The sequence below is a fragment of the Physcomitrium patens genome, chromosome 11 (genome assembly GCF_059467195.1).
Source record: "Physcomitrium patens ecotype Gransden chromosome 11, ASM5946719v1, whole genome shotgun sequence".
Lineage (NCBI taxonomy): Eukaryota > Viridiplantae > Streptophyta > Bryopsida > Funariales > Funariaceae > Physcomitrium > Physcomitrium patens.
The window spans coordinates 13,983,161-14,055,249 of NC_143420.1; the positions used below are offsets into that span (position 1 = coordinate 13,983,161).

Here is a 72,089-nt window from a genome sequence, read left to right on the forward strand (position 1 = left end):
AGAGGTCCCCATTCAAGCTTGTCTTTATATGTCAACTGAGTAAGCAGAGCAGCAACTTGAGAATAATTCTTGATGAAGATTTGATAGAAGTTAGCAAAGCCAAGAAAGCATTGTACATCTCTAATCAACTTTAAAACTTCTCATAATACGATTACTTCCACCTTCTTAGGGTCCATCTTTAAGCCTTCTGTAGTTGCAATGAATTCCAAAAATTCCATCTCAATTTGGTTAAACAAGCACTTCTCCAACTTGGCATAAAGTCCTCACTCGTGGAATTTTTGAAGGACTAGACAAACATATTTTTCATGCTCTTCTACATTCTTGGAAAATATCAAAATATTATCTGGATAGACGACAACAAAATTTTCAAGGTGCTCCTAAAAGATGTCATTTATCATGTGTTGAAAGACCACCAAAGCATTGGTAAGTCCAAAAGGTATGACATTATATTCAAAATGGCCATACCTTGTACGAAAAGTTGTCTTCAATTTGTCTCCTTCCTTGATTTACACGAGGTTGTAAGCTCCCCTTAGATCAATCTTTGTAAAGATCCTTGCACGCCCAAATTGTTCTAAAAAACCTGATATCAAGGGTAATGGATAACAACTCTTCTTTGTGACCTTGTTGACACCTCGATAATCCACCCACATCCGCAAGGAGCCATCTTTCTTCTTCACAAATAAGATTGGTACTCCAGTTGGCGACTTCAGATGACGAATGAAGTTTTTGGCTAACTTCTCGTCAATGTACTTCCGCAACTCCGCTAATTCTGTTTGTGACAAATTGTAGATTAGGCCAAAAGGTGGTTGTGTTCTTTCCTACAAGTCTATGGCACAATCATATGGTCGATGCTTCGGTAGCATGTTGGCATTCTTCTTTTAAAACACATCTTTAAAATCCTTATATTGCTCTAATATATTTGCAGTTGAAATCTTTTCTCCGCTAGTTGGAGTTGCATAAATAACAAATGGTGTACCTTCCTTGGACGATGTTACAAACGCTCTTGCTCTAATAAATAAGGATTTTTTGATTCGAGATCTTCTAACAGACTTACTCTCGAAATATTCTATAGGAAATGTCATCCTTCGTAACTTCCAATCTATAGATGGATTATGCATTTCTAACTAAGAAAGACCAAGATTGATAGGGTTTGATGAGGTTTTAATAATATTAAAAATAATATAACTACTATGATCTTTAAACATCACCTCTATAGGTTCTGATTCATGGATGATACTACCAGACAATAAAGATCGTCCATCTATTACTTCTATGTAAACGGGTTTAGATTTTTGTACTAGAAGAATTTTGTTATGCTTAGCAAATTCTTTGTCTAAAAAACAAGCAGATGCTCCTAAATCTAATAATACTAAGATTTTTAGTTTTTGAGGGCCAAAAGATAGAAAAACGGTAAAGCAATGGGCAGGTTGAGCAGAAAGAGAGGAACCTAATTGTGATTGTGGTATTGAATTGTCTAGCCGCACAGTTCCTATTGTGGTTGGGCATCCTCGTTTTCTTGAACAAACGCGCCTCTAGTCCTGACAATGCATCAATTTTGCTTCTTGAGACAATTTCCAGCTCTGTGGCCTTCTTTACCGCAATACAAGCATAGTCCTTCCTCCATACGCCACTTTTTTTCTTCTAGAGTTAGGGATTTGACACATACCACATGAATTTACATGTCTTCTATCTCTAAATGTGAATTCAAGCTACTTGTTGATATAGTTGGAGCGTGATAAGCCGTATGTTATCTTAAGCATTGGTCTTGACGACATTGAAACAGGCAATTATCGCACTTCATAGCTTGGCTAATGGCTTTGTTGAGCATTCACGGATTGAGAAGAAATAATAACAAATCCTTCACGTCGTCGCTCAAATTCTAATTAAATTGATTCATCAATGCTTCCTTGTTCCAGTTGATGTCGCAGGCTAATTGTCTGAGATCTGATGTGTAGGCTGACGTGGAGCATGCCCCTTGTCGTAGCGATCAAATCTTTATTGTAGTCCATTGCGTCTTGTCATGTTCTCCAAATGCTTCCACAAACTCCTCCAAAAAAATTTCAAAGTTGTTCAAAATTGACAATCTTTTCTCAAACAAAGGAAAAAACCATGATAGAGCTTGCCCCATGAGCAAAGTTCCAACCAATCCAATACGTGACTCCTCTGTCGGATAGCGTTCACATTGTAAAGCTATTATCAATCTTATTTACTTGATAAAACCTCAAAACTTGGAACGAGTACCATCGAACTTGTCTAGAAGGCTAATTTAGGGTTCTTTTTGTTGTAAGACCAACGGTCCTTGTTGAATTAGAGGCAAAGCTGTTTCTCTTGGTGCTGAAGCTTGACGCTGAAAAATCATCGATTGTACCATCTCGGATGCTCCATCATTATGAAGTCTTGCAATAATTCCTTCAATCTCTATAATTCTCTGTGCTAACGTAGCAAGAAGATTTATAATGGCATCCAACTTGGACTCTGAACTTTTAGTCATACTAATATCTTGACCTCCGACCATTCTAAGAGAAGGAAAGAAATGACTATGCAAGAAGGCAGTCTTGGGTTAGTGGAGGGTACTCCACAACCTCTAAAACGCCTTAAAATCTTCAAGAAGAGGGATAATCCACTCTCTCCAAGAAAAATAAGTCTCTAATATTATAATAGAAAAAATATCACTTTAGAGGAGGGTAATCCGCAACCTCTAAAATGCTAGCACCTACAAGCAGAGGGATAATCCATACTCTAACAAGAAAGAACTAGCTCTGATATGAAAGATGAGTGTAGTCTCGACAAACTGTCACGAATTTACAATACTGACTGGAAATCTAAACAAGAAGCTCAAGAAGAATCCAAAAGAACTAGATTAATCAGATGAGTATAAGAACAACACTAGAGAGGTGAGCTAGAGCTCTAAGAAGTATGTTGTCTAAACTGAGGATCTCCTCAGTCTCAGCTCCCATATATACTACAAGCTAGGAAGCTTCTCAAGTAGCTTTCACAAACTAGGAAGCTTCTCAAGCAGCTTCCACGAGCTTGAAAACTTTTCAAGTAGCTTCTACAAACTACAAAGCTTCTCTAGAACCTTCTAGAATCTTCTACAACTTTCTAGTATATATCCTTGACAGATTTGCATACCTAGAATGTGTGGCATGCCTATCATTGCAATGTCAAAAGATGATTCATGCATCTTTTTTGTACCATTTATGGCAATGGTATTAACATAAATTTTTTTTCATATGATCTTCATGGACTTGATTTATAAAACCAATTCATTCAAAATATTGATATTTCACATTATCAACAAAACTTCAACAAATCAAATATTTTTTGCTTATTTTTTCTTCATAAAAATTGAGACAAAGAATGATTATACCTAGACTTTGACTAAGATCAAGGAGATATTCATCATAAAGCATAAGGTGCAAGTTGTAGTAATAAATAAAAAAATTGTGTTAATATCACTCATTTATGTTCAATTGCAAGAAGCATCAAGTCTTCTCTATGCTTGGCACATCAACAAAAATGTGCTAGCAAATCTATGAAAAAAAACTCTGCTCAATAGTAAATTGTATAGAATTCATGCATAATTAGAACAAGATGATTGTGACTATTCATGAAGCAACATTCAATGCATCATAAGATGAGCTATTAGTTAAGTATCCCATAAATGTTCATGATTATCTTCACAAAATGTAGATTACTCATAAAGAGCACTTTGTCATGGCATGGACCAAACACATCTACCACCTAGACAATTTGGTAATATTTCAAGTAAAAAAAAAAAAAAAAAAAAAAAAATACATGATTGTAAAATCATCGATCAACATACCATTTGGCAACCTAAGAGACATTTAAAAAAAAGCTGATGCTTGCAATTTAATAATATGTAGGCATCATTTATTGTCAAATTGTGTATCAATAAGCACACACAATGATCTATCATTGTAGTACAATCTGAGCAATAGTACAATACAAAATTATACACTATATTTTCTAGAAGATAGAGATAGAGGTTGAAAAGGCTTGTCACCTCTTAGACACCACAATCTCATGCTTAGATGTATTTCATTGCATGCTTGGCATGCTTTGTGTGATTATGATTTGTAATGTTTTTGCATCATCTACCAACAAATTAACCATGGACTTTTTTATTGAGCATTAATTGCTTGAAAAATCTGCAAGTATCTCTATTGATGGAAAACTTGACTTGCTTGAATAAATATTATAACAAGTTAAAGAACATCATGAGCAACTTTAGCTACATCAATAGTAGATATTGCAAGAGCAATTTGTTATATTATTATAAGAATAAGTAACACATGTCTAAGATCCAATAATTATACATATAAAAAGATGGTCCAAACAAACATGTGGATATTGTTCCAATAATAATACTTAAAAAGAGCCATTGGCTTTTGAACTTGAGCCATTGACCCCTTTATTAAGTTGAACTTGCAATCAATGACAATTGAAAAATGTTGTCTAATTAAAAATGAGATGCATGCCTAGCAAAAGGAGAATGTGTGCATAGTTGGCCTCTAAATTTAAACTAATAATGAATCTTTGTAAAATATAGAAGCATGCATGGTTTCATATATAAATATTAAGCTCTTAGTCCTACAATAATTTTATATTTTGTAATATATTAGAATTAATTATTATAATTCTTCTTATTTATTAATAAAAAAATAATTTAATTAATTTTTTAAAAATAAATTTTAATGTATTGTAACATAAGAATAGTTAAGCTTAGTTGTGCAACCTTTTTATTACTTTTACTACTTTTAATTGAATGATGCAAGTTATGTAATATTTAAATAATAATATAATTTTAAGTGTTATAAATTATTTGTGAAATAATTAAATATATAAAATTTTAAGTTTTAAGTATGAAGAAATTTATCCCAAATAGATTTTGAATATATTCATAATTTTTTAACTTCAACAACCAATATCAGAACCTTTTCATAGCCTATAACAGGAGTTTAAAGTTAAGACTAGGATCATAACTCACAACAAAAACATGCATTCCATTTATTGTCCATCCATTTCAAATTTTATCCAAAGCTTGGCAAATATAAAATTGGATATGCATCAAATTTGGCACAATTGTCAAAAGGATATTTGGAATTTTAACTTTCAATTGATTTTAATTCAAAAAGTTTACTTATTCAAAAATAAGCCAATAAATAAAGGTTATTACATGACAAACTACCATATTTCTAAAGCCCATGTTCCATCCAACTCAATAGAACTAATTGCTTTCCATAAATGATGCTCAAAATGCACCAAGATTCATTTTCCACCTATAGTACAAATGTTTGGTGCATAGTTGATGGAGATGCTTTTAGCCACAACCATCTCAAACTTCTCACTTTAATGTTTTTGGGCAATATAATAAAAATCTTTTTATTTTTATAGTATTCAGATGGATTTGGTCAACATTTCTACTACAAGTCTCTTAGCCAAGAATCAAATGGTTGCCAAAAGTTATTGAATTGTTATCAATCCTCTACAACAATGAAGATGGATACTTCACTTACCAATTCTTTTTTGAAGACACATTTTTAAATCTATTTTTGGAAACCTGTAAGTAGATCTATTCTTACATTCCAACTAAACAATCCTCAAAATTTAGAGACAAAATTGTTGGATTTTTTTTTTTTTTTTTTTTTTTTACTATGCGTGTTACCGAATAGTATTCTGGCTTTACTTTTAAATCTGTTTGTTATTTATTGTTTGTTCTTCGTAATTTTCACCCACTCTAACCCTGGTCAGATCGCCGATCCTCATGCGCCTGCTGGAGCTTTGCATCGCAAAATCCGTGCTTGCTGGACAGATCGAAAGAGGAAGAAGAAGATAACAAACATTGGGACCCACATCAGCGATATTGCATGCCCGCATGTCTCTCCCTCCACAGCCCAGACTGTCGGTATTGGTGTGTGACCACAGCTTCGATCGAGGAGTCGGATTCGTCATGGTCACCGAGTGCCAGGTCCACCAGCGGCGCCATCTCCCACAACGGGACCTGCTTTCCACTGTCATCGAGAACCTTACAACAAGAGCATCGCAAGTGGCTGCTGCAGATGCAGAAGTCGAACCATCACTCGCTCTCATGTTTCTCGACAATATTCATCTCATCTAAGTTAGTTGCGTCGAGAAGAAATTTGCGTCATCCCCCGTAGAATCTGTAGCGTTGCGTTTGAAAAAACTGAAATGCAGGGGGGGGTGGGTACTTAGAGTCGTGGATGGTTTGGCCTCCGCGTTGTACAACGGGTTTCGAGAATTGATGCGCAAGACAGCGGTTGGGTTCACGCCCTTCTGTGTGAATTCTCATCTTCGAGTAGCAGACAGTCTCGACACAATATCTCTGTCGAGATTTAGTCATGTTCAATTCGAAGACACAATCGTGTCTTGATAATCAAGTCTTGTGTCAGTTTGGTTAACTTTACTCAGGTTGATAAGGTTCTGGCTTGGAGTTGCTGGGTACCGCATCGGTGCAGACACATAGATTCGCCCTTCGTCACTCACGGCGATTACGTGAGGTTTCTTGCAAGCAAGATGAGCGCCATCAGAAAAGCAGTACAAAAATTTACAAATATTATGCCGCCTTTAGTCGCACAAGACCTTTCAACGGCTAGCCAAACATGGGCTCCACGGCGTTGTCATTTGCAGAAGGAGCTGTGTGTGAGTATCCATGAAGCAACATTCTATTTCTTCCTCGGCAATCAGAGCAAAATTTTGGCCATCTCCTTCTCCTTCAGACCTATCACTTGATAAATCTTTGAGAAGCGGTTTTGCTTGATTTTCAAATCGTCGAGGCGAGTATATACGAACGCATTCAAGTGCTGCATCAAGCGTGGTCCAGGTTATGGAGGTCTCAAGGTTCGGCAACGCCAAGGTGAGCAGCCTCTCTCAACTTTGCTATCAAGTTGAATCGACTTCTCAATTCATCACAAACCTCCAACCAGATTTGCAGTAGAGTTCATATTAAAATGACATCAGGACAGGCTAGAGCAAGAGCGGGAGCGAGGAGAAGCGCATTCCAGCGATGGGATTACGCCAGACTCACAAAACCGCCACATACGAAACAGGGAAGCCATCAGCAACAAATGCTCAAGACGTCTCTCCTCAGTATACCACGCCTGTTCACCGTGAGGAGAGGGATTGATGAGCACGACGAGCAGCTCTCAGGCAACGCCATGGAGTCTGCGGAGACTGCCGACGGGCATATTCAAAGGGGTGATGGTCGTCATATGATGGCGGAGCGCAAGCGGCGAGAGAAGCTCAACGATCGATTCGTGACGCTCCGAAGCCTCGTTCCTTACGTTTCCAAGCAAGACAAAGTGTCGCTGCTAGGCGATGCCATCGACTTCATCAAGGACCTACAGCGGCAAGTCGAAGAGCTCGAATCTCGAAGGAAGATCTCCGAGAACCCCAGCAAGCCGCGTGTGGAGATCACAGTGGAGAACAACCGAGCAGTTTTCGAGATTTCTTCTCCTTGGCGGCAAGACCTATTGATTGCCATACTGGAGACATTCGTAGGCACCCACATGCAGGTTGAAGACGTCGCTGCCAAAGTCTCCAAGGACACATTCAAAGCGACCCTGAAAGCCAAGGTGAGTGACACAGTCGTTGTTTCGTAATTCGAAATCCCACGTCGCGTTCGTTTCGACACGCCACAGTGTAAACAATTCTGTGACCAAAACAATGGTGTGGGGAGTGTAGGTTACGAGTTCCGGCATAGACGACGACGACGACGATGAAGACAAAAAGAGCATAAAACAAATTCGAGAAACTTTGCTGAGTGTAGTTAATGGAAACAACTCTCCGACATTCGAGAAACTTTGCTGAGCAGATCAGCCTTTCCGAAGGCGTTCAGATCTTGCTTCTGAAACGATCTTGTGATCCCTAAGAATATGCAGAGGTGCCCATTGCCGATTTGAGCAACTTATCTGAGCAAATTCAGTGCTGTAGGTTGGAAACTCCCTTAAATTCCACATGCAGGTGAAAAAAGTACACTAAGATTTCCCTTCGAAAACTTGGTTTAGTAGTGTAAATCAGGGTACTACAGTTCAGTGTGGATGCTAAAAAAATCCTGATTAATTAGACACTACATTCTTTCATAGTGAAAAATCTTTTTATATTAAATCCTCAAGAGTAAATATCATTCGCCTAAATCAGTTATGGAACAATTTGTTGCACTGAAATAAACATCACGTAACAGTTACAGACTTCCGGCATTCAGGAGAATAACCTAAGCTGCTGATTTCTAATTAGGGGCGTAAGCAGCGGAAAATACTCAAATCAAGTTTGCTAAAAGTTCCACTTGACAGATACGACAGATGACAGTCTAGATTTCCTAACACAACCACCATGATTTACGCTAAGTGGAGCAGCGTAAATTACAAATGAGAAATTCGATGTTAAGAATTAATAAAGGCTCAATTCATTAGACATGCTTCCAAATTCGGGAAATAAACCCTGCAGAAAAAACACCCGAAGTTTCTAGATGATAAGATACGTATCCTTACATGTAGATTAGAAATGCTAAAAAACCTGTACAAGCTATCAGTCAGATTGACACAACTAGGGAAGGAAGGACGGAGGAAGGAAGGAAACTAAAATTAAGTGACAAATTGATTCAATAGGCACACCGACCAAGTAGGAACCATGGATCAATAGGAGAAGGAAGGGGCTAGCCAAGAATGAAAGAGACCTGGAGTCGTTGCTTCTCCACCACGACGCCTACATAGATGCACCTTAGCAAAGCTCCAATGTTCCAGTTTCACTTGCTTCTTTAATCTAATTGCAACCAGCGCTCAATTACGATCCTGCTCGACATTGAAGAATGGACATTTAGGAAAGCAGTGTCGCAAATATGAGACCTGTGCTGGAAAGAGAGTCTCAGAATCGAGGAAGATATCATTACAGGTCCTCGAAATCAAGTGAGACTTTCAGAGCATCTAAGCCCTAAATATTTCAAATGCGTCTTACAACGTTTCAATTGGACTAACATTAGAAAGACCTCTCCTAGACAGAGTCAATGATTACTAATATCAGGGGGGTGGTAGTTAGCATCATGGGAACCACCTTCTTTTAACCGAATAGCCGCCTTCAGCATTAGTCCTAAAGCTCGTGCCAACGGAGGTGGGACAGCATTCCCGATTTGACGATGCTTAGACTGGATAGTTCCAGAAAACTTGTAGCTGTCCGGAAAACCCTGTATTATCCCAACAACGGTCAGTCATGAAAAGTACTGAATACTGCAGAAAATTGACTAGATCATCGATCAAACAACTGTAAACAAGACACCAAAGCAGCATCCATAGACCGCTTTCTGTTGACATATAACAAAATTCAAGGCATACAAATGACGATTAACATCATTAATGCTTCACATTCGTAAAGTTGATCAATACAGTGAACAATGATGAAGACGAAAAATGAAAAAGAATGACAATCTACTATGTGCGGCAGAGGGCTGGTTGCCTGCACAAGTCAAGCCGCACAAGTACAGATGAGTACCTGCGAACGAGCGCACTCACGAACCGTCACAATGCGGTCTTGCTCGGGGTGGAAGCACATCCCTACTTTACCCATAGGCTGTGGATCAGTCACTGATGTAGGAAAGTTACCATCCCAATCCAATCGCCCGAACAATCCTTTCCATTGATTATGACGATCAGCAGTGTTGGGCAGACACCATGGGATCAAATCGACCATCGTTCCAGTTGACAGTTTTATCTGATTTCACGGCGGAACTCATACGTCAATTCTGGCACAAAAATCTTATTCAAAATTGATGACTGTGCAAAAGCAGAGCGGCATACTAACTGAGACCGTAAAAGTGATGAAAGAGAAAAACTCCCACGCAGACTCCATGGTCAATAACATAATGAGGCTTAATATATCATTCATGTAACTTTCAGAGCGATTATGGACGATACCTTAATATCAGGAAGAGTACGCCAATCCGCACCAGGATACTTCGGTATATGTTTACAGCGCTCAAGGTTAAGTTCGTTCATCTCTTTGGCAATGTGATCATACAAAGCAGTCTCATTGCCTCGAATCTGCTTCTGGAACCATGACACAGGTGGATCGCTATACTGCAAAACCAAGACCCAACCCTCAATTAACATTAAGCCCTGGCGTGTCTGCTTGTACCCTACTCAAATGAAAACGAGTTTCCTGCGTCAGCTTTAAAGTTGAAAACACTCACCAGATGATCGACCTACTGATGATTTAACGCCAAGAGCGTGAAAAATAACATAAAGTACCATCAAAATGCCTAAGTTCAACGATCATTGTGAATGTGATCCTACGCAAGAGCAGCTGATATCATCGAACACGGCATGAGAATGTTAAATTAGTCCTGATTAAGTGTCGCAAATGGATCCTTTTGCGGAGATACCTTAATTTCCTCCTTCGAGGCACCATTTTCGACTGGTGGTAAGTCGTATATAGTGTCCTTCACAGTCATAGCTCTCAAGGGCGCGCCTTTGCCAGCATCTCGGACGGCAGCATAAGACGCCCCACCAGGCAAAGCAATCTTTAGTTGAGAGCTACCAAAGACATGCATAGGTTCAGGCCACTCTGGTAATATCTCATTTGGGGCAGCAGCCCATATAAACGCCCGCTTGCGAGATTGAGAGACTCCATAATTACCAGCTTGGAGAACACCAAAACGAACCTGAATACGATAATGCATGGAAGTTAAAAGACAGATAAGGACTGCAAGATGAAAATAGATTTAAAACTGATAAAAGTGATGCCGTAATAATGTACCTACTCTGGAAAACACCAATCAAGCATAAAAACATCCACGTTGAAGTTGCAATACTAAGCAAATAATGCACGAAAATGACAGAAGGTGCTCAGATAATGATTGATGGCTACCTGATAACCCATTTCCAGAAGTGTGGCAAGCGTTAGACGAAAAGTTTGGCCTTTATTAAACGAAACAAAATTGCGAACGTTTTCCAGGAGAAAGTATCGCGGTCGGAAATACTCGGCATATGAGAGGAACCCTAGTATCATCTCACACTGAACTTTGCTCCACGCCCCCGTGTTAAATCTGTTCATTCCAGAAAATCCCTACAATCCCACCACATTATGACCTAATTAGTCATAGACGCAATATTAGAAAAACAGGTTATTAAAACCGATAGGTCCAATCCCTTACAAGCGAAGTATATGAAAGAATACCTGGCAAGGTGGTCCGCCATTAATGAAGTCAACTTCACCTTGTGCAGGTAGAAGTTTTTTCTTCTCGTCACTGAGTGCAGAAGCCATTTCTTGTGCATCAGGCGTTGAGAGGCACTCATCAGAATCTCCTCCTCTTTCCATTATGCATCTGTTCATGAATCCACACGCATGATGAATCCACGTGTTTTGACAAAAGGAGATCGTAAGGTGCTGCAAGACGAACAAACACTTACCTAGAAGGACCTATGCACGTTTAGAACGACGTCACTGTTTCCATGATGATGCTAGACATACCTGAGGATTACATTACAATTCTCACAGAACACGTTGGTTTCGGGATGATTCAAATTGAAGGCTTCAGATGCGGGATGCTCGTATTCAATTGCCCACTTCGTTGTTGCCACTCCTGCAAGTAACATTCGGACAACACTTACTCAGCCAAAATAAAAAGAGGAGGAAAACAACACAACGAGCCTTGAAAAAACCCAAGGACAAACTGCATGTGGGAGTTAAGAAACTATGCAGGGATAAGCGAAACAGGACTTGACCTGCTTGACGCAACCCTTCAGAGAGACCTCCGCAGCCAGCAAAAATGTCAAGAGTTGCGAGGCGGTTATCACAAGCAGTGAGTCCTGCAGAAGAAGGGTTATCCTCATCTTCAATAGCCTTTCCTTTTCCTTTCGCCTTGGCTTTCAGCTCAGCTGCCGCGCTAGAATTCTTTGTGTTATCGGTGAGTCTACAGTAAGAGCTCAGCTTTACAGTGGCTGGTAACTGCAATTTCCAGGGTTTATACGTAAGGTCACAGTCCCACACACAACTACAACTTCAAGCTTGCACAGAAATAGCAATGGCACAGAGACAAATTTCCGGGCGCAAGAACCTCTTCGCTCAGTGCAGAGACAGATGCAAAACTGCACACATCAGAAGAGCAACGAAAATCTTCTCAGTTACCTGTTTAACAGTCCCAGTTTTGGGATCGCAGACGCGGCTGCAAAGAAATAAATGGTGGAATTCAGATCTAATGGAACTGTCGATAACTGGACCAGGCCGAAGGACGTCGCAACGACCTCTGACAGTACTAATCTCCACGGTTACCGTATCTTCACTGTAATATACCTGAAACAAGGCACTTCAATATCAACACTGAACTAAAGATCAATCTGTGTGTTGTAAAATTGACGGACAAAAACATGAAGGTATTCAACTGCATGACTTAATGCCAATCTCGATGTTTCCTATTTCAAATAACAAAACAAACAGCTGGTTCATTAGAATGAACATTCTCAATCTGCCGTTCCATTCTTCGACATGATGAGATTAGACAGGGAAATTAGCAGACATATGCATACATTTGTGCCGTCAGCCAAGTGAAGCTCACCTCATGAACATCGGCTACATATGCTCTATGACTTCCAAAATCATCGGGTCTGTAGAATCTTTGCACATTAATTTTGGTAGCAAGTACATTACTTCTATTTGCCTTCTGGACGCTCAACAGCTGACAAACCGCGAAGGGCCGAAGCCCCTTGTTCCTACCACCTTTGAATACAACTTCTGCCTCGGGTTCATCCTTGTTCACCAAAAACTTGAATACAGTCGAATCAACATATAAATAATCCCCTATCCGATATTCCACACCCTCTAATCTAAATCCACCGACATCTAGAAGCGCAGGGGCGCTCATCTTCTCTTCCTCGTCACGCTGAATGCATGTTTTACAAGATCCATTCCCAACAGCCAGACCTTGCTCTCTTGTGGGTAAACTAAAGAAAGCTCCCTTATCAGGAGAATATACAGCACGACAGAAGTACTCCTTTGGAAGCCCTTGTAATTCTCTCTCTTTGGCTCTTGCCCTTTCTGCCTCATCCGCAAGGGCATTGGTCTTTCTATCTTTGTAACTCTCGGTTCGTCTCTTCATGTTCACCACAACTTTTTGTACACCAGAGATTTCAACATCAGCACAATTGTTGGTAAGGAAAACCTCTCGGTCATCGCCAGCATTGCCTAACACCGTTTCTGTAGCTCCCACCAAAACTCGACCGTGTAACATAGGAGTTTTATCCCGTGAATCATATAGATATTCCACCAATAACATTGAAGGAAGCTTCTCGCTGTCAACTGTATCGTCATCCAGATTTACAAGAACAGCCTCGCCAACAACAATTTCTGACCGATCGACATTTATCTTCTTCACTTTCTTCAAAGTTAGAGCTGAAGGCTTGGGTGCAGGGGCACTAGAGTCATCCTCCAATTCCTCTTCGTCTTCGTCTTCGTCGTCGTCGTCGTCCTCCTCCTCCTCCTCCTCCTCTGATTTATCCTCTTTGGCAACCACAGTCTCCTCCTCCTTGATGACAGTGGGCATCTCTCCAGACAAGTTGAACTTGGTATAGTAATTGCTCCAAATACGATTGACAAGAATCGTGGTCGTGGCACGCATAGGTTTGCTCTTCTTAGCATCAGGTTGAAGATGCGCGCGGGGATTCAGGTTCCTTCCCTTTTTAATGACAGTGGTCTTTTTGCTCACAGTCAGTTTCACGTGGTGCTTCTCCTCCATCTTGGCAATTAAGCCGGTTACAAAAGCGCTGCGGCGAATCTGTTCTTCAGGATACTCTGCAAATTGCTGCAGTATAATTTGTCCGTGGACAACCAAGTATCTCTCCACATCAGCAGCTTTTACGAAGTTGAACTTGGAGTCCTCTTTAAGATAATCTGTTAAACGTTTGACAATATCAGAAAAGGATAAGCGTGACACTCGCTGCTGCTGCTTCAGCATTGTGATGGCCTTGACAGCTAACCGGGCAGTTTTCATAACAGGAGCATACCAAGGCCTATACTGTTTAGAAGGTTTTCCAAGCCTATACCAAGCTCCGTCAGTGCGGATTGATATGAAGATCATGTTAGCTCCAAATTCGATCATCCATTCCTTAATAGCGCTGAGGTAAAGGCGAATGCCTTGAGGGATGCTGTTGCGTTTGTGAGAGATTCCATTCCCATTACTCGAGGAAGAGGTCGTCTCGATAAGGCTTGACGATACCTCACCATCCTCGTCGTCGAACGTAAAGGCACTATCCTCATCTTCTGTCATCATACCTGATCCAAAAATCTCAGCGTCCGTCTCCACACCTGTAACCACGATCCATGTGAGAGAATGCACGCAGTAGGTCACAAGATAAACTCAGGGACCCCATACCAACGCAAGTCAAAGATCATTGCTTACATTGCTCAGTATGTTTCTTTAAAGAGATGAATAGGCTTTCAAACCACAAGAAAATATCAGCTAATGACCAGGCAAGTCACGACAGAAATCAGCGCAGAGGCAGACCTGAGAGCATCGGGAGCAATTCCAAGGATACGAGTCGCGAATCAGAATTGTACAAAGTCCAATCATGAAGCATTCGTTGAGGAAGTTCATGCGGAGCGAGAATTGCGTTGTCATCATCAAAAAATAAATATTCATCGGTTTCGTCCTCCTCCGCCTTGTAATAAGCAGGTAAGGGGTAATCGTTCGCAATTTCAGCCTCGTTAATCTTTATATACACTTTGCGCCCTTTACCAGCTGGTTGGTTTCTCCCATTTCTGCAAATAAGATTGGGATTATTTCAACAAGCTTAGGACCTCCTCTTCAGATAATAGATCATACGAAAACGCAACGTGCAACCACACATATCATGCCTCTACAGACATTTTTATAAATTAAGTAAACATCACCTGCTTGCCAAATTGCGATTCTCCATCTCTTGAAGATGGCGGGCCAGTTTTTCATCGGCATCCATGCCACCCTGCTCCTGATCATCATTTTCCTCGAACTTAGAACTTGTACCGTTGGAAGCAGAAGCATCCTTAATTTTTAATGCTTCAGGTTTCACATCAACTGACCAGCGTTGTGTTGCTCGCTTCAAGCACTCGCTTTCGAGGACGTCGATGGCAGGCAATCCGCTAAAGAGCTGCTCGTCATCATCCGCATTACCATCTAATGCTTTTAGTTGCCCAGCTATGAAGCCTCCCTGTTCGATAAGGTAATCACGAGTAAAAAATTGCAGAGCAGAGGAGTATTTTCCACTGCGAAGGGAGCGCGCCACGCGTGCAAATAGATCATTCAGCCCAAGCTGAGGATCTCCACCAGTGGATGGGCTCAGGGCTCTGTAAACCTCCACACAAACAGTGACTTTCTCAAGCAGAAGATTGAAGTGCTTCTTGTACCTTCCTGATGGTTGCACAAGCGTGTAGAATGAAAGACCGGTTCCTATGTAAACAGAGGGTTCCCCTTTGTCATATCCCTCAATACCCCACTCCAAAATAGGCCCCATGCTCTCACATAGAACAGCTTTGCTTTTGTCGATTGACACAATTGAGGAAGTATGCGGCGCCATCAGGCATGTCACATAAACTTCATGGCTTCCAACAACGTCCAAGGGCTGCGTTTCTCCCTCACCATCATGAATGAAGAAATCGAGAAGCAAGCGAGACTCATCTTTCTCCTGGGATGTCAACACCAAGGCCTCCTGTTCCAGCATTGGTATCTTCTCATCCTTTGGGGTGACGTACTGAGCCTCAATCTCATGGTGTACCTCTTTGAGGCTAGTGCTTGCTGCGGCACGCTTGGGTCTAGGCCGCCGGGTTGCTGGAACCACGTCCAATTCTGCACCCTTCCGCTTCCTGCTCTTGCTTATTGGATTGGCAACTTCAAACTCCTCTTCAATCTCTGAGGTACTTGCTTTTCGCCCTTTCCTTCCGGCCACCGCATTCGGTTTTGGCTTCAGCATAGTGCCTCCCCCACCGTTGTCACATGGTTTCATTTTCATGGCGACCACTGCTATCCTTCCATGCACCGGACACAACAACTTACTAATCAATAAATGGATTGTATCTAGAAACAGAGTCACGCACTACAGATGAAAAAGCAACGTTAAGTTTGGCTGCATTGCATTCTGAACTCGAACTCGCTACACAAAAGTATTTCTTAAAATGAAAACAAAGACTGAATTTTCACCGAAAACATGCGTGCACCAGCCAACGCATAGCGAAAAAAATCACGTCAGTTGATAATCAAATAACATGGCTCCATCGCTGACGAAAAAATCCTCGAAATAGAAAGCAATGTGCATCGTGAAGACAGGGCACAAACATTGACAAAAAAACAATTTACAACGAGTAAGAACAATAATAATCAAGGCTTCCTGTCACTTCTCGGAATTGAGAGAGTAATCTTTGCAATCTTCACTCAAATTAATGCTAAAAATATCTGCTCTGAAATACTCCGCCCCTCAGTTCTACCACACACTCAACGAAAGTACACGACCTGATTACGCGCTGCATATCCAAGACTAGGATGTACTCCGCCCTGTGGGGGTTGGACAAGCATGTTCTCAGACTACCGATTGGATCTTGCAGTTCATTCACCAGAGAACAAGGCCCAATTCACCAGGTCGTGACGCAAAAACCTTAAACCCTAAACTCCATGCATCATTCAGACAGGTGCTTCAAAGAATTATACCGGAGATGGCAGATTAGATGCCCGTCATGAACCACCGAGAATCGGGTGGCCTTCTGACTCTCACGGAGACGACGACATGGGGTAATTAAATTCCCAGAAAGGAACAGAACTCGGTGTCTCTAAACATCAAACTGCGAGGCCTGCAGAGGGTGCGATGGTTGGACCAAAAATGCGCATCCGTTGTGACGCAATTGGGAGAGGAATTTGGTGGAGAAATGCGAGATCCGGAAAAGGGAAGGCAGCAATGACGCCAGGGCAAGGGGAACGGAGGGGTTGCTTGCTGTTTGTTCGATAGGCAATCAATCTCATGGCCCCGCCATAGCTGAGCGATTGATCTCCCGCGCTTGCACAGTTCCCTCCCCCGCGCCAAACGCAGTCCTCGCGAGTTTCAAACGTGCAGCTGGGTTCGTATTGGAGGAGGTGATCGTTACAGGTGGTCGAAACCGGGTATCAACTGCATTGAACTGGCGACGGGTATGCCGTACATCGCACTGAACCAAGTATCTGTTGCATCGAACGGGTTACGGGTATAAATTGTATTTGACTGAAAATGGCTATATATCCGGGTATTATAATTTTCTGGGGGGGGGGGGGGGGGGGACTAAGGTGACTTGTGTTGAGTGAGAGGAAGCCAAGACATAGATCAAATTATTTTTCTATAGTATTTGAGTGATGCAGCTTATAAAATATGACTATGAAAATTATAATAAATATAATTTGTGTTCAATAAAAGGTTATAAACAGCAAACATGAATAAATAAATATGTTTGATTTGAAATGTTTGATCAATTATTTCATGTTATTATTTTATAATAAAATTGATAAAAAGAATAATTGTATTTATAGGTAACAACAAGGTATAAGGAAAAAGTCTTGGATATTTTCAAAAATAAACAAAGTTTAAAATATACGGTATTTTGATCTTTTTTTTGTATTTTTTGTATTTTTTTGTATTTTTTTTTTCAGATTGATCTATTTGAAGTCAAAAATTTATCTACCAATAATCTATTTAAAAATTTTTTTTGGTTTTTAAAAGAAAATCATTTCATACTATAATGTTACAACAAATATATATATATATATATATATATATATATATATATAGATAATAGATACATTAATCAAATAGCTCAAATTTGTTGTGGAAATTTACATTTTTATTTTACATTTTATTTCTGTAATTATTTTATATGTATATTTGATTGTTATGGATGTTGTACTTTATTTTATAATTATTTTATTGACAATTATTTAGTTCATAATTTAATCTTTGGGTATTGGAAACATAAATTTGGGTATTTGAAGCTCCCAAGTTTATAATTTAACACATAATCTAAACATGTTTTTATACTGTTTTATTTTTATTTTAAAATTATATACTTATTGTTTTCATTAATAATTGACATTTTAGGAATCCCATTACATAATGTTTAATATTTTTACTTACAATGTATGTTTTTATGGCTATTTTGGTATGTATCAAATTGGCGAACCACAAAAACATATAAGTATATTATTTTCTATAAGATAGTTTTTACAATGATGAAAAAAAATCTCAATGTATAACTAAATATATTAAGTTTTTAGTGAAAAAATTAATCTCAAATGCTACATTTAGTTATTACAGCACATAATAAATTTTGCTAATGGTTTTGTAAAAGTAATGTATTATTGTTTCCATCTTTGATTGTATTGTGTTTATTTTCAAACAGAAAATAAAATAAATAAATATAACATTAGTTGCTTTACAAACCGAATTTAAATTTTATTACCAAATTTCATACAATGAAATGGAACACTTTATATCACAATATTATAGGTTTAAAGGTAGGCTTTATTAAGAAATTACTTGCATGATTATCTTAATGTTTATATAAATGATTGACATATTAAATATGATAAGGTTCAAAATTGGGTTTTTCCAAAAAGATAAAGTGGGAGAAATTAATAAGGATTGATTAAACCATAATAGTATAAGAGTTCCTTAACAATCTAAACAATGTAACCATGAATAGTAACAAAAGACTATTAATAGTATTCTACAAATACACAAAAAAAATAAGCTTATTAATCCATCAAATAACCAGGGTACATTTGTACTAAAATTTAGTAGCTAAAGGTGAGAATCGATGAATTTAAGTAAATAATAAATTCCATCTCAGTAATATTGAAGATCAAATGCTTGAATTGTTACATCCTTATATTAACATTTACTATTGCACTCTTTTACATTTCCATGCAAGAGGTCAAAAAGCTCAAATCCTTTTGTACTTAAAATAGCAAATTATTTTTGCTCCTATTCTCTATCCTTGCCATTAAGAGTGATTTAAGACTGATTTGACAATTCGAAATGCATATATGAATACTATGATAAGCAAGCAAACCAAATAACTTGAAATCTATGAAATTCATTGAATAGAAAGGAATGTCTTTTACAAAATTCACCAACACATTCTCCTTAGATACTAATTGAAACAATGGTTATCCCTAGCCATAGAATTGCTAGATAGATAATTGAAGATACATAGATTTTTGATAACACTATTTGATTACATATCATAACTTCAAGATGTCTTAACCTATGTAGCATGTGATATAACGTCCACAAAGACAAGTATTAAAACCTTTCAGGGCAAAAACTTGAAAGTGATATAAGCAGTGATAGTAATGTTAACCTCAATAAAGAAGTAAAATATTTGTACAAGTAAGGAGAATGAAATTGTCTTGGAGCCCCTTCTACCTTAGCAAAGACAACTTGAGAATGTATTTAAGTACCCGTCTGCTAAGTTTCCAACGGAAAATGTAAAAGAAACCAACTGGAGGTGTCTAAATTATGAGCTTGGCAGGTTCTGCAAAAATGCCAGAACACCTATCCAAGAGTATTCAAATGACTGGAGGGGAATAAGTAACGAACCACTAAAATGTCAAAAGACTCCAAACAGGCCTTGATCACTTGAGCTAAGGCTTTTAAATCAGCCTGTAGTAGATTATGAGAAGTTGAACCGAGTTTTTTTTTTTTTTTTTTTTTTTTTTTTTTTCACACAATACACTGTGCAAACAGGACCCAATACGATCCATGTAAGGGTACTTAAAAAGGAAAATGTTCCATTGAGTCGTTTAAGAGAACTCAACTCCTGCACCTTCCATTGCTTGGGTGCATATCTCATTCACAACTCACATCCGTGTACATGCAATAGTTCCATTGCTGATTGTAAGTCATTAATAGCAAAAGACCCATGTGTGCAGGAAAAGCCACTCCAATGCCCTTTGGTAAGGCTTGAAAATCAGCTCCGAAACTACAATACCCCCATGATCGTCACTGCTTCCTCGTAACTCTGCTGGAACCGTCCAGGCAAAGGGAGGACGATTTAGAACAGGTTAACAGCATTTAGCATGGAGAAAACAACAACAACAGCGTTCGGCATCAAAGAAAATCGAATAAAGCTTCTAAAGTTTTCAAAATACAACTAAATAGGAATAATCCGTGGTGCGTGCCATGGTTTGGAATTCTTGGTTCAAAGCTAACCTCATTATGCAGAGACGACTGCCGCAGAATAAGTTCAGATCGAGACTTCATATCAACCCTGAAAGAACACAGACGAGAAATTAGCACAAGTGGAAACCTATTCACCACAATGCACACCAATAAATCCTCGAACAACTTTAGAGATCAATCTATTTGGGCTGCAGGTAGCTATCCTGAACCACACCTTGTCAGGCACAGAAGCTTGGTTTTGTAAACGCTTCGGTCTGGAATTGAGGTCGATCATTCGAGATTGATTCTGAACCAAACAATCATCTAGTAATAAAGACTCCTCATCACCGGCTGCAATAGCAATAGCTGGAGCATTGCTATTATCTCGATCACAACTGGGTTTAGACGCAGGCAATCCTGCCCTAAGCTCGTCTTCGTGATGATGGTGATGGTGGTGATGGTGATAATGGTGGTGGTGATGTTGATCAGGTAATAAAGTTCCATTTTTGTCAGCAGGTACACTGTTCGGCTCAGCTGTCGGCTTCTCAGTGTCCACTGTGTCTTCAAATCTCAGCTTTCGAGAAGGAAGCTGCAATTCGGAAAAGAGTCATACAAATGAGGCTTTTGGTACGCAATTGAAGCTTCCCAAATTAAGTTGGGACCAAAAGAATACTAAGCGTCCGCTGACTCAAACTGGAACTTGGTAATTGAGATAAGTATTTTTTTGCTTACAGTCAGAATCATAAAAATCTATAGCTAATATCACGCATGCCCAAAGCAGTAAAAAAAAGAAAAAGAAAAAAAGACAAAAAAAAGCATAATTATACTAGTAGAAGAAGAGAAAGGAAAGAAAGGCTGCTTCATCTCAGTCCACGATAATAGGAATCAACACCGATATTTGCCAGCAACGACCGTTTAACTCAACAAAGAAGCCTTAATAGCTAAAAACTAAGAAAGCTACAAATGCGTCGAACAATCAGCCACAAATGGAGTGAGAACCATAAAAATTCTGAGCAGACAGTGTAATTTAAGGTTGAAACATATCTTCTGAAAATTCACCAATCGTGTTAACATAATTACATGGCAAAGGCAGAGACTCTTGATAATGTAGTACAACATTTACCTCCACTCTTTGTCTCATCATAAGATAACGCTCATGTGCCTTCTTTCCTCCGACGTGAACATCCATGTCACATTGGAGACACAAGGACGTCCCATCAACTCCACAGAAAAAAAATGCTGCAAGAACCAATAAGTGGAATAAGCTCCTCAACAGTCACAGAGCTTCAAAAACATGTAGCAATCCTGATTAAAAGAAGGAAGGCAAGGTTGACGAGTTCACGACAGAATAATCAACCGCATAGGCAAAGTCAGAAAAAGTTATACCTGGAGCATTCTCACATATATCACAACGAGGGACGGGTCGAGATTCTGCCAGCTCAAGTCGAACATGTCTATATGCTAGCTTGTTGCAGCTGTGAACCTTCATATCAATGTAAGTGCGTTAGCAAGTGAACATTTGAACGACCAAACCAGCAAACAACAAAATAATGAAACGGTCGTGTACTCTAACATGTCTGCAGATGGCAATCTAGAGGTTCAAATTTCCTTCTCGATGTGTAAGTACTGAAACATATTCTCAGAAATCATCGATTGCCAAAGTTCAATCGTATGACACTGGCATGATCTCATTTAGATGATGATACAGGGCAAAGACTATCACAAGTTTCACATGGTGTTTCCACTCGGTTTTAAGTCATGCACCCTACCCAGTAAACGATCCTCTCAAGGAAGTGTATTCTCGCCATGATGAGGCTCATCATACTCTTCACAAAACGGAATGGAAACCAAAACTCTAGTACATTGCTACCCAACTTTCTGTAGCAAATTGTGAAAGATCTAATATTCTAATTTCCTACATGAAGCCACTATCGAGCAAGAGGATACACATATTTAAAAGAAAATGAAATACATGAGATAAATTAAGCGCCCGCTGGAACCAATATGACATTCGCGTTGGTGCTATGTAAAATAAAGCATCGTAAGAAAACCCGAGTCTTCTGGAAGAATGCCAACGTGATTGAAGTACCTTCTCATCGCATTTCAGGCAGAGCGCAGCTTCGTCTGCAGCACAAAATAGCCGAGCAGGAGCCGCTTCACACACATCACACAGGGTCCTCATACTTGTCCAACCACTCCTTGTATGTGCGCACCAATTCAGGAAAACAGGCAATAACCTCTTGAGTCTGAACAAACTCTCTTCCACCGATGTGTTACAACGATGGCCCCATCATCCCTAACCAATTGCTATCTAATGGCCATGCTCACAGGCGTGAATCGGTCATTCAAATGGGGGTTTCGACCTAATGCAAAGTCCGAAAAGAAGCTCTCCAAATTGCACGAACCCTGTGTCAGCATGGCCGAGTGTGCATCGGGATCAAGCAACAGTCACATACAGCGGTGGGTACGCACTGACATACGGACGAAATATCAATTTGAAACATCTCCGCCAAGGCATAATACTAGAGAAACAGTCATAGTGGCATGTAAACCACGGCTGTGTCACGACCCGGGACTGAAACAGTAGTGATGCTGACGTCAATAAGATATGGTAGGAGAAGGCGACAACAGCAGGATAGAAGTATTCGCCCACCCCTACAGCTAGTCCGAATCTCCACGAGTCGCACATCAGTCGTTGTGAGCACTTGAAACAATCTCACACTAAACTAGAAATGATGTCTCTAATCCAAGCAGCGAGGAACGACACACACATCCGTAAGCATGTCAGTCAACCTTTCACCGAAATTTCCTTGGTTGATGTACGGGAGCTGGCGCGAGAAAAAGAAAAGAAAAAGAAAAAACCCTGAAATGGGTGGTCAGTAACGAACGCGCGACATCAGATGACGCGCAATTCAAACGAAGCAGACACAACACACAAACGGCAACCCCCGTCCATAAACACCACCCGGACAGACACTCAACCCCGCATTACGTGGACCTTTGCAACAGCCGCCCTTCCCATCACCACCATCACCACCAACAACTCAAAATCTACCCTGACCTCGCTCAGGACAGCGAAGCTAACATCCGGAAAGCGACAAAGACAGCCAGAGGCCAGAACAAAACGAGTCACGAACGAGCCACCAACGAGCTAAACATACCCCTTACGATCATAACTGTAAATATAACAAAAATCTCCTCCGCGACATGCGACTAATCGAGAGCTCCGGAAGCAAATCTAATCGAGAATGAAGGATCCGCAACTCGTACGGTGGAAAACACTCGACTAAAAAAGAGGGCAAAAAGCAATACGTAGCGAGGAGGAGCAGTGGATTGAGGAGAACCTGGACGGCGACCAACGGACGGGGAGTCTCAAGGGCACAGGATGTGGTGGCCTACGTGGCTGAAAATCGCCCTTGCCCTATCACCCCATGCTTCCCCACACAGCCCGGCTCACCATTTTCAATACCGTCGCCCGCTGCCACTTGTCGCTTCAGCATTGGTCGGGTCAGTTGCAGTAGCCATTGCCGTAGGTTGCCGCGACGCGTCCTCTCTCCCGCCGCCACCCTCTCTTATCCTCGTCTTTACTTGGCTATGTAGTCCTTCTACCGCATCTGTGTTTGGCTCTCATGCTCTCGTGCGCTCTCAATTGTGTTGTTAGTTTTAGTCTGATGCTGCCTTTAGAAAAAACACTTACTCGTGTCCAGTCGGTCTTTCTGAGGCACTTATTCGTGGTTTACGTACGTTGGTGTAGCACTTTTGGAGAAAGATGTGCTGACGATTGCTTTGTCCGATTTTGCGTATGGTGTCACGTTCGTTGTCGCCGTGAGTTGGCTTTTCATTTCTCCTCTGAGGCCTTCGTAAGTGTGCTCCTTGCTGTTCCGCTTGCCACTTTGCTGGTCGCCTTTGGTCATGTTGTTACTTGTCTTAGAATCCACAAATAGTGTGTTTCGTTTAAGGTCGAGTTTGTCGTGAGGTTTGCTGCAGCTTGACTAATGGTAGTATGAGGTGCACGTTGTGTATCGCAGTTTGGTTATGTCATGTTGTAGTGGATGCATTTGCGCGTGCATTTTTGCACACCAGTGCTTCTAGTTTCGCACCATCATAAAAGCATATTTCTGCTTTGCGAAAACTCGCCAGAAGTTGAATTGTAACCAAAGGAAAGAAATCAAAATCCAAGAGAAATACTTCTCCAGCTGTATTTCTTCAAACTCCTAATCCAGAGACTGGTACGTGCTGCATTTAGTTCGATATGCAGGAATGCTTTAATGCTATTATTCCCAATGATCCCAGACGTTTTTGACATCCTTCAAAGCCTTCCAACAAGTAACTGTTCATTAAATTGTCTTAAACAGTTCTGAAGCGGTACCGTTTTTAAAAAGTGAGTAATTCAAAAATTGGATTGAATATTAATTTATCCTGAAGTGGAACATTATGAATGCAAAACTATTTTCAACAGCTCCAAATTGTTCATGTAGAATAATCAATTACTGAATTTGATGACACTACTCAATTTCATCATCACAATTTCAGATTATATCAAAACAATTTGAAGTTGATTTGTGCCCGCAATTGCACAGAAAAGAAAAAGAAAAAGAAAACAATCAATGATAGCACATAAAAAGAAGATAGGACGAAGTTTTCATCATTGAGTGTTATTTCAGAGTTTTTCAAATTCAATATGCATTTAATCAGAGGTTAAATATATACATATACTTTAACAATTTGAAATCTATCATAGTTCAACTTTATCTGATACTTTATTTGAGATATGTAAAAATTAAAAAATTAAAATCTCAAGTGTTAGATTTTTAAACGACAAGTATAAACCATTTAAATATTAAAATAAAATTTATATTATTATGATTGAAAATGTGCACATTATGTATGAAATTAATTATCTTGTATTCAAGAATTGTGTTGGAATAGATAAAAATGGTCCCAATTCCAATTCTTTGTTGTTTTTGCATTAATATAAAATATTTGTAAAAAATATTTCCAAGCATTATTCTAAAATAGACATCTGTTCTTCAATAGTTACATAACTATTTCTTCAATTTGGTTCATTATTCTTACAAAATATTTTATATTGAATCCTTTAATGAATTGTTCTATTTATTTATTTATTTATTTATTTATTTTTTAACATGCATGTATTCTTTTAGCAATTGATTTACCATTTTTATATGCATCTTCCTAAATTTTATTAATGTTGTTTACATTAGAATAATTATCACAAGGCTATAATATCTGCCTTTATATTTATAAAATATGCCGCAATAAATTATATTAACATTTTACAACAAATAAAAACTAACATAAAAAAAAATAAAAAAGAAAAAATGTTATGTGGCATATTCACAAAAATAATATGCATAATCTATAAAGGATTAAAAATAACGAACTAAAATTCTACATCTTCAAAATTCTAAAACTTCATTTTTCAAACTAAATCTACAAAATTAGGTTCCAAAACGTCTTTTTTAATATTAATAATATAATCTTATGATTAATAATTTGAATATTATTTTTATATCTTTTTTTAGAAATAAAACTATTATATTTTTATTCTTCATATATATACAATGAATGTTAACAAAAGTTGTTAAATGATATAAAATTAAATAATTAATTTTTCAAAACCTATGTTTATTATTAAAAAAAATCAAATACATCTTTATTGTATTATAATAAAATTTAACATTATAGTTAGTATCTTTGTTAATATAATATAAACATTACAAATCTTCTAAACAAAAATCTACCATATATATATATATATAATTAAAATTAAAATTTACTAAAATTATATAAAAAATTATATTTATATATATTTATATAATAATTTTTTATATATAAAATAAAGAATAATTTGAAAAACAATCAATATTAAAAATAAACATACAAATTGACAATTCTTTACTTCTTTTTTTCTTACATTTTGAGAATCCATCCTATTATAACTTAACAAGCATCTTACTTTCTTACTACAATTTGTGTTAGAAATAAGAACTAAAAGAATGTATAAAACCAAGAAAGACTTTTTTTAAAGAGAGATCAAATAAATAAAAATGTATATTCAAGAAGAAACTAGATGATTCTTCATTCTTGCCTCTATATATACTATCTAAAAAAGAGCTATAAGGCGATGTTTTATTAGACCTCCAATACATGTCTAATTGTCACGGCCATAATCATGTAAGCTAATAATTACATATAGAAATAGGTAGAAGTAAGTAAAAGTAGATAAAAGTAAGTTAATTCTATAATATTTAATATAGAAGCTTCTTAGAAACTTCCTAGACGCTGCTTTGACTTCATAGGTGTCTTTAATTGACTTTTTGGATTAGAAACGTGGTCAACAAGTTGGCCATGTGCCACACATGTTGTTAGCTTGAAGATCAAGCTAACTATGTGGCCCACACGTAGAAAAACTTGCCTTATAAGTCAAGGCATGTGTCCTACAAAGTCAACACATATTGGAGGTCCTATAGAACGTCGCCACGTAGCCCCTAGTTAGATAGTATATATAGAGACAAGAGTGAAGGCTTCTTCATTCTTGTCAACTCCTTTCTTGCTTCTAGTCCAGGTTCAAGAGTCTTTAGTTTCTTGTCTTGTGGCAATAGCCATTCCAGTTTTCTTTTAATATACCTACTTGTTTATATTTTGACTTATTATATCGAGATAGCCTTTTGGTGTATATTTTCCCTCATCGAGTCTTTGTCCTTGACAGATTGACAAGAGTACACTTACAATATCAGAGCTTTGTTTTTTCTTGAGTAAGAGTGGATTACCCCTTTCTCTTGACAAGACATAAGCGTATTAGAAGTTTGCGGATTACCCACTTCTAAACTGATATTGTTCTTAGTATCTTCTTTGTTATTAAGTCTTTCTTTTCTTGAGCAATATCAAACAAATTTTTCTTCTTAGTGTCATTATGGCAGAGCTTGTTGAAATGAAGAGTGCAATGGCACAAATGCAAGAGCAAATGAGGGAGTTAATGCTTGCGATGCATCAACTCAATTCACCAAAACAGGAAAGAATAAGAATAGCAGAAAGTGGAGATATAGAGATGATCGGAGCTGCTTCAACATCTACAACAAATCACGTTCCTTCTCCAATTGTACAACACCCTATAAGCACTAGAGAACCAAGAATTGCCTTACCTGAGAAATTTGATGGTACGAGATCAAAGTTTCGAGGGTTCATCAATCAAGTACAATTGGTAATTGAACTTCAACCGCAAAGCTATCCAACTCCAGGATCACAAGTCAGGTTTATTGGCACTCTACTTTCTGGTTCTGCATTATCGTGGTTTTCGTCTTTTCTTGAACAACGAAATCCAATATTGGACAATTTGGAAGCTTTTTTGGTGGAGTTTCGATCTATGTATGGTGAACACGATGCAACTCGTGTTGCAGCAAATAAGATCCGAATTCTGCGACAAGAAAATCGCTCAGTAACAGTATATGCTTCACAATTTTGACAACTTGCAATTGACATCAAGTGGGATGATGCTGCACTCATTAGTCAATTTCTTTATGGATTGCAATACGAAGTAAAGAAATTGATGCTCAACTTACCTGATCCTCAAACTTTGAGTCAAGCAATCGATTTTGCGGTAAAATGTGATAATCGACTTTTCGAATTTCGATCCGAGAATCATTCACGGGAACCTCAACGTTATTACTCAATGGCAACATCAACATCTTTGCCAAACGTACATTCAGAAGTAGAAGACATGCAAATTGACGCGGTACGTTTTAAATCCCTAACTGAGCAAGAAAAGATTCGTCGTCGTCAAGAAGGATTATGTTTATATTGCGGAGAACCTAAGCACACTGCTCAACATTGTCCAAAGAAACGACGCAACTATAAAATGAGGGGTACGACGGTCAAAGAAGACAACATGTCGGAAAACGGATTCGTCCAGCTACAATAGGGACCGTGCAGCTGGAACCTTGTACAATTCCTAATGAAGGTCCTATCCTCTCCTCAGAACCCTCTCCTTGTTTTATAATAGACTTATATTTAGGACCTAAGAATTACAAAGCCTCTGCTTTATTAGATTCGGGAGCCTCAGCATGTTTTTTAGATGAACAATTTGTTAAAAGTCGTAAAATACCCTTTGTACAGAAACCTAAACCAGTACATGTAGAAGTCATAGATGGTCGTCCCTTGTCTTCTGGAGATGTCACTCATGAAACTCATCCTATAAAAGTAACAATAGACGGTCATGATAGCTACATAGCTTTTAACATAATTAAATCTCCATCCAATCCAGTTATTTTAGGTTTATCCTGGCTAGAAAAATATAACCCTCGAATAGATTGGAATTCGCGTAAATTTGACTTTTTCCAAAGCGTTATTAATAGTTCTACCAACCAAGTAAAAAATTATAAGTCTAGTATAGTAAAACCCGTACTGATAGGTGCAAAAGCATTTATACACGCAGCAAAATAAGGATCAACTTTTGCTATTTATGCTGCACCTATTTCTCAAAACGTAAAGACTTCAATTGGCATTCCAAGTCAATATCAAGAGTATCAAGACGTTTTTGAGAAAAAGAATGCAGATATTCTTCCTGAGCATCGCCCATATGATTGTTCAATCGACCTCAAGGAAGGAACTCAGCCACCATTTGGACCAATTTACAGTTTATCGCAAGATGAGATGGCTGAACTCAAGACATATATTGACGAGAATTTAGCGAAGAATTTTATATGCCATTCAAAATCTCCAGCAGGAGCTCCAATTCTATTCGTAAAGAAAAAAGATGGATCTTTACGAATGTGTGTTGATTATCGAGGACTCAACAAGATCACAATCAAGAACAGGTATCCATTACCTTTGATATCAGGACTCCTTGACCAGTTGAATCAAGCTAAGATCTATACAAAAATAGATCTAAGAGGAGCATATAATCTAGTACGGATCAAAGAAGGAGATGAATGGAAGACTGCGTTTCGAACCAGGTATGGACATTTCGAATATAATGTCATGCCCTTTGGACTCACGAATGCACCAGTTGCTTTTCAACATCTCATGAATGATGTATTTCGTGAATTCTTAGACAATTTTGGCGTCTGCTATCTAGATGATATCCTGATCTATTCTAAGAACGTCGAAGAACATGAAATACATGTTCGTCAAGTATTACAAAAACTTAGAGATGCAGGATTGTACGCTAAGATGGAAAAGTGTGTATTTCACACTACTCAAGTTGACTTTTTAGGATACATCATTTCAAATGATGGTCTCATGATGGATTCTAAGAAAGTCCAAACAATCATGGATTGGAAGATTCCAAGGACAGTAAGAGATGTCCAATGTTTCTTGGGATTTGCCAATTACTATCGGATCTTCATCAAAGATTTCTCACGAGTTGCAGCTCCACTTACACGCTTGACTAATAAAGATAAATTCCAATGGAATCAAGAAGCGGAAGCAGCATTTGAAGCCTTGAAGACATCGTTTGTCTCTACACCAATCTTATATCGTGTTGACTTTTCCAAGGCATTTTTTATGGAAACAGATGTATCAGATTTTGCCTTGGGTGCAATTTTATCACAAATGGGAACAGATGACAAACTTCATCCGATAGCTTTTCATTCAAAAAAATTCTCAGCAGCCGAGATCAATTATGAGATCGACGATAAAGAACTTCTTGCGATCGTGGATTCCTTTCAAGAATGGCATCATTATCTAGAAGGCGCTTCTAGTCCAGTCACTGTGTATACAGATTACAAGAACCTCGAGTATTTCATGTCAGCACGCGTGTTGAATCGTCGTCAAGCTCGTTGGAGTATGTCTTTGTCAAGATTCGAGTTCATTATCACTTATCAGCCAGGAAAACAACAAGGTTTGTCTGATGCCCTATCTAGACGTTCTTATTTTGCACCAAAAGAAAGAGATGCAGCTTTTGAGCAACAAAGAACGGTCCTCTTGAAACCGGAGCAATTTCATCTCCGAGCAATGAAATCAACATTGACTGTTGATTCAACTTTTCTCAAGCAAATCCAGTCCAGTATGTCCTCAGACCCTCTTGTTTATGATATCGAGAATAATTCTTCCAAGTCTCATGATCTTTCTAAGTTCGAGTTCAAGAATAATCTATTATATTTTGAAGGACGCCTATATGTTCCAGAAGGAGAAGCACGTTTACGTGTTCTTCAAGCACGTCATGACTTTCCAACAGCAGGGCACTTTGGATATAATAAGACTTTGGAACTCATATCAAGAGATTTTTGGTGGCCACAAATGTGGAAGTCAGTCAAAGACTTTGTACAATCATGTGATATTTGTTCAAGATCAAAAATTCCTCGTCATCGACCTTACGGACTTCTTCAGCCATTATCTATACCAGAACAACTATGGTCTTCTGTTTCTATGGATTTCATCATAGATCTTCCAAGCTCAAGATCTTATGATTCTATATTTGTGATAGTAGATCGTTTCACCAAGATGGCACATTTTGTGCCATGTACAAAATCTATCACAGGTGAAGAAACAGCTAAGCTTTTCATTGATAATATCTATCGCTATCATGGATTACCTAAAGATATCATATCAGATAGGGGAACTCAATTTGTGTCAAGATTTTGGAGGACCCTTTTCAAGATTTTAAAAGTGGACATAAAGCTATCTTCGGCTTTTCATCCTCAAACTAATGGACAAACAGAGCGCGTAAACCAAGTCTTGGAGCAATATTTAAGGTGTACTATCAACTACCAACAAGATGATTGGACAACCCTTCTGCCATTGGCAGAGTTTGCTTATAATAATACGGTACATTCTTCCACGCAACAGACACCTTTCTTTGCCAATTATGGCTATCATCCACGACTTGATACTTTTGATTTTTCAAAAGTTGATAATCCTGCAGCAGAAGATATGGCAAATCGGTTGTCAGAGTTACATGCAATAATGAAGATGCAATTGAAGGAAGCTCAAGAACGACAAAAGATAAACGCAGATCTATATCATAAGGAGCAACCACAAATCAACGTGGGTGATAAGGTATGGCTACTTCGTCGCAATATCAAGACTACTCGACCTTGTGACAAGTTGGACTATCGTAGGCTTGGCCCCTTTTCTGTTTCTGAACAGATCAACCCAGTTGCATATCGGTTACATCTACCGGAGTCAATGAAGATCCATCCTGTATTCCACGTGTCTCTTCTTGAACCATATAAGACAGTGGATATACAAGGAAGAAGACAAATGCCACCGCCTCCTATAGAAGTAGATAATAATGAAGAATTTGAGGTGGAAGAGATATTAGACTCAAGGCGGCGCCGAAATAAGCTGGAATATCTTGTTCATTGGCGCGGATATGATATTAGTGAACGCACATGGGAGCCATCCAGGAATCTAGTAAATGCATCAGCTAAAGTCAAAGTTTTTCATCAACGACATCCATCAAAACCAAGATGAAAATCTCTCTTATAAAAGAGACAAGATTGAGACAAGATAACATTCAATTTCCTATCCTTGTTTGCAACTTCTTTGCATTTTGTGACGCTAATTAGATGGAGAGTCAACAACCAGCGGATTCAACTCAAGAACCTTGGTTTGCTGACCTGCCGGACGAGACATTACGATTGTCACAACCTTCAAGACGACGCAATCGAGATGAAGATCTTCAAGAACGACATGTTCTTCCTCGAACAGATGGTGAGATACAACGCATTTGGTATCACGATTTGGGAAGGGACTCTCGATGTTTGGTGATTTTGCTAGAGGTAGGAACAACTCCTGATGGTGTTCCAAATATTCTATTCGAAGGAAGTTACGAAGGCCCCAACAATGATCAAATAAGTGGGTGGTCTTCCCGCCCTGGTATGGGACACTACCAATGGTTGAGAGGCCCTATCAATCATCTTCGAAGAGAACAGAGATCAGAGTATGTGGCGAATACAATTTGTCGCATCATAGATTTCCTCAACATATGATGACCGCTCCTCGTGGAACTCGTCTCTAGAAGGGGGGGTAATGTCACGGCCGTAATCATGTAAGCTAATAATTACATATAGAAATAGGTAGAAGTAAGTAAAAGTAGATAAAAGTAAGTTAATTCTATAATATTTAATATAGAAGCTTCTTAGAAACTTCCTAGACGCTGCTTTGACTTCATAGGTGTCTTTAATTGACTTTTTGGATTAGAAACGTGGTCAACAAGTTGGCCATGTGCCACACATGTTGTTAGCTTGAAGATCAAGCTAACTATGTGGCCCACACGTAGAAAAACTTGCCTTATAAGTCAAGGCATGTGTCCTACAAAGTCAACACATATTGGAGGTCCTATAGAACGTCGCCACGTAGCCCCTAGTTAGATAGTATATATAGAGACAAGAGTGAAGGCTTCTTCATTCTTGTCAACTCCTTTCTTGCTTCTAGTCCAGGTTCAAGAGTCTTTAGTTTCTTGTCTTGTGGCAATAGCCATTCCAGTTTCCTTTTAATATACCTACTTGTTTATATTTTGACTTATTATATCGAGATAGCCTTTTGGTGTATATTTTCCCTCATCGAGTCTTTGTCCTTGACACTAATTTTCAAGATATATATTTGATTTGCAAGGTAAGTTTCTTATATATCCGCTTGTCATAGACATACATACTTATTCTAATATTTAACAATATGATTAAGTTGAAGTAAGTGAGATTAGATTTATTTCATAGTATTTTCTAGAAAAGCTTTTTAGAAGCTTTATAGATGCTGCTTTGACTTCACATGTATTTATAATTGATTGATAGATTAGAAACTTGATTAACAAATTAACCACATATTAGTAGTTTGCAAAAAAAGTCAATTATATGGTGCACATATAAAAAAACTTGCCTTGCAAGTTAAGATATGTATCTTGTAAAGTCAACATATTTTGGAGGTCCTATATGACATTGCCACATAGCTCCTAGTTGAAAGTAAATATGGAAGCAAGAATGAAGCCTTCTTCACTCTTGTCAATGCCTTTTTAGTCCTTAGTCTTGTTTTAAGACTTTCTAGTCTTTTTTTATTTAACAATAACCATTCTAATTTAATACTATATCATCTTTGAATGATTTTTTAATCTTTTTAAGTGATACAAGAGTGTATTTATTTTAAAATATAAAATTAATATATTATTGGATTGATTTATTTGTAAATAAGTATTGGTCCAAGTTTATAATATTCTAACTTGTAACAAAGGTGACTAAAATTTTACATTACAACAAAGCAACTGTATCTTATTGGCAACCTAAAATTGAAGATTTTTCTTGCAAAAAAAATCTACATTAATCTTTTGTTATTCTTGAGCTTGCTTTGATTATGTCTTTATTGTCACTTGTAGATATGATAATCAATTTTGTCAAATCTTATGCTATACAATTTTTAACTTATATAAAATCAAAAATATCAATTTATACATAATAAGCATAATTTTTATAAAAGAATAATTGGTGATTAGATAAATATATTATATTATTATATATAAAATTTACTAATAATAAAAGAGTAGTCTAATTATCTCAGTGGTAGTTGGTGGTATATTACAAAAATTATTCTAATATATATATATATATATATATATATATATATATTTGTCAATTAATTTAAGGATAAAAAACTAAAGATAGTTTTATATCCACCTTCAATATCTTAAAAAGAATTCTCGAAAACCTTAATAGAAATTAAGTCTTGTCAATGGATATAATCTATTTTTATAATTTATAAAAATAATAAATATTATCAAAGCCATTTTTTTACTTAAAATAGAATTTATATATGATATAAAATATGTCACTTTAATAAAATAATCTATTATTATAAATATAAAATTATGAAAACTTGAGATTGAAAAATTCATGATAAAATCATAAAAATAAAAGACCATGGTTGATTTGATATAGGTAGAAATTGAAGGAGTTTGTAAAAATAATGTTAAAGAATTTTTAATCTTAAAAAAATATCATATAGTTGTACAAAGTTTTTAGTTGCCTTCTACATTTGAAGTTATTAAAAATATTCCAAGATTAACTCCAAGCTCTTATTGAAAAGATAAAAAGATTTAAATAATCATGTAGTTGGAAAGTTGTAATGAACTTGCAAAGCTTGTAATTTTACTTTATCTTTTAAAATACATAAGTATTCTTAAAAATAAAATAGATTTTTCTTAAATTAAAACATCAAAGTATCATGAAATTTAAAAGTATTCTATCATGATGCATTTAATTTAAGTATATCAAAGTTATTTGGAAGGCAATTAGTTTTACTTGTAGAAGGGGAGGAATATAATGATAATATATTAATAAACTTGAATGGAATTTAGAATAAGAGATAGTTGCATTGAATGCATTATTCAAGCTTTGAGGGTATTGCTTTTTAAGGTACATATTCAACTCAATAGGAATTCAAGGCAGATATTGGAGGAAGGTTAAGATAGGAATTTTAGCATCAAGTGAATTATTTTCTTCATTAGGTTAGGATGAGTGTGATTGTCGTTTTACTTACTCTAACTTATCTAATCAGAGTAAACCTGTATAGGGGAATTCGAACACAGGGAAAGAATACCGCATGAGCTTACACGTTAGGGTCACACAATTAACTGTATTCCGCACTACTTAAAACATCCAGGAAACACTACAATGCTTTCCACTTCCTAATAATACTCCACCATCACTGATAACAACAACATGTAATCCCGCACTATCCTAAATGACAGGACATAATCATACTATAATCCAAATTCTGGAGTTCTTCACCATTAACTGCCTTCACATTACAGTGTTTCACACAAACACAGACTCATTCTCTCTGCTGAACTACATTCAGATTTCAGCATTCAATCTCTCTTCTTCTCATTCAATAACATATAATTCCATTCACACTTTCATTCCATGATTCACTTCACAATATTCAGAAACTCTCAATACTCTTATTTCAAAGAATATAACAACAAAAGAAAAGAGGTAGCACCAAGCTTACCCCGGCTCACACTATCACAGTAATGGCCCCTACTTCCTCTCTCCCATCCTCCTTATGCTACCACGAGATACCAACTGCTACATCTCTAATGAAAACTGCTTTTCCTAACTATTCATCCATTTTACCTACTGAACTACCTTTTCAACAGTCATCTATCCCTGTTTACACTATGAACTAAGTATCTACAATTCAACAAATAACTACTTATTCTACAATGAGGTAGGAGGGGAGTTGTTGGAATTTTTGGCGACAAAATTCAAGACCGGTTTGGGATTTTTAATGCCATTTATTATATTTTTATCTTTTTGTTTTGAAATTTTGAGGGAAGCTAGATCTTATTGTTAGCTTTGCAAAAATCTTTTGCATCCAAAAAAAGTACTTGTGACAAGAAAGATCTATACAAATTTGTGGGACAAAGATTATTAGAATTTTAAGTGACAAGATTGAAGACTACTTTTGATTTTTTTATGTTATTTTTTGTATTTTCATCTTTTTATTTTGAGATTTTGAAGAAACTTAGATCTTATTTTTAGCTTTATAACAAGTCTTTTTAAACAAGAAAAGAAACTATAATAAAGGAGATTCAAGATAATTTATAGACAAGAATTTTGGAGGCTATAACTATAGCAAACAATCTATTTTTTCCTTGATTTGATTCTTATTTTTTTAAAAAATTATTTATTAATTTTGATATTTTGAAATTTTTAGCTTAAATTAACCTCAATAAATTTAATTTTTTTTTAGATTAAATTAATGATAAGTAAATTATAGATATTTTAGTGATAGGAGGTTTAGATTTGAAATAAAAATTAAGAATTAGATGAATCTTGGCACAAGAAAAGAATTAATTTGAAAATTGTACTCAACTTTTAGACTATCTTTTTATATTTGAGTTCATTTGGGACAAAATTATACTTTCTTATAATCCATTTGCAATAAAAGATCCTGTATTCTTTTAAGAAGCTTACCTTCTTGACATAAATTTGATACTTATATTGAGAGTATCATCAAGAACAATTGGAGGAATCAGTGCAAGTGGCACTAATAAAGCAAGTGCTATTGATTTTTTTTTAATTTTGAATATGTTCATAGAGAAACAACAAATTATATAAGCAAGTAAGAAGGGACTGATAAAGGCATTACAAGGCATGGTCAACAAGCATGGAAGGTTTAATAGGAAGAAAATTACAATATTTTTCTAAACATATGTATGAAAAATGGAGGTACATCAAGTCCACGAGTCTTACTATATTCTTAATTTTGAATTGGCATTCATTCTTGAAATTATGAAGAATGTGAAAAATTTATATAGAGATAATTTAGAGGCTTGAAGTGACTTTATAATGAGGATTTTGATAGTCACTAAGAGATCATTTTTGGAGTGAATTGAACAATTATTGAAGAAATCTATGACCTTTAAGAAGTTTTTTAAGAAGTTTGAGAGAAAATTCTCTCAACTCTCATCTTTAGAGAGATTTTTATTGGATGCAAAAAAGACCAAGTTCTTCTTGTAAGCAATAGATGAAGCACTAGAAGATATGCTCATTATACTCTTAATAAACAAGTTCACTAAGAAAAATTTAACTAACAATTGGAAGAGAGTGGAGGATGTACTATTATTGGTAATAAAGCAATAGCAAATGGAGGCAAGAAGAAGAATTTTGAAGCATAAAACTTTACCACCTATGATGCCAATCACTCCATGAAGTTTGATGATATCTTTTCCAATCTAAGAGACATATAAGACTCTCTTCAATGATACCTTTGAAAATTTACTTAAAAATATGAAAGATTTGAAAGTAGAGATGAATGAATTAAAGAAGAGCCAAAAAACTATCTCTTTGCATGCATTGAAGGAATCGACGGAATTTTATAAGAAATGCATGTTTTATGATAGTCTTAAGCATGAGAGAAAATATTGCTCTAATTATGATGAAGACTTGAAAAAAGGGAGTTATCTTCTTTGAAGAGAGTAAAGTGAGGCTCATCACCATGAAGCAATCTTTAGAGCTCAGTTTTGAAATATAAAATATAAAGAAGCTTGTAAAAGATTTTATAAATAAAGAAGTGGATTACTTGTGAAAGAGACTCAGTATTATTTCATTGAGATAGAGACTAGGAAGATAGTGGCTATTTCAAGGCCAACAAAAAAAGCTATGGTTATAAGAACAAAAGCCATTAGAAAGGTAAGAAGTTGAAATGACTTAATTGATGCTATTAGCATTAAGCCTTCTTAAATAGTAATAAGGATTTAAAAGATCAAGATGTCATTGTGGAAGAGAAGAGGACTAGGTCCTCTCAAAAAGATGTAATGGAGCTTTCTAATAAGAGAATGCTACTAAAGATTAGAAAGTCTACTCAAAAAGTAGAAGGGCCTTCTTATCCACTAGCTTAAGCGATGCCTTCATATCAATCAAGGAATAGATTTGGAGCTCATGAAAGTAGAAAAAAAAATAAAGAAAAAGAAGGTTCAAATAAGCCTAAAAATAAGAATCCTTCTTATAAGCTTTAATTAAATATTGAAAGCTCTATTGATTTGAAGGAAATTTTGGAGGAAAATATTTTTAATACAAAAATTGAGTTCATCTTGAGGAAGGTATTTGGCATAGCAAAGAAAGACTTCTATGAGCTTATCATTGATGTCATTAAGAAAAAGAAGCAAATGACATTAGAAGCGGTTATGATGAAGGCATTGGACTCTTATTTGACCAAGAAAGAGGATTAAAAGATAAGGCAAGTCTTCTTCCAATTTTGTGCACCTATGTTTGAAGAGATGCCACTTGAAAAAAAGAAAGAGGTAATTATTCAAAGCCATAGTATAGACAAGGATCAAAGATGAGCAAGAAAAAATAAAGAAGTGTATTATCCTTAGAAATTATAATTAATTAAATAAAAATATTATTTTATAAAAAAGATGTATTATAGAAAAATATGAAAGAAATAGATTAATATAAAAGAAAAAAAAAGAAAAAAATTTGGTATGAAAAATCAACTTATGGAAATAAGTATAAATAAGGTTAAAAATAATCATAAGAAAGTGTGAAAAAGCAAAGGAATTAGCCACCCATGGGTTTAAAAGACAAGATAGTTAAAACTACCTTTGGTAGTTATGATAGTTAGAAATATATTAATTTTATTATATTTAATTAATATTATAAGAAACTTACTATAAAAAAGTTATAAATAGTTTTAAAATTATATTATTATTATTATTAAAAAATCATAATAAAAGAAGTATAATTGACATGCTTGCATGTTATTTTATACACTTTTGATCTAATATTATATTTAAGAATTGTAAGATAAAATAAAGAATTGAAGATTAGATTAAAGAAAATAAAGAAAAAATAAAATTCATAAAGATATAAATAGATAAAGATTAAGTTGAAGAAGATATAGATGTGTGAAGAATAGATTAAAGAAGATAAGATAATATTAATAGATAAATTGAAGATAGTTTTAAAGTTGAATTATTTGACTATAGAAAAACTAAGAACTATAGAGATTTAAAATAAGTAAAAAGATAATTCTTATCTGGAAACATAGAAGAAATATTTTAAATTTTTAAGATGCAAGAATTTAAATATTCAATGTAGAACATAGAATAGACATAAGTAAAATAAATATATCTAATTATACTTTTTTAGGATGTTAAAAGGTGAAAAGATGAGTACTCAATTTGTATATATTTTTGGATTAAAGCTACCATGGAGGCTTAAGTAAGACTTAGAGACCTTGAGGAGCACACATTGATACTTGTTGATCATAGATAGGAAATCAATATCATGTTAAGAAGAATTTATGAGATAGGTAAGTAATCTATTGATATTAAACATAGATAGATATTGAGGGCTATTAACAATGAGTGAGGTGATTTGTATGGAGTATGTTTGAGAGTTAGTACAAGGATTAGAGATGTAAAAGTAGAGCAAAACTTCTTTGTGCTAAACTCTACTACTTACCATATGATTTTAGAACAACCTTATATCATGGCTACAAGGATAGAGACCAAAGTTTCAGATGATGGCTTCTACTATCGAAGCTTTAAGAATTATTATAAAAAAAATTCAATACAATTCTTTATAATGAGATTAGATTATGAACGAAATAGAGATTGATTGAAAGAAGTTTTTTTGAGAATCAATGAAGAATTTTTGGATTTCTAAAGAACACTTGTGTAGCATAGAAATACAAAGGTATAAGTAAATCTTCTATCCATACACTCTTTAATGTATATAGCTTTGAGTGTAGATTTTTGGATTTGATAACTTTGGAGGTTTGAAATTTCAAAGAGTTAAAGACTTGGATTATATATATAAGGATTAGATGAAGAAATATGAAAAAAATTTAAAAGGGTTGAATGTGATTTTAAGTAATAAGTATATTTTGGTTATTATTGAAAAAAAAAAGTTTGAAGATGATTATATAAAGATTTTAGAAGAATTTTCTTTACATATGGATGGAGGAAGAGTTAATGTTATTGTTTAGCTTTACTCAAGGTAATTATATGAGGAGATTTTGAGACTTTTAAAGAAATTTAGAATATTTAATAATCATATGATATTATAAGAAATTATTGTGCACATTAAATACAAGATCATGGCAAAGAAGATAAAGCTTGTGAAAACTCAATTACCAGAAGATATCAAATACTATATCAAACAAGGTATCATGGAGCTAAGATTAAGGAAGTCAAGAAAGAATGGTTACAAATTTATGAAAGAGTCTTTTAGCAAATTGAATATTAAAAGATGTGACTTTTTGACCTAGGTAGAAAAGAAGAAGTTTTTAGAGATGCTTTTTAAATATGATAAGGCTTTTGCTTTTGTACTTAGAAAATTGATTGTATGGATCTTAGCATATTAATACATAGGATTATTTTGATCATTTCATATGTGCTTAAAGACTTAAAGCTTTACTTTTTAAATTGATGAATTTATTGAAAGAAAAGGTCAAGATTAGCATTCTTGAATCATCTATTGTACTTTATTCCAATCAATGATTCATTATGCTAAAGAAGTCTGGGTGTTTAGGTTCATTCAAGATATGCAATTAATTAACAAAGTAACTATTAGGAATATGGAGTTTAGACTAATGGTAGATGAAGTAGTAGAAGCTTTTATAGGGTCTATTATTTACTCTAATAGAAAATTATACTCAAGCCATGATCAATTTCAATTAACAAAAGAGATTAAGAACATAATCACAATAAAAACTTTTTTGGATCTATTGTGCATGTATATCTTGTTACAAGGTGCAACTAATTTGGTGGCTTATTTGTAAAATGAAATAATTTTTTTTTTAGGAAATTTATGTTAAAAAAAGCCATATTCTTATTGAATAATATTTCAATCAAAGTTTTCAAAGTCACATTCTATTCACTATATTTTCATCTAATAAAAAATAAAAGAAAAAAAGAAAAAAATATATTTTTAGATAGTTAATTTTATTATCTTTCCAATGATATAAGAAACATGTAAATCCGAATTACTATGAGTAAGTTATAAAGTTTAAAGATATGAAGTAAATAATTAAAAAGTAAATTAAAAATATTTTATTTCAAAGATAACTTGCTTATTGATCAAGGATTCGAGCCTTACCAAGGCTCACATGTAGTGTATAAAGGTGTCTAAGAGAGGTCACGAGGCCTTAGTCTTATCTTCGTAACTACCTTCAAGGTGCTACAATCCATGTGAAACTTGTGCATTCTCCTTCCTACAAGGACTATAAGGCTATTGGTCTTCCTATTTTTTACTAAAAGGACCAATATTTTTGTAATTTTGACCTCACCCTGGTGTTCAAAAACACCCAATTAGCCTAAAAACTTGTATGGCCCTCAAATCTTGCTCTATTTCTTCATAAAGGCTTTCAAAGTAATAAAACTCATTTTTACCAAGATCTTAAAAATTACTCTAAAATTTCTAAATATTCTAAATAAATTCTAAATAAATTCTAAATAAATTCTATAATATTTATATAATGCTAAAATCCATTTAAGGATAAATTTTCCTACCTTGATGATTTTTGATAATAATAAAAATTAATTTAAATCTACTATAAATCTTATTTTTTATACCAATAACTAAAATGACATGAAGTTCTTTCTCATGCTTCTTCTAACTACTAATATTTATAGTTTTTATAAGTAGTACATATAGATAGAAGACCAATATAAATATTGGTCTTAATCAATAATCCTTATTATTCAATAATAAATAAAAATATTAAACCAACAAAGATAATTACCTCTAAGACTTATTAAGATTCTATTTCCACCACTTATATTCTAATTTTCTATTTCTTTAAGGATTTCTATACTACTTACTATATCTTGTGATTTAAAGCATTCTAAATGCATATTTTTATCCTAAAACAACAAGTGAGTCAATTTGATGACTCACACATGGTGACCATTTGGGATGACTTACAAAGGAGAAGAATCTAAAACTATCCTTCTAAAATGCTATTGAATAAAAAGAAGAATTGTCTATAAAAGTATTTTAACAACTATCCAAGATAAGAATGAGTGATTTTCTTTTAATTTGAAGGAACTAAAGTAGGTTTTATTCTATAGATCTTCAAAAAAAAGACAAAGAAAATTAAATCTAACCTAAGATTTAATAATATGTATAAAAAAATAAATTATAGCTAAGAAATAAAAAAATTATCTTTTTAGATTCTTCTTTAATATGAGAGGATTTTACTATCAATCTTTTGAGGTCTATATATTTGTTGGGTGTCAAAGTTGGTCTTTTCCTGTATTAACACTAGCTCATTGGGATAGCCCATTTTTTCCAATGAGATTTGAACTTGGGACACTCACTTGACAATATCTCACCTAACTAACTCCTCTATATCCTTTGGATGTTTACTAAGATATATTCTCATAATTCTTAATATATATATATATATATTTTCATCAAGTATTTGTCTCCTTGAGTTAGAATATTTATAATTTTTTGGTGAAGGAACTAAATTAAAAGGAAGATAAGACAAATGAATATGACTTTAGCTTATCTTGAACTCTAATGTTTTAGCTTTTGAATTCCACCTGGTTTTGATAATTTGCCACTTAAGAAATTGAATAAGGATGAATTTGAGGATAAGCCATTTGACCTTGTACATGATAAAAATCATAATCTATATTCTTTACATCTATTTTCAAATATTCTAGTAAAAAAATCTTCTCTGTTGAGTGTTCATAACCAAATTTAATTATTTGAAAAGACTTCTTTTACAAAATAAAGATCCAATTGTAGTGCATCAAATTTACCTAAGAATTCTAATCTCTTAGTATCTTATAAGAAAACCAACATGATAAGCTAAAGAATTTTAATTTTATGTTTTTTGTTAAAAACAAATTCATTTTTTTTTTTTGTACAAACTTTATATATTTTATATTTTTTTTTAAAATTTTTCCCATATTTTTAGTTTTTTTAATCTATCTTAAAGAAAAATATTTATAAATTTATAATCTATATTGTGAATATGTAATTGTTCTACAAGTACTTTATACCAATCATTTGGTACTGATGGATGGATGGTCACATTGATTCCAATTGTAAGACCATTGGAAGTTTGTTTGAATTATAAAAGTAAAGTAAGGTTGTCTTCCTCTATTAAGTCATCCAACTATTGAACTTGAGTGCTATCAAAGTTTACTCCAAAGACATCTTCAATTTTTATATCATCAATTAGGATTTTTAAATCTCCTTCTAAATTATCATATTGATAAGTGACAAAATTCTCTATAAAATTTATATTCACAACTTTATCTGCATTTGAACTTGGGTGATGCTTCAACCATTGTATGAATTCTCGTTCATCTTTTCAGTCATATAGTCTAAGGCCCATACATCCTAGTAGAATTAGTTGAACCATACTTGAATGAACTACCTCATTTGCTATCAAATCAGAAAATCAAATATTTTTTTAAAATCTTCTTTGTGGTTGACGACTTAAAATCTCATCTTTTGAAGAGTGAAATAAAGTTTTGACTAAAGAAAATCCTTGAGATTGAATAAGGATTTTAATCAAGTTTTCTTATGGCCCATAGATGATATGAGGCTTTTCACTTCTCCAATCAATTTTTACATTAGCTGCCCTTGATCAAGGTCTTTCTAAAAGTAATGGATATGAATTTTTGCCAAAATGCATGTGAATTACATGAAATGTGAGAGATTATTCTTCACCTTCCATCATCATCCTACAACTATTAATTTTTTTCAAAGGTATGTCTTAACTTGGGTTAGCCATATTGATTACAAAAGAAGAGGGTCCAATGATACTGAGTCTTAGTTTTTTTATAGTTTTCACTGGCATAATATTTAATCAACTACTTCCATCTACAATGGTATAAGGTATGATTTTATCTACTATAGGCACTTCTAACTCAATTGCCTTTACTTCTTTTGCCACTTAAATTATTCTAATGTGGACTTGAATTTTTTCCTTGGATCTTTGGCATCTCTTAGTAAGCAAGCGTGTTTTAAATACTTTTTTCATTATTAGAGAAACCTCTAATAATTAAGCAATAGTAATGTCAGCCTTGATTTTGTTTAAGTCTTCCCATAAGTTATAAGACTTTCTTTAATCATTTTTTTTTTTTTTGAAGAAATGAGATATCACCTTTTAGTTCAAGGATCCTAGGACCTTCCTATTCTTTTGTAGAAGGAAATTCTTCTACAAGGATTTTTTCTTTTCCTATCTTAGTTTTTTGAATGGTAGTGGATTCTAAACTATGGGGCATTTTTCTCAATTTTCTAATATTACTCATTGCCTCTCTTATAACTTTGTTTAAATTAGAAAAGTAAAGAGAATCTTTTGAGTTATTTTTACTATCTATTGAAGTAGGAGGGAGAGGATTGGTATACCTGGATTTTGTCATAACTGCCAAGGTTGGCATATTTGGAATTCTTTTATCTTTATTAGATACTTCTTTATAAAAGATGTAATGTGTGTGAGAAGACGATGGTTGGTTTCTAAGAATTAAAGAACCTTGTTCTTTAGTTGATATTTCCAAATACCTTATATCTTGTGAATTTTTTCTCTTGTTTTATTGGCCATATTGAAGTTGATTTATATTTAATGAAATAAATCCTCTCTGTGTATTTAGACTTGAGGGAGGATATTGGATTTGATGATTATTATTATAATCATAAAATAGATTAGAAGATCTTAAAGTATTGTCTGGATTTGGATTTCTTGCCTCTTTCAATTGATCTTGGGCTTGTTGTTGATAATTTTCTTGTAGGAACTTTAAAGGAATCACCTTGTAAAGTTACATACACACGTTTGTAAGATGGTTTCTCCCACAATTTCCACATACTATCCTATTTTCTATCCAACAATTACCTGATAGATGTTTTTTTCTCTCAAAGGTGGTACACCTCATATTAATGTCATTGTAGGTTCTTAAATCATTAGATAGAATTTTTTCGAGGTTGAAATTAGAAATTGGAACTTACCATATTATGATTTTTATAAGGTGGAGCATGCAATTTTACCCTCCCTGGTTTTGATGGTAATTTTGTTGGTTTGAATAAAATTGACTTATATGCCATCACTGACTATATTGAGTGCACCAAAGCCTTGAGATGTGTCTATCAAATTCTATAGGAGGTGGGGCTTAGTTTAAATTTTGACTCTTAATTAAAAGAAACATCTACTCTTTCATAGACTTCATTTATTGTGCAAGTTCATTTTGAAATCCTTATTGGCTTTGAAGAACTTCATTCTTAAAGTCTTTCTTCTATCTATTCTTATTTTTTGGATATGTCAACTCATGAAAGATGAGATGTAGTCTAACCTCTAAATGTGCTGGATAGTGGTTTATAGAATAAAATTGAGGTTCTACACTCCCATACAAATGTCTTTGAATTTTTTTTATATTTTGGACATATATAGAAATAAAACTAGGATTCTATGGTCTTTCCTCCATATTTGTTCTTATTGCTTGTTAATGTCTTCTACTACCTAAGCTATTTTTTTGGCCTCCTGTAAATTATTTGGTCTTCTTTTGAGGATCTCTCAAATTTTTTCTTCACTATTAAATCCTTGAATAAAGAAATGGATGAGGGTATCATTCGTAAAAAGAGTTTTCATAAATCTAGTTATTATAAGTTCAAATTGACAAATATATTCAATGATTTTATCCCCTTTTTCTTGTCTCAAAGACAAAAGAGCTATGAAGGTATTACTTTGCCTTACTTTTGGCCTCAATTTTTCTAAAAATATTCTCATAAGCATGTCTCTATTCTTAAAGGTTTCAAGAGTGTCGCTTTTGTATCATTCATAAGTCCCATTTTTTAGGGTACTTGAAAATCATACAAGATAATAATCCAGATTGGTTATTAAACACATCGTGAGAAGTTCCATAAATTTCTCCATGTATACTGATGGATCATTGTCTCTAATCCCTTTAAATATAGGAAGGTTGTAGGACATAGGAACTATTTATAAATCTTTAGAAATTACTATTTACAAGCCCCTTCATTGAACCAAGGAGTTGATGGGTATAAGAGTCGGTATAGATTCTTCTTCTTGTTCCTGTCACAAATATATACATTTACTTCAATAGTTACTTATATAATTAAGTAGAAGTAGATAAATATAGAATAATTTTATAAAGTCTTTTAGAAAAGCTTCCTAGAAGCTTCATAAATATGGTTTTGACTTTAGATGTGTTTATAAGTTAGAAACTTGGCCAAAAAGCTAACCATTTATTAGTAGCTTGTGGAACAAGTTATCTCCGTATAGTAACTTATAGAACAAGCTAATTATGTGGCGCATATATAAATAACTTGCCTTGCAAGATAAGACATGTGGCTAGCAAAGTCAACACATGTTGGAGGTCCTATAGGACATCGCCACGTAGCTCTTAGTTAGATAGTATATATGGAAGCAAGAGTGAAGCCTTCTTCACTCTTGTCAATGCCTTTCTAATCTTAGTCTTGTTTAAAGACTTTCTAGTTTTCTTGTTTTTGGCAATAGCCATTCTAATTAATATTACATGACCTTTTGAATGACTTTCTAGTTCTCTTTAGTCATAGAAGAGTGTATTGAAGATTCTCTTTCTTCGAGTTTCATGTCTTTGATAGTTTGATAAGAGTGCTAACATATTATTTCTATCTTCTTTTAGGAGTGAATGGATTACCCCACTTCTATTATTATATTTTGAAGGTTGAAAATTATCCATCTTTAAACAAAAAATCTTATTTTTTAACACTGATCTTTTCTTTAAAGAAAGTGGATTATCCTTCTTTGTAGGATTTGTTTTTAGAGGTTGTAGATTATCTTCCTCTAATTTAACTTTTGAATTTGTTTAAGTTGTTTATGGAAGGAAAGATTATCGATGCTTCTCTCAACGGAAGTGAGAATAGATTTACAACTATGGCAAATCTTCATGACCTTGTCAAGACTCTAAGAGTGGAAATCTCACATATTTTCAACGTAAATCATGGAAGTACTATGCCTACACCTATGGGAGAAGTTTAGAGTCTACGGCAAGAAGTTGTGCTGTTGAAAGAAGCAAGTAGATCAATATCACAACCAAATTTAGAGAGTTTTGCTTCTATAAGTATGACAAGGACAAAGATTAGTCTGTTTAAAAAGTTTGATAGAACAAGATCAAAATTTTGAGGATTTTTGCAACAAATAAAGCTCTATCTAAGGTTGCACCCTTTCCAATATCCTGATGGATTTACCCATGTCGGATTCATAGGTGCACTACTATCAGGAAGTGCTGTCTTTTGGTTTACACCTTTAATGGAAAAAGTTTCATGACTCTTCTATGATTTGAATTCATTCTTAGAAGTGTTTACAGCCACATTTAGAAAAAGTGATTGAGAATAAGTAGCAAAGATCAAGCTTTTATTCTTATGACAAGGATCATGATCAACCACTATATATGCTGCCGAATTCCAAATCCTCACTTGCGACATGGATTGGAATGACAAAGCACTTATCAACTAATTTTGATATAGGTTGAAGGATAGCATCAAAGATTTGTTATTAATAATGCCAAAAGTAGAATCTTTGAAAAATTTTATTACTCAAGCTATTGCATGCGACAATCATTTATTTGAAAGGCATCAAGAATAAAGATTTGTTTGGAGAAGAATAAATCAAGTAATGGCGGCAGCTTCCAAGTTTTCTGAAACGTATTCGTTAAAGCCAAAACCAATGCAAATTGATATGATACATTTCAAATCTCTCACGAAGCAGGAAAAGTCTCGACGTTGCCAAAAAGGATTATGTTTATATTGTGGAGAAGCTAAGCACACTGCTCAACATTGTCCAAAGAAGCAATATAATTATAAAATAAAGAGCACAATTACCAAAAAAGATAATGTGTCAAAAAATGAATTTCTCTAGCTATAATAGGGATCGTGCAATTGGAATCATATGCAATATCTAATAAAGGTCCTATCTTTTCCTCAAACCCCTCACCATGTTTTATAATAGAAGTATATTTAGAATCTAATAATCACAAAGTCTTTGCCTTGTTAGATTCAAGAGCCTTAGTATGTTTTATAGACAAAGATTTTGCCAAAAATCAAAAAATACCTTTAATGATGAAAGTTAAATCCGTACATGTAGAAGTCATAAATAGTCGTTTGTTGTCTTCTAGAAATGTTATCCATGAAACTACTTCTTTAGATGTATTAATTAAAGATTATAACAGCATAGTAGTATTTAATGTAATAAAATCTCCTTTTAATTCAATTATTTTAGGATTATCATGGTTAAAAAAATATAATTCTAAAATACATTGGATTTTTTGTAACCTTAACTTTTTTGATAGTATAATCCAAGATTATATTAATAAAATAGAAGTATGTAAGTCTAATACGTCCAAATCTTTATTAGTAGGTATAAAAGCTTTCATGCATGCTACAAAAGAAAGATCATCTTTTGCTATATATGCTACACATATTTTTAATGGTGAAACAATGTGAAGTGGTATTCCTAATTAATATCAAGAATTCTAAGATGTTTTTGAAAAGAAGAATGCAGATATTCTTTCCAAGCATCGACCTTATGATTGTTCAATTGATCTGCAAGAAAGAGCTCAACCACCATTTGGACCAATCTATAGCTTATCGCAGAATGAGTTGGCTGCATTAAAAGAGTACATTGATGAAAATTTGGCAAAAAACTTCATATGCCATTTTAAATCTCCAACCGAGGCTCGTAACTTATTTAAGAAGAAGAAAGACGGATCTCTGCGAATGTGTATGGATTATCAAGGATTCAACAAGATCACCATCAAAAATAGGTATCCTTTGCCTTTAATTTCAAGACGTCTTGACCAACTCAATTAAGCAAAGATCTATACTAAAATAGATCTAGAAGGAGCATACAACTTAGTTTGTATCAAAGAAAGAGATGAATAGAAGACTACTTTTTGAACTAGATATGGACATTTTGAAGATAATGTCATGCCTTTTGCACTCACAAATACACCGATCACTTTTCAACATCTATCACGGACACAGAAATACAGACTTGAGATCTAACAAGAAGTTCAAGAAGAACTGGTAAGAACTAGACTAATCAGATGAATATAAGAACAACACCAGAGAGGTGAGCTAGAACTCCAAGAGATGTGTTGTCGAGACTGAAGAACTCTTCAGCCTCGATTCCAATATATACTCCTATTTAGGAAGCTTCTCAAGTAACTTCTACCAACTAAGAAGCTTCTAGAAGGTTCTAGAGACTTACTTCTAGAAGGTTCTAGAGACTTGCTTCTAGAAGGTTCTAGAAACTTGTCTCTAGAAGGTTCTAAGGACTATGTTCCTAACATCTTCTACCAATTAGGAAGCTTCTCAAGCAATTTCCATAAACTAGAAAGCTTCTAGAAGGTTCTAGAGACTTGTTTCTAGAGGATTCTAGAATCTTGTCTCTAGAAGGTTCTAAGGACTATGTCCCTAACATCACCCCCTCCTTTAGCTTCGAGGTCTCTAAGAAGCAATGTTATTGTTAATCAGTACCAACACAAGAAAATAAAGATCTGTTGCATAATATCTGCTATGAACTCCAACTGTTGTTCATGAGGCAAGTGGTTCATTAGTCCTTGAAGCCAATGGTAGTGGCCTACGCCTTCGACTTTTGACCAAGCATGAACTTTTGTGTCTTCATTGTGAAATTGTCCTACAAACAGGCCTTCTAGCTGACCATCGTAAGCAGGCTCAGACTCAAATACAATCACCAATGATCGATTATTCTATATCCTCCGTCGTCATCGTGGTATAGGTAGTTCTTCATCTCGGGGTCACCTTCGTGAGCTAGTTGGTTGAGATAATCTGATTGGCATAGTATCTATCTCTTGGCTATCCATATTAGAAGACCAAACTATGGCTATTGAAAAAATTCTACTTTATTTTGAAAAAAATAACTACATCAACTACGAATTTTGGTGGTGCTCTCCCCTTTTCTTATATTCTTGGGTGAGCAAGCTTCAGAAGGAAGCTATCATCAAACCCGCTTAGGTTTATGAGGATGTTATTGATGAAACTCCTGTATCTTTTGCGGTGCATTGGCGAGATTTTTAGCTGGCTTCCACGTTGTCATATTATGTGTTTTCCTGCTCAAGAATACACCGGGCGTCTGGCTGTAGGAGGTAGTATGGAGATTCGCTAATATTCAAGTAGTCTATCAATTTTTGACTATTGGAATATAAATGATTATAAGAATATATCGTAAATCTATACGGATGTCCTTCGAGTGCTTGTCAAAATCCTTTTTGTCCAAGCAGATAGGTCTCTAGATGTTACAGAGAATCTCGAACAACCCGATCAGCTAATCTTTGATACCGCTTTATACTCACGACCTTGTATCCACTGACTGTCTTGTTAGATTAATCCAAAAATTTTCATTCACTCCGCATACTCAATCTTATAGACACCCTTTTAATTCTTCAATCACAGACGTAACTTTGATTTCACAAAACAGTCAAGAATAATCACACCCACTTCATTAAAACTCCGATTCACTAGTACAAAACATCGACCTTTCAGCATTCATTGCCAGAAGTCACTTTTCTGACTCCTACTCCAAAACCTTGTATCCTCCCTTTTTTTTACCCTCCCTAATTTCCGAATCTCTGAATCCTCTCATCTACCCTAACCATTTCTGAATGTTTTTCTCCCCTCCTTTCAAACCCCAGCCTCTGAATTTCTTCAATCTTCCGTCTTGGATCCGAAATTGGCTCCCGTTGTCAAAGCTTTCTCCTCCACTTTTTTTGCCTTTTAAAAGGTTCTTTTTCCAAAAATAACATTTCTTGAAATGGCACAAAGAACAGGACAGCCTAAAACGGAATCAAAACCCCCGTAATCAGAACTACATTGAGTCGTTTGACCAAATCAGGTCTCATATTGGCTAAGAGGCCCGTAGTAAGACCTGGATGTTCCCGTAATTGAATCAAATTGGTCCTTCACGTCAAGCTCGCTCAGTCATCGATTTAGTCCTTTTGATTCTGTTGACTCCTACTATTGGACTCGAACGGAGCATTTCATTACTTGTAAGTATGTTCTGACCAACTGTGATGGGGTGTCTGAAACAGGCCCCTGAATATTGGCACTGGAATCGGTCGTTGCTTCCAATATTCGAGGTAACCCAACATTAATAAAAGTCCCCTTTTTTTATATTTTCTCGGTATACTCATATTACAACACGACATCCACCCCCTCTAAACCTGTGCATCCTCCGATATGTACCAATTTATCCAATTGCTGTTTGATTTATAATATATTCTCTACGTCTTTGTCTAATTCGTCTTCGTCACCTTCATTATCCAAATCACTTTCATCTTCTTGCTGCGTACCTAACTTGCATAATTCTCCTTCAATATTATATAATCTTTTTTTTTTTTTTTTTTTCTTTTAAAATCATCAACTTTCTTATACATAATATTTCCATTCTCCAAAATACCAATAAAACTCACATCATAGGCACCTTCATCTCGTGAGAGTACCTCTTCTTTTGTACCTCCATAATCTTGATTTATAGTGGTACCTCCCCAAAATCCTTAAATCCTTCAATAATCTTTGACAATGGTTTCACCGTCAACCTATCTTGATTCCGTTCATGGTTAGGAGGTATTGTTAGAAATTGTACAGCTTTCATTCCATCTTTGCTACTTACCTTTGCATAAGCAGAACCATCGTCAAGTACTATTGTTTCCATTCGTGTTGCCGTAATATAAGGTTGTCCTAAAATCAACGGATAAGACGTTGTATCTTGAACAAAGAAATGTTGCTCCATTGCAACATCCCCAATCCAAATTTTGACATCTACACAAGCTCTATATAATTCGCCCCGCGTGTTATTAGTTGCTCGTATTGCCCATCCATGTTCCATATCAATTGGCCATTTTTGCTTCTTATAAAGACCTTTAGACATGAGATTTATTTCAGAACCATGGTCGACTAAAGCAACAATTGGTTCTTCTATATCTCATACTTTCACCAATACCTCAGTAGTTGCCCTTGCCCAATGCTTTTGAGTATAATGGCTCAAAGTTTCCATTTCCTTATCACTATAATCTTCGAAATGTACTCGTTGATTATACCTATTCTTTTCATTTGTTGGTTGCTTGTAACCCATATCAACCTCTTCTTCATCTTTATATATTCTTGCATCAATAACATGACTCATTCCAGTTTTATCCATTAATTACCTCTTTCGCTTAATGCTGTCAATGATAACATCATGAAACTCCTTCTTTGCAATTCCTAAAACTTCTTTCAATGTGAATTCTAACTTAGCATTTAATATACGTTCTTCCAACACCCCTTTCAAATTTGTTGCCGCTTCAATGCCAGAAAGTAGCTTATAAGCAATTGATTTGTCCTTATCTTTTGTCTCCCTTGTTTTTTCTTCCAATGATGTTGAGGTATCCTTTATAGGCAATTCTTATGAAGTTGCCTCCCAAGCCTTGTATCCTCGAGTTTGTCTCTTAGAAGAATTTCCTTCTCTCGTATCATCAAAATTTTCTCGTTTCTTTTCTTCCATCAAAGCTTTATGTTGGCTCTTAGCAATATATGCATGAACTGAAAGAGACTCAACAAGTTCCTCCTAACCTATTACACCTCGTATTGTAGCTGCAATCCTCAATAATACTTCTCGAGGTAATTTTCCTTTTTGCATTGTAGAAACGGCAGAAGCCCAAAACTCACTAGTTTTTGTACTTCCATCAAGGTCATCATCTACTCTAGTACCATAACTTGCACTTTCTCGTGCTGCTGTTTCATGCTCTTTTAAGTAATCTTGAACCAATGCTCTCATTCTTTCCTTGCCAAAATTTCGTTCTCCATAAAAATAAAAATAAAATCAAACGAAATTCAATATCTTTCACCTCAAGCTTTCAAGTCGGGTTCACCACTTATGTCGTATTACGTGCTTTATTGCTCGAGAATGCACCGGGTGTCTGGCTGTAGGAGGTAGTATGGAGATCCCTAATATTCAAGTAGTCTATTGATTTTTGACTGTTGGAATATAAACGATTGTAAGAATATATCGTAAATATATACGGATGTCCTTTGAGTGTTTACTAAAATTCTTTTTGTCTAAGTTGATAGGTCTCTAGACATTACAGAGAACCTCGAACAATCCAATCTACTAATCTCCGATACCGCTTTATACTCACAACCTTGTATCCACTGATTGTCTTGTTAGATTAATCCAAAAAATTTCATTTACTCCGCATATTCAATCCTATAGACACCCTTTTAATTCTTCAATCATAGACGTAACTTCGATTTCATAAAACAATCATGAGTAATCACACCCTCTTCATTAAAACCTTGATTCATCAGTACAACACATCGACCTTTTAGCATTGATTGCCAAAAGTCCCTTTTCTGACCCCTATTCCAAAACCTTGTATCCTCCCTTTTTCTTAACCTCCTTAATTCTCGAATCTCTGAATCCTCTCCTCCACCCTAACCATTTTCGAATGTTTTTCTCCCCTCCTTTCAAACCCTAGCCTCTGAATTTCTTCAATCTTCCGTCTTGGATCCAGAATTAGCTCCCGTCGTCAGAGCTTTCTCTTTTATTTTTTTTGCCTTTTAAAAGGTTCTTTTTCTAGAAACAACGTTCTCTGAAATGGCACAGAGAATAGGACAGCCTGAAACAGAATCGAAACCTTCGTAATCGAGACCACATTGAGTCGCTCGACCAAAGCTGGTCTCATATTGGCTAAGAGGCCCCTAGTAAGACCTGGATGTTTCCGTAATTGGATCAAATTGGTCCTTTGCGTGAGGCCTGCATCTTCTTGGGATCCATCTTCAAGCCTTCCGTAGTCGCAACAAACCCCAAAAATTCCATCTCTATTTAGTGAAATGAACACTTCTCCAACTTGGCATATAGTCCTCGCTCACGTAGTTTCTCCAAGACCAAACAAACGTGCTTTTCATGCTCTTCCTTGTTTTTGGAGAATATTAAAATATCATCAGAATAGACGACAATAAAATCATCAAGGTGCTCTCAAAAAATATCATTTATCATATGTTGAAAGATCGGTGGAGTATTGGTAAGACCAAAGGGCATGACATTATACTCAAAATAGCCATACCTTGTACGGAACGCTGTCTTCCACTCATCTCCTTCCTTGATTCGTATGAGGTTGTAAGCTCTCTTTAGATCAATTTTTGTAAAGATCTTTGCACGTCCAAGTTATTCTAAGAGACTAGAAATGAAGGGAAACTGGTAACGATTCTTCTTTTTTATCTTGTTGAGGCCTCGATAGTCCACGCACATCCACAACGAGCCATCTTTCTTCTTCACAAATAAGATGGGTGCTCCAGCTGACAATTTTGAATGACGTATGAAGTTCTTGGCTAGATTCTCGTCGATGTACTTCCGCAACTCCGTCAACTCTGTCTGCAATAGATTGTAGATTGGGCCAAAAGGCGGTTGTACTCCTTCTTGCAAGTCTATGGCACAATCATATGGTCTATATTCTGGTAGCATGTCGGCATTCTTCTTTAGAAACACATCTTTAAAATCCTTATATTGCTCCGGTATACTTGTTGTCGAGATCTTCTCTCCGGTAGTTGGAGCCCCATAAATGACAAATGATGTACCTTCCTTAGACGATCTTATAAACGCTCTTGCTCCAATGAATAATGATTTCTCTATTCGGGATTTTCTACTAGGCTTGCTCTTGGATGATTTTGTGGGAAAGGTCATCTTCCACAACTTCCAATCTATGGATGGATTATGCTTTTCTAACCAGGAAAGACCAAGAATAATAGGATTTGATGGGGTTCTAATAATATTGAAAATAATATGGCTACTATGGCCCTTAAACATCACTTCTATAGGTTTTGATTCATGGGTGATACTACCAAACAGTAAAGGTCGTCCATCTATGACCTCAACATGAACAGGTTTGGATTTTTGTACTAAAGGGATCTTATGATGCTTCGCAAATTCTTCGTCTAAGAAATAAGCAGATGCTCCTGAATCTAATAATGCTAAGGTTCTCAGTTTTTGAGGGCCAATAAACAAAGGGATTGTAAAACAAAGGGCAGGTTGAGCGAAAAGAAAGGAACCTGATTGTTATTGTGATATTTCACTGTCCAGCCGCACGGTTCCTATTGTGGCTGGGCATCCTCGTTTTTTTGAATAAATGCGCCCCTAGTCCTGACAATGCATTGATTTTGCTTCTTGGGACAGTTTCTAACTTTGTGGCCTTCTTTACCGCAATACAAGTATAGACCTTCCTCCATACGCCACTTTTTTTCTTCTAGAGTAAGGGATTTGACACGTACCGCATCAATTTGCATATCTTCTACCTCTGAATGTGAATTCACACCGCTTGTCGACATAGTTGGGCATGACGAACCGTATGTTGTCTTGAACGTTGATCTTGATGGCGTTGAAATAGGTGGTTATCGCACTTCACAGCTTTGCTAATAGCTTCATTGAGCATTTGTGGATCAGAAAGAGTTAGCAACAAATCCTTCACATTGTCCCTTAAATCCCAATAGAATTAACTCATCAACGCTTCTTTGTCCCAATTAATGTTGCATGCTAATTACCTGAAGTCCGATACATAGACTGATGTAGAGTGCATTCCTTATCGTAGTGATCGGATCTTTATTGTAGCCCATCGAACCTTGTCGTGTTCACCAAATACTTTTATAAACGCCTCCAAAAAGGTTTCAAAGTCTAGTATGGATGATCGTTTTTCAAACAAAGGAGCAAACCATGATAGAGCTTGCCCTGTAAGTAAGGTTCTAACAAGCCCAACACGTGACTCCTCTGTTGGATAGCATTCGGGCTATAAAACTGTTATCAACCTGATTTGGTTGACGAATCCTCAAAACTTGGAATACGTACCATCGAACTTGTTCGGAAGGCTAACTCGGGGCTCTTTATGTTGTAGAACCAGTCGTGCTTGTCGAACCTGAGACAAAGTTGCTTCTTCAAGTGTAATAGTTTGAGGCTGGTGCAACCTAGATTGTACCATTCTAGATGCTCCATCATTATGAAGCCTTGCCACGACTCCTTCAATCTTATCAATTCTTTGCGATAATGTAGTGAGGGCATTCGTGATAGCATCCAACTTGGACTTTGAACTTTTCGTCATACTAATGTCTTGGCCTCCGGCCATTCTGAAGGAAGGATAGAAATGACTTTACAAGAAGATAATATTGGTTTAAAAGAGGGTACTCCACAACCTCTAAAATGCCTTAAGAGTTTTAAGAAAAGGAGTAATCCACTCTCTCTAAGAAGAATAAGTCTCCAATATTGTAACAAAAGAAGTATCAGTTTAGAGGAGGGTAATCCGCAACCTCTAAAATGCTAGTACACTTTCAAACAGAGGGATAATCCACACTCTAACGAGGAAGAAACTAGCTCTGATATCTGAGGTGAGTGAAGTCTCGACAAACTATCATGGATATAGAAATACAGACTTGAGATCTAATAAGAAGTTCAAGAAGAACTGATAAGAACTAGATTAATGAGATGAATACAAGAACAACACCAGAGAGGTGAGCTAGAGCTCCAAGAGATGTGTTGTCGAGATTGAAGAACTCTTCAGCCTTGATTCCAATATATACTCTTATTTAGGAAGCTTCTCAAGCAACTTCTACCAACTAAGAAGCTTCTAGAAGGTTCCAGAGACTTGCCTCTAGAAGGTTCCAAAGACTTGCTTCTAGAAGGTTTTAGAAACTTGTCTCTAGAAGGTTCTAAGGACTATGTTTCTAATATCTTCTACCAACTAGGAAGCTTGTCAAATAATTTCCATCAATTAAGAAGCTTTTAGAAGGTTTCAGAGACTTGCTTCTAGAAGGTTCTAGAAACTTGTCTCTAGAAGGTTCTAAGGACTATGTCCCTAATAACATCTTATAAATGATGTTTTTTGTGATTTTTTAGATGATTTTGTTATTAGCTATTTAGACAACATTCTAATCTACTCTAAAAATACAAAAGAACATATGCTTCATGTTCGTCGTGTGTTAGAGAAACTTAGAAATAGTCAAGGATAAGAACATGATAAAAACAAATAAACAAGTGAGACTTCTCTCAAAGAAAGATGATAAAATAGAAATAATTTGATATGTATTTTAAGAAAGAAATTAGAATGGCTATTGCCAAAGGCAAAGAAAACTAGAGACCTTTGAAACTAGATTGGAATCAACAAAGGAGTTGACAAGAGTGAAGAAGGCTTCACTCTTGTCTCTATATATACTATCTTACTAAGGGCTACGTTGTCGTATTACATGCTTTCCTGCTCGAGAATGCACTGGGTGTCTGGCCATAGGAGGTAGTATAGAGATTTGCTAATATTCAAGCAATCTATCGGTTTTTGACTGTTGGAATATAAACGATTGCAAGAATATACCATAAATATATATGGATGTCCTTCGAGTGCTTACTGAAATTCTTTTTGTCTAAGTCGATAGGTCTCTAGACATTATAGAGAACCTCGAACAATCCAATCTACTAATCTCCGATACCGCTTTATACTCACAACCTTGTATCCACTGACTGTCTTATTAGATTAACCCAAAAAATTTCATTCACTCCGCATACTCAATCCTATAGACACCCTTTTTATTCTTCAATCACAGATGTAACTTCGATTTCACAAAACAGTCATGAGTAATCACACCCTCTTCATTAAAACCTCGATTCACCAGTACAATACATCGACCTTTTAGCATTGATTGCCAAAAGTCCCTTTTCTGACCCCTATTCCAAAACCTTGTATCCTCCCTTTTTCTTAACCTCCTTAATTCTCGAATCTCTGAATCCTCTCCTCCACTCTAACCATTTTCGAATGTTTTTCTTCCCTCCTTTCAAACCCTAGCCTCTGAATTTCTTCAATCTTCCGTCTTAGATCCAAAATTATGTCCCATCGTCAGAGCTTTCTCTTTTATTTTTTTTGCCTTTTAAAAGGTTTTTTTTTTCAAAAACAACGTTCCCTGAAACAGCAGAGAGAACAAGACAGCCTGAAATGGAATCGAAACCTTCGTAATCGGGACCACATTGAATTGCTCGACCAAATCAGGTCTCATATTGGCTAAGAGGCCCGTAGTAAGACCTGGATGTTTCCGTAATTGGATCAAATTGGTCCTTCACGTCAGACTTACTCAGTCATCGATTTAGTACTATCAATTCTGTTGACTTCAACTATTGGACTCAAACAGAGAATTTCGTTACTGGTAAGTATGCCCTGATCGACTGTGATGGGGTGTTTGAACTGGCCTTTGAATATTGGCACTGGAATCGGTCGTTGCTTCCAATATTCGAGGTAACAAAACATTAATAAAAGTCCCCTTTCATTATATTTTTACGGTATACTCGTGTTACAACACAACATCCACCCGCTCTGAACGTGTGCATCCTCCGGTATGCACCAATTTACCCAATTGTTGTTTGATTTATAATATATTCTCTACGTCTTTGTCCAATTCGTCTTCGTCACCTTCATTATCCAAATCACTTTCATCTTCTTGCTGCAGAATCTCTATACCTTCATTAAGATCTTCCATATTCATTTTTGCATTTCTTTGTTTAAACAATTTCACTCTCTTCCCTACAATTGGTATTTTTAACCTTGTGCTATCTAACTCTCGCAATGAATAAGTCACATTATCATGAACAGTTGTTACCACATACGGTCCAAATCAATGTTTTGAAAACTATCGTAAAGTACTATATTGGTTGTCCAGACTACTATCATAAACAAGTACCCAATCACCTTCTTCAATTGCTTTAGGTCTCAATCGATGCTGCTTATTGAATCACGCCTTGTTTTGTAACCTTGTTCTTTTTAACCTTTCCAATGCTATCTGCAAATCTTCCGTTCTTTGCTCCAATTGTCGAATCCAAATAGCTAGAAGTTCTTTTCTTATCAATCCATCTTCCCATAGTAGCATACTTCAAGTAAGTACCTTTTCTTCAATCGGCATAATTGATTTTCGACCTGTCATAAGTTCTACTAGCATATATCCCATCATTGAACTATGTGTTGTTCGATCAGCCCATAATGCAAATGACAAAAGCCGTGGCCACTCTCTAACTTTTCTATTACAAGCTTTAACTAATGCTTTCACAATCGATGGATGACCATGTTCACTTTTTGCATTCCCTTCCGGATTAAAAGCAGTAGTCAGGGATAGTTTAACTCCACATCTTTCAAAGAACTTATGAGCTTCTTGTGCATTTAATTCTCCACAATCTGCAGTGATTTTTCCTACGCATCTGTAGCGGCAAATGACATCTTCAAGTAAAAACCTACAAATCCCCTCTATAGATTTTGTCCTCAATGTTCTTCCTTCTACTTGATTTGATAAATCTTCACGAGCTAAGACCAAATATCTCATCTGTCATAACCCAACTGGCATAATAACCAAATCAACAATCCATTTAAAATGAATAGCTAGAGGATACATAGAATGAAGACCATCTCGATGTCGGATATTAGAATACGATTGACAAATTTCACATGACTCTACAAATGAGAGCACATCTCGATACATATTTTTCCACCAATATCGTTCCTTGAGTTTAGCAAAAGTAGTCCAGATTCCTCTATGCCCTGTCCATAAACTATCATGAAACTCCTTTAATAATTTTAGTTTTTTTTCTTTTTTGCCTATCACTCGTTGTAGCATCCTAATTCCTTTCTTCGGTCTCTTCCATAAGAATCCATCTCGAAGCAAAAATCCATATGCTTTTTTTCTTATTTCTTTGAATTTTTCTATAGACCAATTCCTCTACTTAGTGAAGGTATTCAAGTAATGACCAATATCCAATAATTCTCCTTCATAAGATTCTTTAAGAAATAGCTTGTCTTCTCTGTTGAGATTTGATATTGAATAGAATTTCAATCCAACGTCATCAATGTCTTCAACCATTCGTCCTCCCTCTTGTATCTTGTTCGAGATAGTATGTCTGCTACTAAATTGTCCTTTCCAGTAACATGCTTAAATTCTGGATTTAGTGACTTAATATAAGCAATCCATCTCAACATTGCAATATCTGACGTTGAACACTTAGTTATCATTCCGAGCAATGGCAAGCAATCTGTTTCAATTACTACTACTGCCCCAATCAAATAGTCCTTTTCAGCTTTCATAGCCGAAACGACTCCCCAAAGTTCTCTTTTGACTTGCGAATATGCACGCTGACCAATACTTAAAACTTTAGCCCCAAACCGAACTTCAAATCTATCCCCACTAGAATCATCTTGACCCACAGCCCATCCAATGGCAATTGGACTAGCGTCCACAGTAAGAATCACTGGTCTATTGCACTTATAATCAACCTTCTTCAATATTGGAGGTGACATCAATAATTTCTTCAATCTTTGCATTGCTTGAATATGCCTTTCTTCCCATTTAAATCGGTAACCCTTGCGTAACAGTTCATATAATGGATCCGCTATGTGAGCATAATAAGGGATCCAGATTCGATAAAATATACATGCACCTAAAAACCTGCAAACCTCTGTTAAAGAATCACAATCCTCTTTCATCCTTTTAATTACATCAACTTTAGTCGGATCTGGTTTTCTTCCATAAGATCCACATAAATGTCCAACAATTACAACCTCTCGTACTCCAAATATAGACTTCATACCCAATAATGTAAGATGAACTTCTCCAAGCCGAGTTAAAATCTTTTCACAATCTTGTATATGATCAACAACATATTTGCGACACCCCCTCGTATCTAAAGTTTCATCCTTGTCTCCTTCTCTGCACCCTTTTATAGGAATATCATCCAGAAAAGGCATAGTCTTCTTCGGAATAAAATCTCTCAATACCTTATTCATCCCATTCATCATATGCGCAACTGAGTTGGTCGCGCCTTTAGGAAAAGTGCACATTTTAACCAATCTAAGTGGTGTCCTCATCGTCGTCATATTTCTACTTCCTTTGGCAAGTTGAAATTGATTATAATATGAATACAAGTCATCTATTGAATAGATCGTCCTTCCAGCAAACGTCTTAGCAAATTCATCCACAATAGGTCCAATTCCTATATTCCTAACAGTTACTGCATTCACCAGTTGCATATCTTGAATAAATTGTAGTAACCCATTCTTCTTAGGTACCATAAACCATTGACTAGAATACGGCGCAAATGAGGGTTCCAATATTTTCATCTTTATCTTTTCTTTTAATAGTTCAATCAATTTAGGTAAATGTGCCCTCAGTACTGAAATCGGTCTTAGATTCCAAGGTACATGCGATACAATGAAGATAACCATAGGTGTTATAATATTTGGATCCACACACCCAATTTCATAAGATTCGAAGGCAAACGATCTACCTTGTTTAGTCAACATCTTTTTGAAGCAAGTAATTTCCTTTGGCAATAAAGAACCATCAGAACCAATCTTCAATTCTTCAAAAGTCTCTTTAGTAAACTGATGTCCGATTATCATTGGATCTCTTAAACTTGCTTCTTTTGATGCTTCTCCCATTTGTTTCTTAGAATCTTTTAGTAATGGTCCGGCAACAAGCTTTACTTTCTTATCTGCCATTTTATATCTCGTTTCTATAGTGACTTCTGGTACTTGAAAAGATTCAAGTATGGCACAAACCTCTCTCGAATGAATCTCAACAATCTTATCATTATCTCCTAAACCAATAGATGTAATCAATTCCAATGAATCTTCTAGTCTATTTTCTTCATAAATACCTAAAATCCTCTCATCGTCTTACAATGTACCTAACTTGTGTAATTCTCCTTTAATATTATATAATCTTTTTCTTTCTTTTCTTTTAAAATTATCAACTTTCTTATACATAATATTTCCATTCTCCAATATATCAATAAAACTCGCATCAAAGGCACCTTCATCTCACAAGAGTACCTCCTCTTTTGTACCTCCATAATCTCGCTTTACAGTGGTACCTCTCCAAAATCCTTAAATCCTTCAACAATCTTTGGCAATGGTTTTTCCCTCAACCTATCTCGATTCCGTTCATGGTTAGGAGGTACTGTTAGAAATTGCACAGCTTTCCTCCCATCTTCGCTCCGTATCCTTGCATAAGCAGAACCATCATCAAGTACTTTTGTTTCCATTTGTGTTGCTGCAATATAAGGTTGTCCTAAAATCAACGGATAAGACGTTGTATCTTGAACAAAGAAATGTTGCTCCATCGCAACATCCCCAATCCAAATTTTGACATCTACACAAGCTCTATATAATTCGCCCTGTGTTATTAGTTGCTTGTATTGCCCATCCATGTTCCATATCAATTGGCCATTTTTACTTCTTATAAAGATCTTTAGACATGAGATTTATTTCAGAACCATGGTCGACTAAAGCAACTATTGGTTCTTCTATATCTCGTACTTTCACCAATACCTCAGTAGTTGCCCTTGCCCAATGCTTTTGAGTATAATGGCTCAAAGTTTTCATTTCCTTGTCACTAGAATCTTTGAAACGTACTCGTTGATTATACCCATTCTTTTCATTTGTTGGTTGCTTGTAACCCATATCAACCTCTTCTTCATCTGTATATATTCTTGCATCAATAGCATGACTCATTCCAGTTTCGCCCATTAATTGCCTCTTTCACTTAATGCTGTCAATGATAACATCATGAAACTCCTTCTTTGCAATTTCCAAGACTTCTTTCAATGAAAGTTCCACCTTAGTGTTTAATATATGTTCTTCCAACACCCCTTTCAAATTTGTTGCCGCTTCAATGTCAGAAAGTAGCTTATAAGCAATTGATTTGCCCTTATCTTTTGTCTCCTTTGTTTTTTCTCCCAATGATGCTGAGGTATCCTTTACAGGCAATTCTTGTGAGGCTGCCTCTTAAGCCTTGTCTCCTCGAGTTTGCCTCTTAGAAGAATTTCCTTCTCTAGTATCATCAAAATTTTCTCGTTTCTTTTCTTCCATTAAAGCTTTATGTTGTCTCTTAGCAATATATGCATGAACTGAAAGAGACTCAACAGGATCCTCTCAACCTGTTGCACCTCGTATTGTAGCTGCAGTCCTCAATAATACTTCTCGAGGTAATTTCCCTTTTTGCATTGTAGAAACGGCAGAAGCCCAAAACTCACTAGTTTTTATATTTCTACTAAGGTCATCATCTATTCTAGCACCATAACTTGCACTTTCTCATGCTGTTGTTTCATGCTCTTTTAAGTAATCTTGAACCAATGCTCTCATTCTTTCCTTGCCAAAATTGGTTTGAAGAAGATCCTCCCTATCTTTTAATGCTATCTTCCCATCTTTCCAGCAAACAATTCCTTGCCATATCATATTATTAAATTCATTGCAAACTTTCCTAGTGTGTGAAGCGTCATCACACCAAATACATCTTTGTACATATCCTTGTTTTGAAACATTCTTCAAATTATTTGTAGAAGTATTCTCATCAAGTCTTGCTAATTTGATTTGAAGATCTCGCATTCCTTGTATAATTTCTTCCATCTCTATATCTGCTTTCTTTGATAAGGATGTCGAAGGTTGAATTGTAGGCATTGTTGGTGGTGTTGTACGTACTGGAGCTTTGGGTGCTTGTACTATTTTCAAAATATTGCTCCTATCCTTCCTCCTTTCTCTTTTTGCAAGCAACCCCACCGCATCTTCAATGTTCTTCCACTTTGTTGTCAATCCTTCATCTTCTTCTTTGTCTTCAAGAAGGAGTTCCAATTTCCCTTGCAATTCTCTATCAGCAGCTTGAAGAAATAGATCAACTTTGTTCGGCTCCAATGTCAATTTTTCGACCTTCGATAATTGAAAGTACTGCCTCTCAAATTTCTTTAGTAGCTTTGTTGCTTATAAATTCTTATTAGGCCGTTCAATCCATTCTAGAAACAGCTTTTTAGTAACGTGATCAACATCTTCTAAGAAATATTCGTCTTTCAATGCATGTGAAAAAACCTCCCATGAATTCCCATAATGATCCGTAATCGATGTAATATGGTCTCTTATCTCCAGTATCATAGCAAGTCCAAATAATTCAACCATTTTCTTCTCAGAAATCTGATTTAATTCCATTTCACGAACATAGCATCTTAAATATCTTGAAATATTCCTTCCATCAAATTGATCAATTTTATTGACCACTGCTTGCAATACTTTGGTTGCCAAAGCTTCTTTTCGATCATTGCTTTGCTGTTCTTGCATTGATAATAAGAAGGCTTGAAACATACTAGCAATAGATGGATCCATGTGCATACCTTGTCCTTTAGAAGAATTCCCACCAGAAACTCCTCCCAAAGATCCTTCAAAATTTTTATTTTTGTTCTCCATAAAAATAAAAATAAAATCAAACGAAATTCAATATCTTTCACCTCAAGCTTTCAAGTCGGGTTCACCACTTATGTCGTATTACGTGCTTTATTGCTCGAGAATGCACCGGGTGTCTGGCTGTAGGAGGTAGTATGGAGATCCCTAATATTCAAGCAGTCTATTGATTTTTGACTGTTGGAATATAAACGATTGCAAGAATATATCGTAAATATATACGGATGTCCTTCGAGTGTTTACCAAAATTCTTTTTGTCTAAGTTGATAGGTCTCTAGACATTACAGAGAACCTCGAACAATCCAATCTACTAATCTCCGATACCGCTTTATACTCACAACCTTGTATCCACTGATTGTCTTGTTAGATTAATCCAAAAAATTTCATTTACTCCGCATATTCAATCCTATAGACACCCTTTTAATTCTTCAATCATAGACGTAACTTCGATTTCACAAAACAATCATGAGTAATCACACCCTCTTCATTAAAACCTCGATTCACCAGTACAACACATCGACCTTTTAGCATTGATTGCCAGAAGTCCCTTTTCTGATCCCTACTCCAAAACCTTGTATCCTCCTTTTTTCTTAACCTCTTTAATTCTCAAATCTCTGAATCCTCTCCTCCACCCTAACCATTTTCGAATGTTTTTCTCCCCTCCTTTCAAACCCTAGCCTCTGAATTTCTTCAATCTTCCGTCTTGGATCCAGAATTAGCTCCCGTCGTCAGAGCTTTCTCTTTTATTTTTTTTGTCTTTTAAAAGGTTCTTTTTCCAAAAACAACGTTCTCTGAAATGGCATAGAGAATAGGACAGCCTGAAACAGAATCAAAACCTTCGTAATCTAGACCACATTGAGTCGCTCAACTAAATCAGGTCTCATATTGGCTAAGAGGCCCGTAGTAAGACTTGGATGTTTCCGTAATTGGATCAAATTGGTCCTTAACATTGTCGTATTACGTGCTTTCCTGCTCATGAATGCGTCGGGCGTCTGGCTGTAGAAGGTAGTATGGAGATTCACCAATAGTCAAGCAGTCTTTCAGTTTTTGACTGCTAGAATATAAACGACTGCAAGAATACACTGTAAATCTATACGGATGCCCTTCGACTGCTTGTCGAAGTCCTTTTTGCCCCAGACGGTAGGTCTCTAGATGTTACAGAGAACCCCGAACTATCCAATCTGCTAATCTCCGATACCGCTTTGTACTTACAATGTTGTATCCACTGATTGTCTTGTTAGATTAACCCAATAAATTTCATTCACTCCGCATACTCAATCCTATAGACACCTTTTTAATCCTTCAATCACAGACGTAACTCGATTTCACAAAACAGTCAAGAGTAATCAAATCCACTTCATTAGAAAAAATCTCGATTCACCATTACAACACTGACTTAAGCAATGATTGCCTCAGTCTTCCCAAAACTCTATGAAGAAGAAAAATCCAATTCTCCGTCTTTTCTTCCCCGACCTGAAGCATGAAGCTCCTCTCTAATCCCCTTGATCTTCAAAAACCTCCAATGAAAAAAAACTCATAACCTTTCCAAAAGCTTGAAGCTAGCTCTTCGCTGATCCCAAAAAAAAAAAAAAAAAAACCCCCCCCACCTTGATCTCTTGTTCTCCTAATCTTATCCTCTGAATTTCTACAATCTTCTGTCTTGGATCCGAAATTGGCTCCCATCGTCAAAGCTTAGATCCAAAATTGGCTCCTGCCATCAGAGCTTTCGAAACGGCACAGAGAATAGGACAGCCTGAAACAGAATCGAAACCCAATATTCGGATCTACATTGAGTCGTCCGACCAATTCAGGTCTCATATTGGGTAAGAGGACCCGTAGTAACCTGGATGTTCCTGTAATCAGACTGCATTGGGTTGCCCGACCAATTCAGGTCTCATATTGGATAAGAGGACCCGGATTGGATTCTCAAAATTAGATCGCATTGGGTTGCCCGACCAATTCAGTTCTCATATTGGGTAAGAGGACCCGGATTGGATTCTCAAAATTGGATCCAGTTGGCTCTTCGAACCAGGCTCATCCGTCGCGTGAATTGGTCCTTTCCCTTCCTGTTGACTCTCGTTATTGGAATCAAACGGAGCATTTTAGTATGCCCCAGCTCATTGTAACGGAGTGACTGAACCTGACCACTCAGTATTTGCACTGGAGTTGGTCGTTGCTCCCAATATTCGAGGTAACTGAATATTAATAAAAGTCCCTTTTCTTTATATTTTCACGGTATACTCGTGTTACAACACGACATCCACCCCCTCTGAACCTGTGCATCCTCCGGTATGCACCAATTTCCCAATTGCTGTTTGATTCAGAATATATCCTCTACGTCTTTATCCTCTTGATCTTCGTCACCTTCATTATTCAAATCACTTTCATCTTCTTACCGCTGAATTTCTATACCTTCATTAAGGTCTTCCATATTCATCTCTACGTGTCTTCGTTTAAATATTTTTACTCGCTTCCCTGCAATTGGTATTTTCAATTTTGTACCATCTAACTCCCGTAACGAGTAAGTCGCATTACCATGAACAGTTAATACCACATATGGTCCAAACCAACATTTTGAAAATTTCCGCAAAGTACTATGTTGATTATCCAGACTATTGTCATAAACAAGTACCCAGTCACCTTCCTCGATTGCTTTTGGTCTCAATCGATGTTGCTTATCGAATCGCACCTTGTTTTGTAAACTTGCTCTTTTTAACCTTCCCAATGCTATCTGGACATCTTCCATTCTTTGTTCCAATAGTCGAATCCTAATAGCCAGAAGTTCTTCTCTTGTCAATCAATCTTCCCATGGTAGCATACTCCAAGTAAGTACCTTTTTTTCAATCGGCATAATTGATTTTTGACATGTCATATGTTCTACTAGCATATATCCTGTCACCGAACTATGTGTTGTTTGATCAGTCCATAATGCAAATGACAAAAGCCGTGGCCACTCTTTAACTTTTCCATTACAAGCTTTAACTAATGCTTTCACAATAGGTGGTTGACCGCATTCGCTTTTTGCATTCCTTTCTGGATTATAAGCAGTAGTCAGTGATAGTTTAACTCCACATCTTTCAAAGAACTTACAAGCTTCTTATGCATTTAATTCTCCACGATCTGCAGTGATTTTTCCTACGCATCCGTAGCGGAAAATGACATCTTCAAGCAAAAACCTACAAATCCTCTTTGTAGATTTTGTCCTCAATGCTCTTCCTTCTACTTGATTTGATAAATCTTCATGAGCTAAAACCAAATATCTCATCTGCCATAACCCAACCGGCATAATAACCAAATCAACAACCCATTTAAAATGAATAGCGAGAGGATACATAGGATGAAGACCATCTCGATGTCGGATATTAGAATATGATTGACAGATTTCACATGACTCTACAAATGAGAGCACATCTCGATACATATTTTTCCACTAATATCGTTCCTTGAGTTTAGCAAAAGTAGCCCAGATTCCTCTATGCCCTGCCCTTAAACTATCATGGAACTCTTTTAATAATTTTAGTTTTTCATCCTTTTTACCTATCACTCGTTGTGGCATCCCAATTCCATTCTTCGGTCTCTTCCATAAGAATCCATCTCGAAGTAAAAATCCATATGCTTTTTTTCTTATTTCTTTGAATTTTTCTATTGACCAATTCTCCTGCTTAGTCAAGGTATTCAAGTAATGACCAATATCCAATAATTCTCCTTCATAAGCTTCTTCAAGAAATAGATTGTCTTCTCTATTGAGATTTGATATTGAATAGAATTTCGATCCGACGTCATCAATGTCTTCAACCATTTCGTACTCCCTCTCGTATCTTGCTCGAGATAGTATGTCTTCTACCAAATTGTCCTTCCCAGTAATATGCTTAAATTTTGGATTTAGTGACTTAATATAAGCAATCCATCTCAACATTACAATATCTGGCGTTGAATAGTTAATAATCAATCCAAGCAATGGCAAGCAATCTGTTTCAATTACTACTACTGCCCCAATCAAATAGTCCTTTTCAGCTTTCATAGCCGAAACGACTCCCCAAAGTTCTCTTTTGACTTGCGAATATGCACGCTGACCAATACTTAAAACTTTAGCCCCAAACCGAACTTCAAATCTATCCCCACTAGAATCATCTTGACCCACAGCCCATCCAATGGCAATTGGACTAGCGTCCACAGTAAGAATCACTGGTCTATTGCACTTATAATCAACCTTCTTCAATATTGGAGGTGACATCAATAATTTCTTCAATCTTTGCATTGCTTGAATATGCCTTTCTTCCCATTTAAATCGGTAACCCTTGCGTAACAGTTCATATAATGGATCCGCTATGTGAGCAAAATGAGGGATCCAGATTCGATAAAATACACATGCACCTAAAAACCTGCGAACCTCTGTTAAAGAATCACAATCCTCTTTCATCCTTTTAATTACATCAACTTTAGTCGGATCTGGTTTTCTTCCATAAGATCCACATAAATGTCCAACAATTACAACCTCTCGTACTCCAAATATAGACTTCATACCCAATAATGTAAGATGAACTTCTCCAAGCCGAGTTAAAATCTTTTCACAATCTTGTATATGATCAACAACATATTTGCGACACCCCCTCGTATCTAAAGTTTCATCCTTGTCTCCTTCTCTACACCCTTTTATAGGAATATCATCCAGAAAAGGCATAGTCTTCTTCGGAATAAAATCTCTCAATACCTTATTCATCCCATTCATCATATGTGCAACTGAGTTGGTCGCGCCTTTAGGAAAAGTGCACATTTTAACCAATCTAAGTGGTGTCCTCATCGTCGTCATATTTCTACTTCCTTTGGCAAGTTGAAATTGATTATAATATGAATACAAGTCATCTATTGAATAGATCGTCCTTCCAGCAAACGTCTTAGCAAATTCATCCACAATAGGTCCAATTCCTACATTCCTAACAGTTACTGCATTTAGCGGTTGCATATCTTGAATAAATCGTAGTAACCCATTCTTCTTAGGTACCATAAACCATTGACTAGAATACGGCGCAAATGAGGGTTCCAATATTTTCATCTTTATCTTTTCTTTTAATAGTTCAACCAATTTAGGTAAATGTGCCCTCGGTACTGAAATCGGTCTTAGATTCCAAGGTACGATACAATGAAGATAACCATAGGTATTATAATATTTGGATCCACACACCCAATTTCATGAGATTCGAAGGCAAACGATCTACCTTGTTTAGCCAACATCTTTTTGAAGCAAGTAATTTCCTTTGGCAATAAAGAACCATCAGAACCAATCTTCAATTCTTCAAAAGTCTCTTTAGTAAACTGATGTCTAATACTCACTGGATCTCTTAAACTTGCTTCTTTTGATGCTTCTCCCATTTTTTTTTAGAATCTTTTAGTAATGGTCCGAGAACAGGCTTTACCTTCTTACCTGTCGTTTTATATCTCGTCTCTGTAGTGACTTCTGGTGCTTGAAAAGATTCAAGCATGGTATAAACCTCTCTTGAATGGATCTCAACAACCTTAGCATTATCCCTAACCCAATAGGTGTAATCAATTCCAATGAATCTTCTAGTCCATTTTCTTCATAAACACCTAAAATCCTCTCATCATCTTACAATGTACCTAACTTGTGTAATTCTCCTTTAATATTATATAATCTTTTTCTTTCTTTTCTTTTAAAATTATCAACTTTCTTATACATAATATTTCCATTCTGCAATATACCAATAAAACTCGCATCAAAGGCACCTTCATCTCACAAGAGTACCTCCTCTTTTGTACCTCCATAATCTCGCTTTACAGTGGTACCTCTCCAAAATCCTTAAATCCTTCAACAATCTTTGACAATGGTTTTTCCCTCAACCTATCTCGATTCCGTTCATGGTTAGGAGGTACTGTTAGAAATTGTACAGCTTTCCTCCCATCCTCGCTACATACCCTTGGATAAGCAGAACCATCATCAAGTACTTTTGTTTCCATTTGTGTTGCTGCAATATAAGGTTGTCCTAAAATCAACGGATAAGACGTTGTATCTTGAACAAAGAAATGTTGCTCCGTCGCAACATCCCCAATCCAAATTTTGACATCTACACAAGCTCTATATAATTCGCCCTGTGTTATTAGTTGCTTGTATTGCCCATCCATGTTCCATATCAATTGGCCATTTTTACTTCTTATAAAGATCTTTAGACATGAGATTTATTTCAGAACCATGGTCGACTAAAGCAACTATTGGTTCTTCTATATCTCGTACTTTCACCAATACCTCAGTAGTTGCCCTTGCCCAATGCTTTTGAGTATAATGGCTCAAAGTTTTCATTTCCTTGTCACTAGAATCTTTGAAACGTACTCGTTGATTATACCCATTCTTTTCATTTGTTGGTTGCTTGTAACCCATATCAACCTCTTCTTCATCTGTATATATTCTTGCATCAATAGCATGACTCATTCCAGTTTCGCCCATTAATTGCCTCTTTCACTTAATGCTGTCAATGATAACATCATGAAACTCCTTCTTTGCAATTTCCAAGACTTCTTTCAATGAAAGTTCCACCTTAGTGTTTAATATATGTTCTTCCAACACCCCTTTCAAATTTGTTGCCGCTTCAATGTCAGAAAGTAGCTTATAAGCAATTGATTTGCCCTTATCTTTTGTCTCCTTTGTTTTTTCTCCCAATGATGCTGAGGTATCCTTTATAGGCAATTCTTATGAAGCTGCCTCCCGAGCCTTGTTTCCTCGAGTTTGCCTCTTAGAAGAATTTCCTTCTCTAGTATCATCAAAATTTTCTCGTTTCTTTTCTTCCATCAAAGCTTTATGTTGGCTCTTAGCAATATATGCATGAACTGAAAGAGACTCAACAGGATCCTCCCAACCTGTTCTACGTCGTATTGTAGCTGCAGTTCTCAATAACGCTTCTCGAGGTAATTTCCCTTCTTGCATTGTAGAAATGGCAGAAGCCCAAAACTCACTTGTTTCCGTACTTCCACCAATTTCATCATCTACTCTAGTACCATAACTTGTACTTTCTCGTGCTGCTGTTTCATGCTCTTTTAGGTAATCTTGAACCAATGCTCTCATTCCTCCCTTGCCAAAATTGGTTTGAAGAAGATCCTCCCTATCTTTTAATGCTATCTTACCATCTTTTCAGCAAATAATTCCCTGCCATATCATATTATTAAATTCATTCCAATCTTTTCTAGTGTGTGAAGCATCATCACACCAAATGCATCTTTGTACGTATCCTTGTTTTGAAACATTCTTTGAATTGTTTATAGAAGTATTCTCTTCAAGTCTTGCCAATTTGATTTGAAGATCTCGCATTCCTCGTATAATTTCTTCCATCTCCATATCTGCTTTCTTTGATAAGGATGTCGAAGGTTAAACTGTAGGCATTGTTGGTGGTGTTGTACGTACTGGAGCTTTGGGTGCTTGTACTATTTTCAAAATATTGCTCCTATCCTTCATCCTTTCTCTTTTTATAAGCAACCCCACCGCATCTTCAACGTTCTTCCACTTCATTGTCAATCTTTCATCTTCTTCTTTGTCTTCAAGAAGGGGTTCTAAATTCTCTTGCAATTCTCCATCAGCAGCTTGAAGAAATAGATCAACTTTGTTCGACTCCAATGTCAATTTTTCTACCTTCGATAATTGAGAGTACTGCCTCTCAAATTCCCTTAGTAGCTCTATTGCTTGCAAATTCTTATTGGGGCCGTTCAATCCATCCCAGAAACAGCTTCTTAGTAACGCGATCAGCATCTTCCAAGAAATATTCGTCTTTCAATGCATGTGAAAAATCCTCCCATGAATTCCCATAATGATCCGTAATCGATGTAATGTGGTCTCTTATCTCCGGTATCGTGGCAAGTCCAAATAGTGCAACCATTTTTTTCTCAGAAACCCGATTTAATTCCATTTCACGAACATAACATCTTAAATACCTTGAAATATTCCTCGCATCAAATTGATCAATTTTATTGACCACTGCTTGCAATGCTTTTGTTGCCAAAGCTTCTTTTCGATCATTGCTTTGCTGTTGTTGCATTGATAATGAGAAGGCTTGAAACATACTAGCAATAGATGGATCCATGTGCATACCTTGTTCTTTAGAAGACTCCCCACCAGAAACTCCTCCCAAAAATCCTTCAAAATTTTTATTTTCGTTTTCCATAAAATAAAGATAAAATCAACCGAAATCCAATACCTTCCACCTCAA

General features: G+C 35.9%; 3 protein-coding genes across 12 annotated transcripts; 1 reads left to right on the top strand and 2 right to left on the bottom strand.

The window, feature by feature from the left end:
- Positions 1–5,460: 5,460 nt before the first annotated feature.
- On the bottom strand, positions 5,461–17,087 carry LOC112288148 (DNA (cytosine-5)-methyltransferase 1A). Of its 9 annotated transcripts, none has more exons than XR_012218464.2 (15): positions 16,703–17,086; positions 14,917–16,021; positions 14,531–14,784; positions 12,587–14,331; positions 12,160–12,324; positions 11,757–11,979; positions 11,503–11,614; positions 11,209–11,356; positions 10,900–11,097; positions 10,415–10,693; positions 9,948–10,109; positions 9,526–9,744; positions 9,091–9,220; positions 8,717–8,831; positions 5,461–7,693 (listed from the first exon to the last, which is right to left on the bottom strand). XR_012218464.2 is itself a non-coding variant. In XM_024532031.3 (14 exons), the coding sequence occupies exons 2-14, from the start codon at positions 16,008–16,010 to the stop codon at positions 8,824–8,826; spliced, it is 4,737 nt and encodes a 1,578-aa protein (XP_024387799.1). In that variant the 5' UTR covers positions 16,011–16,021; positions 16,703–17,086; the 3' UTR covers positions 8,424–8,823. The 9 variants fall into 9 exon arrangements, 2 of the variants coding, with proteins under 2 accessions (XP_024387799.1, XP_073393201.1); XR_016505580.1 differs by having other exon boundaries at positions 8,717–8,885; XR_016505578.1 differs by lacking the exon at positions 5,461–7,693 and adding an exon at positions 8,424–8,481 and having other exon boundaries at positions 8,717–8,885; positions 14,917–16,018; positions 16,703–17,087.
- On the top strand, positions 6,759–8,148 carry LOC112288149 (transcription factor TT8). The gene is made up of 3 exons (XM_024532032.3): positions 6,759–6,898; positions 7,008–7,616; positions 7,726–8,148. Exons 1-3 carry the CDS (start codon positions 6,869–6,871, stop codon positions 7,849–7,851), a joined length of 765 nt encoding a protein of 254 aa, XP_024387800.1. The 5' UTR covers positions 6,759–6,868; the 3' UTR covers positions 7,852–8,148.
- Positions 17,088–19,354: 2,267 nt separating the features above from the next.
- Positions 19,355–23,511, bottom strand: LOC112288151 (B-box zinc finger protein 19). Of its 2 annotated transcripts, none has more exons than XM_024532034.3 (6): positions 22,267–23,511; positions 21,564–21,660; positions 21,301–21,416; positions 20,413–20,766; positions 20,229–20,286; positions 19,355–20,040 (listed from the first exon to the last, which is right to left on the bottom strand). In XM_024532034.3, exons 1-5 carry the CDS (start codon positions 22,357–22,359, stop codon positions 20,281–20,283), a joined length of 666 nt encoding a protein of 221 aa, XP_024387802.1. In that variant the 5' UTR covers positions 22,360–23,511; the 3' UTR covers positions 19,355–20,040; positions 20,229–20,280. The 2 variants fall into 2 exon arrangements, with proteins under 2 accessions (XP_024387802.1, XP_024387803.1); XM_024532035.3 differs by having other exon boundaries at positions 19,355–20,037; positions 22,267–23,474.
- Positions 23,512–72,089: the final 48,578 nt, after the last annotated feature.

What these genes read in the sequence shown, in the direction of transcription:
- LOC112288149 (XM_024532032.3), top strand. Translation starts at nt 6,869, where the DNA reads ATGGAGGTCTCAAGGTTCGGCAACGCCAAG. An exon ending in CAAGGTTCGGCAACGCCAAG is followed by an intron (nt 6,899 to 7,007) that starts GTGAGCAGCCTC and finishes ACATCAGGACAG; the next exon opens with GCTAGAGCAAGAGCGGGAGC. An exon ending in AAGCGACCCTGAAAGCCAAG is followed by an intron (nt 7,617 to 7,725) that starts GTGAGTGACACA and finishes TGGGGAGTGTAG; the next exon opens with GTTACGAGTTCCGGCATAGA.
- LOC112288148 (XM_073537100.2), bottom strand. Translation starts at nt 16,010, where the DNA reads ATGAAAATGAAACCATGTGACAACGGTGGGGGAGGCACTATGCTGAAG. An exon ending in AATCGCAATTTGGCAAGCAG is followed by an intron (nt 14,785 to 14,916) that starts GTGATGTTTACT and finishes TCTTATTTGCAG; the next exon opens with AAATGGGAGAAACCAACCAG. An exon ending in ATGGCGGACCACCTTGCCAG is followed by an intron (nt 11,098 to 11,208) that starts GTATTCTTTCAT and finishes GTGGGATTGTAG; the next exon opens with GGATTTTCTGGAATGAACAG.
- LOC112288151 (XM_024532034.3), bottom strand. Translation starts at nt 22,359, where the DNA reads ATGAGGACCCTGTGTGATGTGTGTGAAGCGGCTCCTGCTCGGCTATTT. An exon ending in TATATGTGAGAATGCTCCAG is followed by an intron (nt 21,417 to 21,563) that starts GTATAACTTTTT and finishes TGGTTCTTGCAG; the next exon opens with CATTTTTTTTCTGTGGAGTT. An exon ending in TGATGAGACAAAGAGTGGAG is followed by an intron (nt 20,767 to 21,300) that starts GTAAATGTTGTA and finishes TCCGAATTGCAG; the next exon opens with CTTCCTTCTCGAAAGCTGAG.